The sequence below is a fragment of the Protopterus annectens genome, chromosome 10.part0 (assembly GCF_019279795.1).
Source record: "Protopterus annectens isolate FY-2018-M chromosome 10.part0, PAN1.0, whole genome shotgun sequence".
Classification (NCBI taxonomy): Eukaryota; Metazoa; Chordata; order Ceratodontiformes; family Protopteridae; genus Protopterus; species Protopterus annectens.
Window position 1 is genome coordinate 991194223 of NC_056744.1, and position 72089 is coordinate 991266311.

Sequence of the window (72089 nt, forward strand, 5' to 3'; positions counted from 1 at the left end):
TGTTTGGCATCTACTTCTCAGAGATCCAGGCAAAGACAAAAGGAATGTGGCTGACCAAGTTTGTGGACAACTGTAAGTTGGGTGCTGTCATTGACTCCCCAAATGATGTTAACATACTGCAAGAGGGTGACACAGCAACTAATGACTGGTGCCAAAGTCATGGCCTCAAGCTAAATGCAAAAAAATGTAACATCATACCATTCAGTAAAAACTCAATCCCTACTGACTACCACATCAACGGCAACCCCGTAAGTGCACAACCTGTGGTGAGAGACCTGGGCACTCAAGTTGATAACAACCTCACATTTGACCATCATGTACCGGAAGTGGTCAGAAGAGCCTTTTACTTGGTTCATCTCATAAGTAAAGGGATTGCATCCAGAAAAAAGAAGGTTATTACCTCTCTATACTCCTCCTGCATTAGACCAATAATTGTGTATAACACCCTGTTTGGGATGTACCTCTCCAAGCACCTGCACCAACTGGAAAGGCCACTAAAATACCTCACAAAGAAAATCCATGGCCTCCAATACCTTCCTATACAGATGGACTCAAATCACTATTGCTCTACTCGGTATCGTACTGATTGCTCAGGGGTGATCTGTGTCTCTCCTACAAGGCAATCTCGGACCCTGCCCAACTAGAGATGCTCCATATCTGTAAGTATAACTCCTTATGCACTACCTGCTCAAAAGGCCTGAATCTAATATGCGACATCAACAAAACCTGCTGGAGAGACAGGTTTGTCTCACTGAGGCTGCCCCACTACTGGAATAGACTTTCCAAACACATCAAACAGAGCATCTCACTGACCCTCTTCAAGAGCAACCTTGATGAGTGGATGGGAAACCACAAATTTGTCCCAGGGGTTCCACCTGTGTCCCTCACTGACAGGGGTGACAGGTGCTGACTGAAGTTTCTTTTTGGGGATAAACTCTTGGATAAGCTTGGAAGGGCCCCAGGGCTATTAGTCTAGTAACCTTTTATGATCCTATGTTCCTATGAAAAGTAGTAAAAGAAGAAAAAAGTGCATCCATCATTACATGTGAAAAGTGGCAAATCTCCACAGACAGTTATGAATATTATCATAATTTGTAAACAGACATATAGAAATACACTCAACATACACCCATCACAATTTGCAGAATCTGACACAATCCATACAATTTCTAATAAAAAATATTTTAAGGGGAAGGGCAATCATTCCTACTTCACCATGGCTAACAAAAGCTAACAATGGCTGTGGTACATGTGTGGGGAACACAAGTAAAGGACACACCAAAGGAAATAGGGTGACAGAAAAATTTGAGTTGAGGGTGAAGAAGGGGGACAGACAAGTGGTATGATGGAATAGAAAGGTCAGAGGGAGAGTGAGAGGGTATGGACATTTTAGGTTTTTTTTTTTTTTTTTTTTTTTTTTTTTTGGGAATAGGCCTCATTTTTTTGGAAAGATGTGTAAAGTGAAGAGCAGTTATATGACAGAAAAAGGTTGGAAATGCACATAAAGGAGAGGTAAGGTACACAGACAGCACACATACAGACTATACAACACTGGTGAAAGAAAATTGACAAACAGTGTAGGGATGCATACCAACAATGTTGCAACACAAAAATACATATGTACTGATGCATACATTATTTTTGGGATGTTGGAAACTGTGTGATAGTCATCTCATAATGAGTATGACTGATGGTGTGCCTCTGTGTGTGTGTGTGTGTGTGTGTGTGTGTGTGTGTGTGTGTGTGTGTGTGTGTGTGTGTGTGTGTGTGTGTGTGTGTGTGTCTGTTTGTGTGTGTGTGTGTGTGTGTATATGTCTCAGAGAACAATAAATGGGGAATGCCATAATTGCACTACTACAGTAGATCTCAAATACAGTCATCCTTTAGGCTGTCAGCAGTGAATGCGTAGGCCAAGCAACACAAAGGATGAGCCAATGCAGACAAGTGGAGGACAGACCAGAACCTTCAACCTTGCATGCAAAAGACAAGTGACTAAGCATAGTGCCAAACAGCAGTACCACAGCAAAACATTATGTAATGTGTAATAAACAAATAAGCATGAACACCACAAACATAAGAAAAATGGGATCCATATGTCAAAGACATATGCAATGCCAGAGGCAACACAGATGGGTTGTCAGGTAATATTGTGCCAGTATACCTACATGACAATGATGATAACATACAGGAAAGTAAACATACACGTAACATACCTACATGTCAATGATGGTAACATACAGGAAAGTAAACATGCAGTTTACTATTAAATATTCGAAGCAAACTCGGTCGACCCACATATGGTTGACTGAAAGAATTCAAAACTCACATTATCGAACACTGAGATTGCCGAATCACAAACCAAATTTGATCTACGTACAGGTTTTAACATGGGTCAAGATAGGGGTGAGGATTGTAGTTCAGTAATATCGGCATTCGACATTGCCAAGTTCGACTTCCAATTCTCGACGGAAGTGGAGTCGACCGTGTTTGCTTCAAATTTTGATAGTAAACCAAACATACACATAACATACAACATGTACATGTGAAACATGTAGTCCAAACCTATAAGGGGGAAGGGAGATAGACAATACAGGTCAACACCAGTGAGGAAATGCCATCAAAAGAAAGTAGACACAAAATAAAGCAAGACAATCCAAGCTAAGGATACACAGCGCACATGTCCACAACACAAGATGTACTACAAGTCCTTGCAAGGTACATAGAAGCAAATGACCAATGTCTGACACATGTGCATAGTGGTGTGGGGAATGGCTATAAACATGCCTGTGTACAAATGGCCCAAAAAACACAGTAATGTGCAACACTTAAACAGCAACTAGCATAGGTACACGATAAAAGTTGTTTTGAGTATAACATATACATGTATATTAAAATGTAAAAACAAAACAACAGGTGCCCCAATAACTGCACTTGATATAAATATAACTTTTCATGTGTAGGGCTGATCAAAGGACAGTCCTGGGTATACAAGCAAAGAAAAATGGAATAGGTGGATGTAATCAGTCACATATTGCAAGGGTGGTTGTGTATCAGTCATACAGCCATACACATGTACATCCATGTAAATTAGAGCATATGCACAACAAATGCATACACATGCATTTGTACGCAAATATGTGTATGCATGCCATGATATAAGAAGTTATCAAAAAGAATGTCTACTGACATATGCAAGATATGGGCAAACAAGAGAGTCGTGAATGATGCTAAAGAATGCATCACCTTCGAATACTTACTAAATGACCAGTGACTCTCAATGCAGTATGTGAAGAATACCAGTTACAGTACTGTAATACTACATGGCACAATATTTGCCAGTATCTGCCACACACAATGCCATTGTGTCAATGTGACAGTATGACACAACAATATTTCATAAAAATCACAACAGCAAGGACATGTCTTGTTGATCAGACATAAGACATCAACAGCCAATACTGAAATGGGTGCAATGCATACACATGGATAACAGACCCACCTCACTTCATTATGTGAGAACAATGGAAATAATGCAGCATGTGAGTTGCTGTCATACCACAGAGTATATACTGGAACAACACAAGCAGAACAAGTGTGTCCCCTTCCACATTATTCTAACTGAAACAGTCATATCTGCACATATAGGATGAAAGTCTATTGGACAAAACAATATTATGCTGCACCATATGCATAGGATTTTACACACACAAGCGCGAGTGTGCACGTGCACACACAAACACACACACACACACACACACACACACACACACACACACACACACACACACACACACACACACATGCATATGTGCGCATGTGGGCGTGCATGCACACACATATTTAAGGAGGACTTGCACCCCTGCTCATATGGAGCAATGCATGCAGTAATGAGAGCAAGATCATGTAAATAGTAGTGGTTACCACATGCTTATGGTCTTCTGTCTTTTTAATTTCTCCAAGTCTTTTTGGTTTCTAATACCATGATGGGAATGGACCCCATTCATAAGTCAATGTATGATTAAAGTTCACGAAATTAGTATTGTTTCAAACTTTGATCTCAGTCAGTAGTGCTCTTCACAGCACCTGCTATGTGCCCAGTAATGACTCCTTCTGCAGTTTGTAAAGCGATACATGTATTGGTACAATATCCAAATATGATTGTAAATTCTTTTTTATAACACCTGTTGCTCCTATTACTATTGGAACTGTCTGGGTATCTTTCTTCCCCATTGCGCTCATTTCTGCCTGCAGATCCTGATATTTTATGACTTTGTGCCTCTCTGCATGCAAGACACTGTAGTCACTCAGTGTGGCAATTTCAACGATCAATGCTACTTTTGTCTTCTTTTCCTGTACGACTATATCCAGTTTTCTAGCAGCTATCTTTTGGACTGTTGGTAATGGGTGATCCCATGTGACATAAACTTCATCATTTTCTATGATGCTTTGTGGTTCATGTTTCCAGTGTTTTTCAGCCACTTCAATACCATGTTTGCACAATCCCCAGTGCAACAGTCTCATCACATTATTATGCCTTTCAGTATACCATCCCTCTGCCATTAGTGTGTGACAACCAGCAACAAGGTGAGTGACTGTTTTCAATTCAGTTTTACAAAACCTACATTTGTCTGTTTCTCCCACATGTTCAATGGACTTTGTAAACCAGCGTGTACGTAGCCCACTATCTTGGGCTGCCAATATTAACCTTTCATTTCTTGGTTTAAATTCGCCTCTCCTTAACCATTCCTGCATTCGTTCCTGATCAACATAAGGTTCTTCCAGAAGTTTTCTATACTTGCATCTATATTGATGTTTTTTCCACATTTCTTGCCTTCTCATCTGGTCCTTCACCTTATATTTTTTCTTTCTTTCTTTTACTTTTTGGCACATTCAGTTGCTGCCTGGTTTTTATCTACTTATGGTTTGATTTCCATTCCTGCTTGATGTCGATATGCTTCTGCTAAATTAAGCAGAGAAGTCATCTTAGATTTATTCTCTTCATGTTTCAAAACTTTCACTACATTTGGATCATGTGAGGTCAATAGATATGTGCGGAGTCCCACTATTGCAGATCTATACATGTAATCAATTTCAAGGAGGCCCATCCCTCCTTCGGAACAGGGAATATATAATCTTGGTATACACTGATTTTTATAAATCATTTGGTGAGCATGAAGTATCCTTCTTGTTTTAATATCTAATCTATCCAACACTTTTTGGGGCCAGTCATTCACTCCAAAACTGTAAGTTAGGACAGGAAGAGCAAATTGATTTATAGCTTGGATCTTGTTCCTAGATGTCAATGTTGTTCTCAGTATTAATTTAAATCTTCTAAAGTATTCCTTACTGAGTTTTATTCAAATTTGTTCATGTTTTATTGCTGATCCTTCATCAATTTCCAAGTATTTATACACTCCCTCTTGCTCAAGTTCTTTTATATCACATTCTTGTCCCAAACTGGTGTTTTCCTGGTGCTGCAGTTTTCTTGCCTTAAAGGCTGCTTTTTCACTTAACTCAGCATGTAAAAATCAACTACCAATCATTAGCGGACCGGAGTTCCGCTGTGGCGACCCCTAACCGGGAAAAGGGAAAGACACAACAATTAAGACCAAATGACATTCTAATATCATCTGAAAAAGTTTTGACAACCTGCAGCTGTTCTTTCAGTTCCTCATCTGATGAGCTATACAGTTTTAAATCATCAACAAAGAGAAAATGAGAAGTCATTAGACTTTGTTGTTTTCTAGGAGCCAAATTATAGCCATGGCCTAAGCTGTTAAATAAACAGCTTAATGGATTAATGACAAAGCAGAATATAAACGGTGACAGAGAATCAACCTGGAATATCCACCTTTGAATTTTTATCCCTGGGATAATAATCTGTCCTTTATCATGGCTTAATTTCAAAGTGGTCTGCCACTGTTTCATGGTTACTGTAATGTAGTCAATCAGTGTAGGGTGTATCTTACACATTTTTAAGCACTCTTTTATCCATGAATGTGGGATACTATCAAATGCTTTTTTATAGTCAATCCATGCCATACTTAGATTATTCCCCTTTTTACAGTTCTCCACTATAACTTTATTTAACAATAATTGATCTTTTGTTCATATGACTTTCTTTTATTTCCCTTTTGTTCTACCGCCATAATTGAGTTTTCTTCTAAATGACTATAAACTCTGTTAGAGTCAATTCCCATGTATAGTTAATACATTGTTGGAAGGCAAGTTATTGGTCTATAATTTTTAGGGTAGCTTGCAGGTTCACACTTAAGTCAGAGCATTGTTTTGCCTGTTGTTAGCCAGTGTGGTGTCTGTGGTGCACATATAAATAGTTCTTACTTATGGCTAAATTCTTGTGCATAGATGTTAATACTTTTAACCAAATGTTAGGTACTGCATCTGGGCCTGGAGGTTTCCAGTTAGAGGCTTTTCTTAACTTTGTCTCAATCTCTCTGGCTTCTACTTCATCCCATTTCATATCATGCACCTCTAAACTTCTTATTCTTTCTTTTACTTCTTCTATCCAGTTAGCATCTATGTTATGTTCCACAGGATCTTCATAAATACTTCTCCAAAATGTAGCTACTTCCTCTTTTTTGGTGGCCTTTCAATTCCTTTTACCTTATTTACTTCTCTGTAAAACATTTTTGGGTCATCAATAAATTGCTTATTTTGTACTTTTCTCCTATATGTATCTGTGTATCTTCTAACTTTTTCCACCTGTGCTGAAATTTTTAGTTTGTTATTTGCAATAGTGCATGATAGATCCTAGTCTTTTCTAATACTGTGCATTGCTTTAATCACATCTATCTTTTTATAGTATTTTTGTTAATTTATTTCCTCTTCTATAATCTTCTAACAGTGACACTTCTTGTCTTAGTTGCTTTATAGTTTTGTCTATTCGATACTTCCATGATGGTGTTCGATTTCTCCCCTTCCTTTCCCTCACTACCCTGTGATCTTGTGGTAGAATTTCATTGGTTATTAATTTAGCAGCACAGTAATATATCCTGTTTACTTCAGTTATATCACATGAATCTCTATGGACAGTCCTAATTACTGCATTCATTTTTTTTAGCAGACTTCTTACTTTGGGGGTTTTATTGACCTTCCGCTGTCTATTTCTCTCATTGATCTTAATATATCTATCCATGTCCATTAAATCAAGCAACTCTTCTCTTACCTCATTTTCTTCCAAACTGAAAGCACATTCCTTATTTTCCATTTCCTGTAGGCATTCTATAGAAAGTTCTATAGCTTCTTCCTGTGGCACATTCTTTTCAATTTCATCCTGTGTCATCTGTTGCTGTGTTATATGGAAACTCACTGGCCTATCACTCCTCAACATTAACTGCATCAGTTTCCACAGTTTCCTGTTCCTTTCCTTGCTGTCTAGCTTCAAGTTAATGTTTATATTGGTTCCTTGTGGAAGGCTCCAAAATATCTTGATATAGCATCTGGCTAATTACTTCCCATTCCACTGGTTTCCCCTTAATTTGGATATCCATTGCTCTATCCTGTTGTGGTACTTTCTGAATTAGATTTTCTACACTGAATCCTTCTCTTTGCAGCTGCTCCATAACCTCAGTTTCTATTTCTTTGACTTCTCCATTACTAATCTCTTTTTCTACTGTTCCTCTTAGTCTTCTTATTTTTTTATATTGTAAACTTTTCTATATATGGATTCCTTTGCCTGTATTTCTCTTCAAATATCTTTGGTGCTGCTCTTTTTCTATTGGTTAGTTTTGCTTTCTCCTTTGCATAAATATTACACCATATTAAATCTCTTTTCCTTTTCCAAGTTCATATTTCTTCTTCACAAGTCTCCTGATCTTCTTGCTTTTTCTTATTCTGGGGACTCACTCCATCATGCTGTGAAGTAGTCTGTTTTAGACCTTCTACATTAAATCCTTCACTTCGTAGGCACTCCATAACTTCAACTTCTATTTCTTTAACTTCTGCTTTACTAATCTTCTTTTCCACATTACATCTTTGTGATATTAATTTTTTTCTTGTGAAATTTTCCATATCTGGATGCTTTTGTCTGTATTTCCATTCAAATATCTTTGAGACTGCCTTCTCTATATTAATTAACTTGGCTTTCTCCTTTACATAACTATTGCACTATATCAAATATTTTATTTTTCAAATATCTCTAGGTTTTGTTGTTTATATTTTTGCACTTCCTCAGATGCTTCTTTTTCCAAACAGATCAATGTTTCTTGATCTGTATACTGGTTTTCAAAAATCTGTTGTATTAATGAACAAAAATTTTTATTTGATGCTTTTGACAGTTTTTCTTGTGGAAGTATTTTTCTTTCCTCTAATTTCTCTCTTAATCATTTTGTATATCTTGTGCCTGGAAATTCCTGGCTTTTTACATAATGGTAGCAATATATACTTTCTTTCTTATCCTCAATAGTTCACTCTTATCATCTTTATGGCTCTTCTTTGGCCAATCAATTATTGTGATTTTTGTGAACTGCTACTTCTTTCTACAATGAGGGGGGGGCATCTTCCCCCTGGGCCTGGCCCCATTGTAGGAATGTTTCCATATTTTGAGGATTCTACACTGACATGTTTTCCAGTCCTGGCACCAGTACACCTACCAAGATTGGGCACTTTTTTATCCTGGATCTTGTGCACCCAACTATCTTTCTTTTTGTTTTTGACTTACTTCTGTCCATGATATATGCTATATAAGCACAGTCCATACATCAGTTTTGCCTTGGTGAGATTTTGTGAAAAACAGAGTCCACCCCACAAAGTTACTCACCAAGACTTGGGGATGAATTCAGTTTCAGCACTACTACTCTCCTTTGCTTGCTTCCTTTTCATCTCTCCATTAGGACACTTCCATCTCTCCATTAGGACCCTAAGGGTCCTGAGGGGCCACTCTGATGAAGCTGGATATCACAAAAAAAACACTCTCTAGTGATCTCCTGGAAGATGTAATGCATGGCCCATGTCATCTCCTGAAAGAAGTTGCCCTTCAGGTCCCTCATCTGCCTCTGGAAGATGTCTGTTCCCTACATCCCAAATCTGGTACATATGTCTATAGTCTATAAGTCTATAGTTATAAACCTATGTAAACATATGTATTTATAGAATATAAATCTATGTACACATATGCATTTATTAAATTGTATTAATGCATACATACAGAAAGGAAGATTGCAACATTGAGGTTTCATACATCATATACATGTACGCACAATTTTATTGATTATGATGTAGCATCACAATAAGTTCAGCATGCATTAACAGTGTACATTTGTAAGTCTTTGTCCACATGTTTAGGTATATCTGCATACTTACATAATGTCATCATAGACTGCCACACCTGTTAGTGTGTGTAATGCTTCCCTGCAAATCAGTAGATGTACGTTGTTTGACTTCTATCAATTCATTACCATCACAACTAAGATCAATTAGCTTGGCAGGTAGAGTTCTGTTTTGTTTTGTGAACATAGGTAGCAGTTTTAAGATTGAATCTAGATTCTCCTGTTTGTATTAATCATGTCTGCACAGTAATGAGTAACATATCAATGACTGAATGTTCAAAGTATGATACTGTACTGTATGTACATACTAGCTAGTAAGTAATAATTACTGTTTTTCCATTGTTCTGTTGTTGTACATAGTAGTCATTAGGTGCTTAAGCAATCCTTATATTAATGTAATACATCATCTTACATGCTTGCAGCTGATGAAGACCACACCAGAAATTATGCATTGTGCATAAACTGCATGCACAGGATTGAGGAGCAGTGAAGGGATAAAGGTATGTGTTATCACTTTCCAACTTTACTTCTCCAAAAGTATCATTAACATAATTACATCTTCAGGTTTAGCTGTGTAGCCTTATGACATTTGGGTATGTTAATATTTGTCAGACTTCCCGTAATGCATCTGCAAGGTAAATCTGCAAGGTAATACTTAGTGATTGATTGTGAATAACATTAATGACATAATCTTTAGTATAGCATTTTCTTAGTGTTATAAATACGAGTATTTTTATTAATTTGAGAATATGTGATGTTTGTTGACACAACCAAAATGAAAGTCATCTGGATGCTACTTGTTTTTGTTGGCTGTATAGCATGTAGTGACAGTGTGTTTTAGTGAACTGTGTGTTGTGCATAGGTTATCTGTTCTTTTTTTTTTGCTTCACCCTTTTTAGTGATGTTGATAGAGCTTTATTGGCTTTTATTGTTCTTGAAATGCTGTATAACTGCATTCTGATGGCTTTTAGTCATGGTCATCATTACATTTTTAACAATTCAGATACATATGTAAGCATAAAACAAACATAGGTATCCACAGGGATACATTTGTTAAGGGACACGTATATGTGTCACGTACATAATTTCTAGCTATTATATGCTACCACTGTGTTTGAGATTGTGCAATTGTTTGAAAGCTTTCAAATTCCATTCTGATTGTATGATATTGTGATGTCACCCATTAACCATATTGCATTGCTCATCTCATTTGCATTTATATTTTTAAGTTTACAATTGCTTAAGCTTAAAAATATTTTATACTCACATATTTTAATCATGGGATGTAAACATGAAGCATTAGTTACACATAATAATAATAAGTTATATTCGAAATTTAAATGTCATATTGACACCACACCATAAATGTGTGGGGCACACGTTGAGTAACGGATACTGAGGGGATATTTTTTTAAGAGCTGTTTTAGCAGACTGTGCTAGTTAGTATTGTAAATGTAGTATAAACTAAATCTCCAAAGTTTTTTTTTTTTTCCTTTCTCTCTGTTAGCTGCAGTCGTACTGGATCAAGTCTTTTGGAATGGAGTCTTTATGTTAGGGTTACATGGCAGAAAAACTAGCATACTTGTTCTGAAGCTTGCTAATAGCCTGTCTGTGCTGTTCATATTTGTGTATATAGAAGGTTGATGTGTTTGTGAATGTAAAAGAAATAACAGAAACATGTCTTATAAATAAAGGGCTGGATTCACGATGCTTGCATGGAGTCTACAAGTAGAGTAAGACTCCATGCAGCCATCATGTCCGACGAGCAGTCCAGGAACAGCCTGTAGGGGCGTGTAAGAGAGCTTCTAAAATGTCTCCTACACGGACAGGTTTGGGATATGCAAATTACCTCACTTGCAGCAGAAAGGCATGCAAATGAGGTAAATTTGCAATCCAGGAAGCACAAACCTGTCCCGAGTAGGAGATGTGTTAGCTGCAGAAATGTACTCAGTTGACAACTGAGTACCGTTCTGCAAATAGCACAATGGAGCCTTGTCAGCTCCAAATGAAGGTTGCATATGGTTGAGGAAGCATGCCAATGGCAAAATATATGGCCATTGGAAAGTTTCCCAGATGCGAATTTAAAATAAAAAGAATTTTTTTTGGCGATTTCCGATGTTTAAGCATAGTGCAGCGCTGCGCAAATGGGGTGTGCTATAAAAATAATAAAATAAGACAATAAAAGCCACAAACGTGGAATTTATGAAAATTGTTAAATGACAATGTAAGGGAATAGCAGGCTGAAGACAACATGGCCACCGAGTAGGGGTTGCTAAGGGGAGAAACCCAGTCTAAGACATGTAACCAAACATTAGTAGGCAATCCTATGTAAATGAGTGTTAGGATAGTGAATCGCACTTTTACATAGCAAATGAGCACAGTCAGTGGAGTGTAGGAGATAGGTGACATCACAAGGGGGGTATGTATGAAAGTAGTGAAGCTCATTGGAGCACAGTGGCATGTGTAAGCTGTCAGTTAGACATCATGGAAAGAGGTGTGTCAACAGGTAGGCCAGGGAAAGCCAAGAAATGGAAGGTGTATACTGTGGATAACACCAAAATTTCTTGCTGAGTGGGTATGCGCATGTGTGCGCGCCTGTAAACTCGAGTAAGACTGAGTGCGCCCGTGGAAGCATGAGTGCGTGCGTTTAAGCTGGAGTAAGCATGTATAAGGCTGTTGGAAGACCTGTAAGCGTGTTTGCATTGGTGTGCGCGCGTTTTAACCTGAATAAGCAAGTTTTAGTCTGTCTAAGCATGTGTGCACGCGTGTGAGCTGCTGTGAGTGTGTTTCCATTTGTATGCGCGTCGCTCCCCTAAGGAAACAGAAAGGAAAAAGGAAGCACAACAAATAGTAGGAAGCTACCAGAGAATACTAGTAGAGCTAGCAGGTGGAAACAATCAGAATCAGGCAATTACACAGGCAGAACACTAGCCCAGCCTAGCACTTAAAACTCTGCAAACAACAGTGCAGTTTGTTTCTCTCAAGAGACACTGCAACACTGGAGTAAGCTACTAGAAGTGAAAACTGAAAAAGCTACACTCAGACAAAAAATGCTAGGGGCTGCCATTGCTGTTATAAGGTGACATATGCAACATGCTGAGGGTGGTGACAATGCAAATGCTGCTGGACAACCCACAGTAAGGAGACGGAGAAGAGTGTACAGGCCCAGGGTCACCTACCAGGGGTTACATGAGCTGGAGATAGTGGAGTGCTATAGAGTGGACAGAGACCTCCTGCAGCAAATTGTTGAGCTGTGCAGGGCACGCCTCACACACAGAACTAACAGAGGGGAACCCATCTCAGTGGAAACCAAGGTATGTGTTGGCCTAAGAATACTAACAAAAGGTACCTTTCAGAGACCAACTGGTGATATGATGGGGATATCACAGGCATCAGCATCCAGGGTACTGCACCAGTTCCTGGATGCCACGTCAGCACATGTTGGTGATCATGTATATTTCCCCAATTCCCGTGAGGTATTGGCCAGCAATATGCGTCACTTCCAGCAAATAGCAGAATATCCTGAGGTAGTGGGTGCAATAGACTGCATGCATATACACATCAAAGCACCAGCTGGTGAGCAGGGTAGGGCCTACATTAACCACAAGAGCTTCCCCTCCATCAACTGCCAGGTCGTGTGTGATGCCCAGGGCATAATAATGAATGTGTGTGCTGGCTGCCCTGGAAGCTACCATGATTCCCATATCTGGCATCTGATGCAGCTGTACCAGACATTTGCCAATGGGGACATCCCACATGGTCACTTAGTGGGGGATGCTGGCTATGCACTGGAGCTGTGGCTGATGACACCCATCAGAAACGCACACACACCTGAACAGGAACCCCCTAATGAGGCACATGCACAAACACGAAATGTAATTGAGCGTGTGTTTGGGTTGCTCAAGTCACGGTTCCGATGCCTGGACACATCTGGTGGAGCCTTGCAATACTCACCAACTACATATACCCAACTTGTCATGGTATGTGCTATGCTACATAATATGATTCTGTGAAAACAGCTGCAGCAGGACCAGCATAGGCCTGGGCCAAACAGCCCCCCACCAGTGCCAAGGACATCACGGGCAGAGCGTGACTCAGAGGAGGAACAACCTGAGCCTGCCCCAGTAGGCAGAAGGAGGTGTGCCCAGTATGCCTTGGCCTTGGCAAAGAGGCAATGCATAGCACATACACTGGCTCAGTAGGAACCCTGGAAATTATACCTCTCTCTGACTTGCACATATAGTAAAAGGGATGCCTAACTTGACACTACCTGTTTCCAAACATGTGTAGGGAGTGCAGTATGTGCATCTGACATAGGCAGCCCTGCAGCACCACCTGAGTCATGATTGCCATGTGTTAAGCAATGTAAGGTAGTGCTAAACAGCATTTACCACCATGTAGTATATGCAAACTTGATGACCTTGAGTATCATCCTACTCTCACCAAACATGAGGCCACAATATGAAGGCAAGATGATCAATTACAAGAATTGGCTTAAGTATTGGTGTCAGTGAAAGGGGATACAATGCCTGTCAGCCTGGGATGACATGCCCGACAAGACATGATGCTTCGCTAGGGATGGATTTCACCTATCATCTGTGGCCTTTTGGATATTGCCAAAGGCTCTTGTCACCCCCATAGTGCCTTTTTTAGGTAAGGCTCAAAACACAAACCCACCTCTATAGGTATCACAAGGGATAAGAAACTATAGGTAATGCTACTCAATGCCAGCAGTCTAAACTGCAAGATGCATGCACTCCAAACTCTCCTCAGCATGGAGAATGTTGATATCTGTGCAGTAACAGAAACCTGGTTCAAGGCTCCCAAGAGCATCCTAGCATTAACAGGTTACACCTCATACCATGCTTTACAGCTGCAAAACATGGAACAAACTACAAAAGGAGGGTGAGTATCAATATTTTTCAAAGATACCCACACCCCCAGGTTGGTGGCACAGCATGAAGCATCGGAGACTATCCATGTGCAACTAACAGTGGCTAAAACCGCCTTCCAGTTCATAGCCTGCTACAGACCACTCTCCTAAACCCAGGAACCATACTTGGCCAACTGGAGAGCACATGAAAATATGAAGGTCTCCCCAAACACCATTATATTGGGTGACTTCAACTACCCAAACATAGACTGGGAGCATTACCCTAGCCCCAACACCCTAGCCCAAAGGTTCCCAGAATTTATAAACCAAAATGCTATGGAACAACTTACTACCACTCCCACAACAGGGGAAAACATACTGGACCTGATCATCACCAACATGGGGACTCTATGCCCAAGACCAGAAGAGTATCCCTCACTGGTAAGATCAGACCAGAGAGTAATCTCACTGGATTTTCACATCCTGATCCCAGCCCATGGCCAGAAAAACACAGTGAAAATTATTCACTAAAGCAAATGTCACACTCCTCAAAACTGAGGTGGAATCCTTCACAGCCCCTGTGCCTGTGGAAAATATGGCCCAGACCTCATAACCCCTTATAAACGCATTCTATGAACACCTTCAGGAATGCATGGATCATGCAGTCCCAAATAAAACCAAGACCCAATCCTCCAAAGCCAGGCATCCTGTCCAGTGGACCCCAGCCATAAAGAAACCATACAATACAAGGAGGAAGCTACTATATGATAGATCAAAATCCCAAAAAGGGAAGGCATCTCTGATCAGTATTACTGAAAAACTATGGCCACACATAAGATTGTCTAAGGCCATTGTTGAGATAAACATTGTACAGGACACCAAGGATAATCACAAGGCATTCTTTACTTATGGTAGGAACCTATGTGGGAATCCCCAGATATGCTCAGAAGTAGTCCAAAATGACAAACAATACACCAAACCCACAGACATTGCCAACATCTGAGCTGAGATTGCCAACATCTGAGCTGAGAGGTTCAGTGTAAACTTCGCCCCCCATCCCCACCAAAAGGGCAAATATCTATCCCAGCAGAGTGCTGGCCCCCTGACATCGCAGATGCTCAGGTAACAGCCAGCCTCTCCAAAGCAAAACACACAGTATCAATGGGACCAGACGGTGTCCTGGGCTGAGTCCAACATGAACCCCAAGAAGAATTGAATGCAAACATAAAACCACTGTTCAGTCTCAAGCCTTACCACAGGATATGTACCCAAAGAGCAGTGTACAGCAACAGTGGTCCCTCTCCATAAAGGTGGTGCCTCAATGGATACTGCAAACTATCGCCCCAGAAGCCTGACTAGCTTGGTCTGCAAAGCTATGGAAAGGATCATCATGGACCTCAGAAATAAACATATTGGGGACCTACAGACACTGGATCCTACCTAGTTTGGCTTTGTTAAGGGCAGATCCTGCCTCTTAAACCTGGTTGAGTTATTTGAAACCGTCACCAAGGCCATTGACAAGGGGAAGGTGGTCCACACAGCCTACCTGGACCTCGCAAAAGCCTTCCATACAGTACCCCACTTGGTCATCATAGATAAGATCACCAGCTTCAATATAAACCCCTATGTCACTAGATGGGTTGCAAACTGGCTGAAGGACAGAACCCACATGGTCAGAAATGCTGGAGCCATGTCAGACCCCAAACCAGCTACAAGTGGCATCCCACAAGGCTCAGTCCTGGGACCTCCCTTGTTTGGTATATATTTCTCAGAGGTATAGGCCAACACAGAAGGACTGTTGGTGAACAAGTTTGCAGATGACTGCAAACTGGGCACCATAATCAACCCTCCAGCTGACACAAACATCCTACAAAAGGGCCTCATTGAAACAGACAACTGGTGCCAGAGCCATGTCCTCAAGCTAAACACAAAACAGTGTATAGTCCTCCCCTTTGTCAAAAACTAAGTGCCCACAAATTACCACATAGGTGGTAACCCATTAAGTATGGAAGAAGTGATAAGGGACCTGGGGACCCAAGCTGATAGCAATCTCTCATTCAATAACCACGTGGCCAAAGTGTTTAGAAAAACATTTCATATAGCCCACCTAATCATGAAGGTATTCACATCTACATCAGGGGAGGTCATCGTGCCTCTTAACTCATCCCTCATCAGGCCCATAATTGAGTACTATGCCCCCTGTGGGATGTACCTTATCAGACACCTGCAGTAGCTGGAAAGACCACAAAAGTACCTCACCAGGAGGATCAAAGGGCTCAAACACATACCATTCGTTGCCCAGTTAAAGAAACTGCAGCTCCACTCAGTGGCATACCGCCTGCCCAGAGGCAATCTGTGTCTGATGTATAAAGCCATGTCCAACCTGGAATCAATGGACATGCTGCACCTCGGGAAATCTGAATCCCATCAAGCTACGCGCCCAAGAGACCTGAACCTCAGGACTGAAATAAATAGGACATGCTGGAGTGACAGATTCATAACCCAGAGGCTCCCCCCACTCTTGAGTAAACCCCCACTCCAGGTTAGCCAGAGTCCCTCATTGACTCTCTTCAAGAGGAATCTTGATGAGTGGATGGGAGATTGTAGGTTTACCCTGGGTATCACTTCTATGTCACTGTTAGACAGAGGCACAGTATACTAACCTTGAAAAATGTCATGGCAAACTCCACTTAAAATGTGTGTTGAAAGCCAAACACACTCTGGTTAGGATTATATATGCCCTAGGGCAGATAGCCTAGTATGAACATATGAACAGAATCACACACACCAACTAGTACAACTGTGGTCAATGTGGAGTGATGTTTGGCAATGTCCACCCGAGTTGGTGAATACACAGCAATGTCGGACAAGCCTGGTTTAAGTAGGCCATAGCTGAACAAAATGCAACATGCTCATAGTTGCCCAACTGGCCCGTAACCGGTCTGGTCTGCTCAGTATGAACATTTAAAGTAGTGATGGGACTCAAACCCATTATACTGTGCATCATAGTGAAAGCACTGAACCACTACACCATGACAGTATTGCAGTGTTCAGCCAGTATGAGAGAATGTTGCCAAGTCTTTGCAAACTATCACATGGAAACCCTGCAGGCACAGCATAATCCCTGTTGAGTTATGACACAAAGGAGTCTGGCAGTAAGAACACAACATGACTTCCAACACACACAGTATAAATGTCAATATTGGTCATGTTCACACACAACCAGAAATGTGTGGACTCCAGATCACAACATATGGAAAGGTCACACTGGGCATGCTCACACACTTGGATAAATGAGACATATGTCAGGCAACAAACCATGGAAAGCCTGAACTGGACTTTCTTACACACTTAGGCCATGTCTGAGTATAGCAGTCAGTCACACATATCTAGCAGTTGTATTTGTTAAGCCAGGAACCTCTCACGATCCAGAAATCTGCCCTGTGCACACAGTTAAATGACAACAGACACATATATTAATATACTGGAACCCTGTCATGATCAATGATGTTACGCAGATACACAAGTTGTTCATAGAAACTGGGAAAGCTGCGGCAATAAAGACCTGCAAACAGTAGCAGCAACAAATATTGTGCATCCCGAACATAAACATAAGTGCAGAGGTCAATACTAGGCTGTCTGCCCTAGGGAATTCATAAGCCTAGGCAGAGTGTATTTGGTGTCCACCTCCCCAGTAGAGTAGTGTACTGTGCCTCTGTAAAGTAGGTCACAGAAGGCACCCTTTAAGGTTAGTTTGCTGTGCCTCTGTCAAGCAGGGACACAGTTAAGATCCCAGGGATGAATTTGCAATTTCCCATCCATGCGGCTGTATTTCACTGGAAGAGGGTTGGAGAGGGGCTATGTCTAACTTTAATTAGGATTCAATTCCAGAGTGAGGGGAGCCTCTGGGTAATGAATCTGTCCCTGCAGCATGTCCTATTTATTTTTGTGCTGAGGTTTAAGTCCCTGGAGTGTGTAGCTCTAAGGGTCTTGTATGTTATGAGGTCGAGCATGTCCATTACTTCTGGGTTTGAAATGGCTGCGTACATCAGGCATAGATCACCTCTGAGTAGGCGTTAAGCAACTGAGTAGAGCTGGACATCCTTTAGTTGAGCTGCATAGGACATCTGTGTGTAGCCCATGATCCTCTTGGGGAGGTACTGTTGTGTTCACTGTATTTGCCGCAGGTGTTGGGTAAGTTACACCCCAAAAGGGGCATTGTAGTCAAACATGGGCCTGATGAGTGACTAGTAGAGGGCCACAATGACCTCCCATGATCTACATGCAAACACCCATGTGATAAGGAGGGCTATATAAAGATCTTTGTAATGACTCTGTCAATGTGATTAGCAAAGGAGAGGTTATGATCTATGTGGGTCTGCAGGATATTGCTCTGTTATGTAGTAGCTTCCTCCTTCTGTTGTACAGCTTATATATGGCTGGGGTCAACCAGACTGGTCTACTGTTTTGGAGGAGTCATGATTTTATTTGGGATAGCATGATCAATGCATACCTGCAGGTGCTCATACAATGCGTTTGTAAAGGATTCTGCAGATTGGGCTATATTATCCTCCAGCATGGGGCCTTTGAAGTATTCCACCCCAGTCTTCACAAGTGCAAAGTCTGCTTTTGAGAAATTCTTTACAGTGATTTCCTTGGCTGGGGGTAGGGACGGGATATGGATGTCCAGGGAAAGTTGTTTATGGTCTGATCTTAACAATGAGGGTTCTACCTAGTCCCCATGTTGGTGATGATCAGGTCCAATATGTATTCCCCCTTGTGGGTTTGGTGACTGGTTGTGCCATAGCACATGGATTCACAAATTGTAGTGGCTGTATGGTGATGTTGTTGAGGGCCTGAGAAGTATCCCCAGTCAATATTTGTGTACCTGAAGTCAACCACTATAATGGTGTGTGTGAAGACCTGCATATCCTACACTGTTCCCAGGAAAGCCAAGTGTGGTTACTGGGTATGGGGGGGGGGGGTGGTCTGAACTACACACCAAACCAAAAGGCAGTTTTGCACAATGGTAGTTGTATATGTATGGACTGTCATGCTTAGTGCAGTGGTACCAACCCAAAGTTGTGTGTATCTGTGATGTATATGGATACACCCTCTACTTGTGTTGTGTGTTACAAGTCCTGTGGCCATGAAGCATGCTATAGAACATAACCTGGCAGTGTCAGTGTGTATATGTGACCCTGAACTAGGCGCCTGTTAATACACAGATATTGTTATCACCCTTACTGAGGGATAGTTAAAGATGTACATTCTTTTTTGGAAAGACTGATGATGTCAGCACCCTATAAATACAGCAGGAGAAGGAATATCATCTAGGAATGCAAATAGCATGCTGTGCTAATGCGTCTCTCTCAATAACATAGTTAGGTAGGGGTTTGAATCCTGCAAACACTGTGTGTGTGGGGGACAGGGGGGTGTGTATGTATGCAATTCTCTGTGAAAGGAATGGCCTTTTTGAAGACTGAGATAACACACTAAAAGATGTACATTCCTCTTTGGAAAGACTGATGATGTCAGCACCCTATAAATACAGCAGGAGAAAAGAAATCATCCAAAAATGCGAATAGCGTGCTGTGCTAATGCGTCTCTCTCTCAAGTATCATAACATAGTTAGGTAGGGGTTTGAATCCTACAAATGCCATGTGTGCGTTTGTCAATGTGTTGTGTGCTTTGCTTTTATTATTGTATGACATATTATTATAACAGTAATTTCAGTGCACACATCAGGTATGTGTGTGCCACATACAGATATGTACCTGTGACCTTTAATAGTTCCTATGTGTGAAGCCTGCCCCATATGAATACAGTTGTTCCCTTTGCCAGCATGTGCCGCAGCTTACCAGACCTTAGGCCATACATGTATGTTGGTGACAATGCAGGCTACTGCAGTGATCTGTGTCCTAGGCCAACTATATGACACACACCCATGAAAGCTTTGATAGATTAATGTGGGCGAGGGTTCATGTCTGGAGTATATGTCAGACATGTTAAAACACAGCAAAGTCTGTGAGTGATGGACACCCAGTGTAGGTGTATGGCAACTGTTGCCGATATGCATACAGACACCTTCTTGCTTAGGTAATACACTGAGGGACTGCAGAATACCTTTGGAAATGTGAATATCACAGGAAAGACAAGATAACACTTGTCCACATTTACACACCATTACCCGTTCTACATGATGGGTGCTACCACCTACATGGTACTGTTGGAATACTATGTTAACTACATGCCGATGCCAATGCCACAGTTGCATTACAGCAACATTTACACACCATTACCCGTTCTACATGATGGGTGCTACCACCTACATGGTACTGTTGGAATACTATGTTAACTACATGCCGATGCCAATGCCACAGTTGCATTACAGCAATACAGCATGGCGTGGACAACAGGTATCTGTCCGTATGATACCCTTGTGGTGGTTAGGTGTGTCATGTGTAGAATGCATTGTAGGCCACTGTATGTATTTGCAGTCATGGATGGACATATCCGTAGTGTGTTGGCATGTACGTGAGACTGCTATATGCCAAAGAGTATTGTTCCCAGGGATGTGTGGGGCTCAGTAAGAATGGCTACTGGTATAGTGTAGTACTGCAGGGATATCACTGACACCTGGTTCCTACATTTGTGTATCAATTGAGGAGATACCATGTAATGACCACTGAATGTCAGGCTATGTAAGCTGTGTGTACTACCAGAATGCAGACCATTGACATTTGGAAACCGTATCACCCACACACCCACAGCATACTGTCAAACCATGTCATGTTCCATGCTAACCATGTTCACAAATGTACACCTGCAACTCAGTGCTGCAAACATCACATATGTACTGTCCACACCCCAACACATGCGGGCACAGGTACACACAACAGCCATGTGGCACATCTGCAGACAGTACACCTTGGGAATTAACACTGGTGTATACAAAACTGCAATGACAAACATTGGTAATGCATCATGCATGCTCGAATATACCCACAACAATATCATTACACTGTACTGTTAACAACATGATAATATTACTACAGTGCTATGTAGTCACCCTGTGCATCAGCACCATGCTACCCTGTTCCTGCATCAATGTTACAGATGGTAGGAGGTGGCACAGTTTCATCATATGCACAGGGTGTGTACTTGGTTTGCCAAAGTCTGCCATTGACACATCCAACTGACATGTATGTGTGTGTGTATGTTAGTGAGGGACAACAGTACAACATGGGGCAATGTTGCTGCAATGTGTGTGTGTATGTGTTAGCCCTAGGTGTTAGCATTATGTGTGTGTGTATGCATGCACACAGTTCCACCACATGGCTGCCATATACGGGTGTTTGTGGACAGCCACAGACTGTACCTGCCATGTCATACAGATCACTGTCTCTGGCCATGGACATGGTACCTGTGCCTGGAAGGGGTGCTACTGACAGTATGAGGTACTAAGCCAGACTGGGTACTGTCATCAAAAGCAGTGGGTTGTTGACTGGACACATGTCCCTGCTGGGACTGCCCAGAGCCATGTGCATGCGGTCTTCTCGGACAGTCTAATGACAGCACAGACCCAGCATTGCTGGGGCTGGTACTGGCACTATGGGAGCGGCTGCAGGTTTGTTATCATCTGCGATGACTACCAGCTGATAATGTTGCTGGCATATGTCCACATTGATGCCTCAACCATCCTGCACTGTCCTGGCTCTTGGACATGTAGTTGTGGAAGAGATCTAATGTGTCCCCCCAACGTCTATCAATGACCTCGCTGATGTTACGGATGGCAGATGCAATGTCACGCATAGTGTCATTCATAGCAGTGCAATGTGCTCTAAGCTCCCTCAGACCCTGTCTGGTGTACCAATCTATACGTGCCTGTGCCTGCATTACAGCCCGGAATATAGCTGAGGTTGAAAGACCTCTGTGGGCACGTCTGACAGGGGCAGTACGACCACGGATGCTCCCACGAGAACCCCTGGACATCTGCCTGTGTGGTACCATGTCAGGAATCTGGCCATTGCTGCTGTGAGGGGATGCATGTGCCAATGATACCACACTACCCTGGTCAATGCCCACTGTATGCTGTCCCTCAGCTAAGGACATTGGTGACAATGGATGTATCGGCAGGATGACTCTGCGCATTGATGGGGTAGACTGCTGTGTAGTGTCAATTGGCTGACCAATGACAGACCCTGTCACACCTCCCTGTGCCATTACACATGTATCATCATAATCACTATCCCTAGCAGTCCAAAATCAGCTGAGAGCAAGCAACACTGGAACAGTAGAGATAAGCTGAGATAGGATGAATAACTGCTCGTCCAACAAGGATATACAAAGATGAAACCACAATTTATTGTAGAACAATAACATATCCAGGTTTAGCGCTTTCGACTGAGCACCAGTCTTCCTCAGAACAAAAAACTACTAAAATCCTTACATATTTATACACATCAGTTAATTGCTTAATAGTATGATTGATGAAAAAAGTCCGCCAAAAAAATTAAAGAGACAAGACTTCTTATACTTACATCTATATAACAACCTATGAACTATTTCACCTATAAAATACATACACATTAAATAAACATAAATAAAAATACTAACTATATAAATGTAAAAATCAATAATTCAGAATAACAACCATTTGTACATTTAAAATATATACATATACATAATAATATACTTGTGGGTGCAATGTAACTAACTCACCCTAACCACTCAAATCTTATATATCTAAATAATAGATGGAAATGAGTATGGTCATGAATATAATGTAAAGCCACATATCTATTAATTGAATATGTACGTGGGCTGACAGGGGAGTATATAAAAACAATTATGAGGCTAAAGCTAAAAAAGGTTTAATACTTATAAACTCATTTAAGCCAGGCGGTCTCGTAGAATCAGTTAAGATTTGCCATTTACTCTCCAATTGGGCCAATTTCATTTTCCAATTACCTCCGAAGGGTGTATCAATTACTTGATCAATAATAGAAAAAACAAAGTTGTGTTCTTCTCCCTTCTCTGCTATGTGCCTATATAACGCGTTTTTGGTGTCACATTTGCCTATCTTATTTATGTGTTCATAAATGCGTTTTTTCAGCTGCCTTTCCGTCTTCCCTATATAGTGTGCATTGCATTTTGTACATACGGCAATATAAACCACCTGCTTGGTGTAACAATTACCTGTCCTACATTTGATGGTAGTATGACATATATCATCCAATTTTATAATCTTGGTTGAATTAATATATTTACATTGCCGGCATCTTCCACATTTGGATGTACCTTTGTATGTATTAAGAACTTGTTTGTTGTGACTGGCTTTCACTAATAACAACTTCATATTAGGGGCTGTCTTAAAAACACATCTGGGTTTGGTTCCTAGTATACCCTCCAATTCCATGATGGTTAATGTATTCCAGTATCTCTCTAGAATTTCCTTAATCATGGAAGTATTAGGTGTATAGGTGAGTATACACACCCTTCCAGATGTGTCATTGTCACGACATGTCTGTTGCTCCATTCTATAACAACCCAGCAAGGGTTTGTACTTGATTCCCCATTCATTATATACATAATTGATTACATCCATAACCCTTTTGTCTGGGTATGCTCTACTAGTAAACATGTCCTTGATAACATTTAATTCAAGTTCCAAGATATGCTTATTGGATGACATTCTCGCTGCGTATGCATTGCCCTTTGATGACATTTTGAAAATATAAGGGGGATGATTACTACTGAAATGGACATAATCATTCGAAAATGTAGGTTTCCTGTAAATCCTGGATGTAAATCCACATGAATCCTGACTCAATAATACATCTAAATATGAAATTTCATTTTTACTATAATTATGAGTAAATTTTAAGAAATCTACTGTATTATTGATGTACTGCATAAATTTGTGTAATCTTTCCACTGATGCTTTCCACAAAATGAAGATATCATCCAAATATCTAACATATAAAACTATGTCTTGAAAGAATTCACTTTTGAATACATATTCGGATTCCCAATCCGCCATCACTAAATTAGCAAAAATGGGAGCACACGCTGCTCCCATAGCTACTCCCTTAGTCTGTCTGAAAAACTCCCCTTGGCATGAAATATAATTATAATCTAGTACTAGTGACATCATGTCACAGATTAGGCATACTTTTTCCCATGCAAAATCGCTATATTTCTTCAAACTTCTCTCAAAACATTCCAGGCCCTCATCCTTAGGTATGCAGGAAAAAAGATCAATGACGTCTGCAGTCAAAATTATTAAGTTTGGATTCCATTTATCATTGGTTATTTCCCCCAGAAATCTCCACGAATCTTTCATAATATGAGGAATATTATCATACACTTTCTTGAGCCATCTATCAATTTCCCAATATTAAAGGTTTTAGACCTAGATCCCGAGACAATCGGGTGAAAAGGTGGATGTTCAATAGATTTATGCACCTTAGGTATTCCAACCAGTTTAGCCAGCACTGGATAATCCGTTTTCAAAAAGGAATAAGTGTCGTTGGATATTCTGTTGTCAATAAGATATTCTTCTATAATGAGATCAATACGCTTGTGTCCTATATTAATTTGGTTCAATGAGATGTTTTCATAATTCCCTGTATTGTATAATATCTCATGTAATTCCTGATAGTATTCGTTCATATAATATATCACGGCTCCACCTCCTTTATCGGGTTTCATCACCCTGATTTCTTTATTATTCAAAATATCTTGTAGGCTTTTTCTTTCTTGTAAAGTCAAATTATCAACAGTACCATGTCCATGAATTTTCATTTTATTGTGTATCCAATAAATGTCATTGCATACCAATTGTTCAAAATTGTGAATGTGTGGATTAGTGATGGGTATATAGGTACTCTTCACATAAAGGTCTGTACCAGCTGTCTTATTACCCCCTTTAATGGTACCCTTGTTTATATTTTTATCATCTTCGTTGACTTTATCAAATTGCACGGCTAAATTCAGCTTCCTACAGTACATTTTGACCTCCTTGATATTATCCACCAGGTCCCATCCTGTCATGGGTATAAACTTCATCCCTTTACTTAACAGTTTGGCCCAAGCAATATCTATCTCAATGTCTGTATAATTAAAAACTTTAAATCCTTCAAATAATATAATTTCTGGTCTTTGTACCTTATTAATCTCTGTATCCACACTCAGGTTTATACCATCTATGACATCATTATTGTTATCATTGTCTCCTATGTTAAAATCAGGTGTATAGTTGCGAGGGGTAGCTGGTATATTACTAACTGACGGATTCACTTTCTGTACCATTGTTTTTGTGTTCCATGCTGGATGGAATCTTCCACCCTGAAAATTTTCCTCCCTAAAAGAGTTCTTCGCCTGTTTCCTCTTGAGTGGATTTTTATATACTTCTGTAACCTTATAGCTTGGCCAAATATAGGCTCTATCATTTTTGTATGCTTCTATGTCACGTGTCATTTTCCTATTTTTCCTCTCCACTATACTATGTACATTATTTTCAGCATACGTATACTGTTTCATATACAGCTCTTTCCAACACTCATAATCCTGATGTTGGGTGATGGTATGATTCATATGTTCCAATTCATCTGATAACTTAATTAATTTACCATCTTGGTACTTAATTAATAATTTCATGTAATCATAACCAAACCCGTCAAATAATTCATTAAAATCCTTAATAACTTCAGTTGTGTATTTAATACCCAAAGGTAATTTAAAAAATCTGAGACCTTTCGGTACTATTTTATGTTTTAAACAATTAGATAAAAAATTACAATCAATTTTGGTATTTTTATAAGCCACTAGTTTTTTACCAAAATCAAAAATAAGTTCCTTCAATGAAGTATATAAAACCTCTGTATTAGAACATCTGCCTTTAACATTTTCAATGTCAGTATTAAAAAAATCATGGCTATCAGTTAACAATTGTTCAAAAAGATTGTCATTCATACACTTCCTGCCATTACATTTCTTACTGTTTTCATGGTATACATAATCAACAGATTTAACATGAAAGTGGCTTTTAAGTGGGCTAGAAATAGCCTGTACAAAATTGTCTGTAACAGTACCTTTTTTCTTCGGTGTATTGTTTATTCTATTACTGGTGTATTTTTTCACAAAAATATTCTCCTTAGGGCGAGCACCCTTGTGCTGTTTATCCGCTCGCAGTTTACATAGACTAAAATCAAAAGTACAATCCTGTTCAGTAATGTTTCAATATGTAAGGATTTTAGTAGTTTTTTGTTCTGAGGAAGACTGGTGCTCAGTCGAAAGCGCTAAACCTGGATGTGTTATTGTTCTACAATAAATTGTGGTTTCATCTTTGTATATCCTTGTTGGACGAGCAGTTATTCATCCTATCTCAGCTTATCTCTACTGTTCCAGTGTTGCTTGCTCTCAGCTGATTTTGGGTCGTTTGTCGGATGGCTGAGAAGATGGATTCTCCCACTGCTTTATTGTCGCAGAAGGATATTCGTGAATTAAGAGCGGATCTGACTGCACTTCAGGGTGAAGTGCACAATCTTTTGGCATTGGTTTCTGAATTAGTTATGAACATCAAACATAAAGAGAACAACTCTTGTGCTTCCTCGGAGATTGTCACAGCACACCTTGTACCGGTCCGGTCCGAGGAAGAAGCAGACGTCAATGGCGTAGGCGAGTTACCTAATGCGCATGCGCGCAGTCCGAGATCTAAACCGCATGGATGCGGTGATGTTTGTACTCCTGATGTGGGCTTTCCAAGAGCCCTAAGAGATACAGATGGTGTCTTCGATCACAATCCTGCATCTTTTGTTAGTATCAACATCGCCGAGTGTGGTAGGACCGATAGCATAACGGCATTGGACTTAGTGCATAATGGAGACGACCATTTACTGCGGGAACAGCATGACACCATTACTGAACAGGATTGTACTTTTGATTTTAGTCTATGTAAACTGCGAGCGGATAAACAGCACAAGGGTGCTCGCCCTAAGGAGAATATTTTTGTGAAAAAATACACCAGTAATAGAATAAACAATACAATCAAGAAAAAGGTACTGTTACAGACAATTTTGTACAGGCTATTTCTAGCCCACTTAAAAGCCACTTTCATGTTAAATCTGTTGACTATGTATACCATGCAAACAGTAAGAAATGTAATGGCAGGAAGTGTATGAATGACAATCTTTTTGAACAATTTTAACTGATAGCCATGATTTTTTAATACTGACAGGAAAATGTTAAAGGCAGATGTTCTAATACAGAGGTTTTATATACTTCATTGAAGGAACTTATTTTTGATTTTGGTAAAAAACTAGTGGCTTATAAAAATACCAAAATTGATTGTAATTTTTATCTAATTGTTTAAAACATAAAATAGTACCGAAGGTCTCAGATTTTTAAATTACCTTTGGGTATTAAATACACAACTGAAGTTATTAAGGATTTTAATGAATTATTTGACGGTTTGGTTATGATTACATGAAATTATTAATTAAGTACCAAGATGGTAAATTAATTAAGTTATCAGATGAATTGGAACATATGAATCATACCATCACCCAACATCAGGATTATGAGTGTTGGAAAGAGCTGTATATGAAACAGTATACGATGCTGAAAATAATGTACATAGTATAGTGGAGAGAAAAATAGGAAAATGACACGTGACATAGAAGCATACAAAAATGATAGAGCCTATATTTGGCCAAGCTATAAGGTTACAGAAGTATATAAAAATCCACTCAAGAGGAAACAGGCGAAGAACTCTTTTAGGGAGGAAAATTTTCAGGGTGGAAGATTCCATCCAGCATGGAACACACAAAAACAATGGTACAGAAAGTGAATCCGTCAGTTAGTAATATACCAGCTACCCCTCGCAACTATACACCTGATTTTAACATAGGAGACAATGATAACAATAATGATGTCATAGATGGTATAAACCTGAGTGTGGATACAGAGATTAATAAGGTACAAAGACCAGAAATTATATTATTTGAAGGATTTAAAGTTTTTAATTATACAGACATTGAGATAGATATTGCTTGGGCCAAACTGTTAAGTAAAGGGATGAAGTTTATACCCATGACAGGATGGGACCTGGTGGATAATATCAAGGAGGTCAAAATGTACTGTAGGAAGCTGAATTTAGCCGTGCAATTTGATAAAGTCAACGAAGATGATAAAAATATAAACAAGGGTACCATTAAAGGGGGTAATAAGATAGCTGGTACAGACCTTTATGTGAAGAGTACCTATATACCCATCACTAATCCACACATTCACAATTTTGAACAATTGGTATGCAATGACATTTATTGGATACACAATAAAATGAAAATTCATGGACATGGTACTGTTGATAATTTGACTTTACAAGAAAGAAAAAGCCTACAAGATATTTTGAATAATAAAGAAATCAGGGTGATGAAACCCGATAAAGGAGGTGGAGCCATGATATATTATACGAACGAATACTATCAGGAATTACATGAGATATTATACAATACAGGGAATTATGAAAACATCTCATTGAACCAAATTAATATAGGACACAAGCGTATTGATCTCATTATAGAAGAATATCTTATTGACAACAGAATATCCAACGACACTTATTCCTTTTTGAAAACGGATTATCCAGTGCTGGCTAAACTGGTTGGAATACCTAAGGTGCATAAATCTATTGAACATCCACCTTTTCACCCGATTGTCTCGGGATCTAGGTCTAAAACCTTTAATATTGGGAAATTGATAGATAGATGGCTCAAGAAAGTGTATGATAATATTCCTCATATTATGAAAGATTCGTGGAGATTTCTGGGGGAAATAACCAATGATAAATGGAATCCGAACTTAATAATTTTGACTGTAGACGTCATTGATCTTTTTTCCTGCATACCTAAGGATGAGGGCCTGGAATGTTTTGAGAGAAGTTTGAAGAAATATAGCGATTTTTCATGGGAAAAAGTATGCCTAATCTGTGACATGATGTCACTAGTACTAGATTATAATTATATTTCATGCCAAGGGGAGTTTTTCAGACAGACTAAGGGAGTAGCTATGGGAGCAGCGTGTGCTCCCATTTTTGCTAATTTAGTGATGGTGGATTGGGAATCCGAATATGTATTCAAAAGTGAATTCTTTCAAGACATAGTTTTATATGTTAGATATTTGGATGATATCTTCATTTTGTGGAAAGCATCAGTGGAAAGATTACACAAATTTATGCAGTACATCAATAATACAGTAGATTTCTTAAAATTTACTCATAATTATAGTAAAAATGAAATTTCATATTTAGATGTATTATTGAGTCAGGATTCATGTGGATTTACATCCAGGATTTACAGGAAACCTACATTTTCGAATGATTATGTCCATTTCAGTAGTAATCATCCCCCTTATATTTTCAAAAATGTCATCAAAGGGCAATGCATACGTGCAGCGAGAATGTCATCCAATAAGCATATCTTGGAACTTGAATTAAATGTTATCAAGGACATGTTTACTAGTAGAGCATACCCAGACAAAATGGTTATGGATGTAATCAATTATGTATATAATGAATGGGGAATCAAGTACAAACCCTTGCTGGGTTGTTATAGAATGGAGCAACAGACATGTCGTGACAATGACACATCTGGAAGGGTGTGTATACTCACCTATACACCTAATACTTCCATGATTAAGGAAATTCTAGAGAGATACTGGAATACATTAACCATCATGGAATTGGAGGGTATACTAGGAACCAAACCCAGATGTGTTTTTAAGACAGCCCCTAACATGAAGTTGTTATTAGTGAAAGCCAGTCACAACAAACAAGTTCTTAATACATACAAAGGTACATCCAAATGTGGAAGATGCCGGCAATGTAAATATATTAATTCAACCAAGATTATAAAATTGGATGATATATGTCATACTACCATCAAATGTAGGACAGGTAATTGTTACACCAAGCAGGTGGTTTATATTGCCGTATGTACAAAATGCAATGCACACTATATAGGGAAGACGGAAAGGCAGCTGAAAAAACGCATTTATGAACACATATATAAGATAGGCAAATGTGACACCAAAAACGCGTTATATAGGCACATAGCAGAGAAGGGAGAAGAACACAACTTTGTTTTTTCTATTATTGATCAAGTAATTGATACACCCTTCGGAGGTAATTGGAAAATGAAATTGGCCCAATTGGAGAATAAATGGCAAATCTTAACTGATTCTACGAGACCGCCTGGCTTAAATGAGTTTATAAGTATTAAACCTTTTTTAGCTTTAGCCTCATAATTGTTTTTATATACTCCCCTGTCAGCCCACGTACATATTCAATTAATAGATATGTGGCTTTACATTATATTCATGACCATACTCATTTCCATCTATTATTTAGATATATAAGATTTGAGTGGTTAGGGTGAGTTAGTTACACATTGCACCCACAAGTATATTATTATGTATATGTATATATTTTAAATGTACAAATGGTTGTTATTCTGAATTATTGATTTTTACATTTATATAGTTAGTATTTTTATTTATGTTTATTTAATGTGTATGTATTTTATAGGTGAAATAGTTCATAGGTTGTTATATAGATGTAAGTATAAGAAGTCTTGTCTCTTTAATTTTTTTTGGCGGACTTTTTTCATCAATCATACTATTAAGCAATTAACTGATGTGTATAAATATGTAAGGATTTTAGTAGTTTTTTGTTCTGAGGAAGACTGGTGCTCAGTCGAAAGCGCTAAACCTGGATGTGTTATTGTTCTACAATAAATTGTGGTTTCATCTTTGTATATCCTTGTTGGACGAGCAGTTATTCATCCTATCTCAGCTTATCTCTACTATCCCTAGCAGTGGCTTCAGGTTCCCTGCTGCACTCCACCAGAGCAACATCAGAACTTGTGAGAGGAAGATAGGAAACACAGTTTACAAATGTGTACATGATATTAGAACACATGCACACATGCACACAGATGCACAGGCGCACAGGCGCACATGCACACAGGTGCACATGCACACATGCACACATGCACACATGCACACAGGCGCACAGGTGCACAGGCGCACATGCACACAGGCGCACATGCACACATGCACACATGCACACAGGCGCATATGCACACATGCACACAGGCGCACATGCACACATGCACACAGGCGCACATGCACACAGGTGCACAGGCGCACAAGCACACAGGCACACAAGCACACAGGCACACAAGCACACTCCTCAGTACAGCAGATACAAACACAGACACACCTGCAATCCAGCACATACACAATACTGTTTTAGGGTGGATGACAGTATCACAAGGAAAAACATCACTGCACACGTGTCAGCATGCAGATTATGTGTTGCACAGGAACATGCAGTGCAAATGTAGACAGCCCTTGTTAATAACAGTATACGTGTACTTGATGCTTGTGCGTAGTTGTTCAGTGATTGTCTCCACCCTGGGACACAATGTGTACAAGGGCATAACAATGTTGTGCAAGTGTTACAAGCTGTGGGTGCATATATTTGCACACACATACATACACACACACACACAAAACGCATGACGGTGCTACGCAATGACTGCTATGTGTACTTTTGTGGTCAACAGAACTGGATGTGGTGTAGTAACGTGAGCCATGATCAACATGCTTCTTGTGGTCAGTCAACAATAATAATGTGTGCCAGACAGGCAGCTAGCATGCTGTACCTGATGTGCAGTAACATGACTACATCTACTATTACATAGCGACTTGTTACATGGGTTTGTAAGGTGGCCAATAGTGAGCATTGCCTAACATGAATGTATTATTTGTTCAAGACTGTTGCACAAAGACATGATAGGCCTCTACCCCTCAGGTATATTATGTGTACTGCATAGATGATAAGTGGGATACTGAAGGGTGGCCATACAGCAGGTGTCATAACTGGAAATGTGTAGCAGGCTAAGGTGTAGTGTATATGCCAAACATGTGTGTGTTGTGTACATGTGTATCAGGTATGCCTATACAATGTCCAGTACTGTGTTGCCACACATGTGTGGCATGCTCTGTGTATTGCATGTGAGTGAGGCAGCTATTCAGAATAATTGGATATGCATAGTCTCACAGCAAACATGCACAGCATGCATTATGCATAGGTGTATTACATGTGCACAGACTACACCTCCATATGACATGCACATGTCATTATCAATACTATTGTTATTACACACTCACCAGCATGGATTGGCTGCCTTGCTGTCACTCCAGAGGGACCTGCAAAAATATGACAGTGATTGCCAGTGGCCACAACTGTGCCATTGATACTGTGGGTATGATAAAGTAGAGTAGTACAACAGGTGGCTTTCACAGGTGTACAGATTATGCTCAGAATATCAATCTTGCAGAAGAATAGGCAGGTTAACAGCTACACAAACAATACACATCTCACACACGCATAAACTACCAGTACAGAGAACAGTCAACTACAGATATGGCATGTTATCTGCACACTCCATTTCAACATGCTGGGTGGCTCTGGCCTCTATGATGACACATGTTTGTGGATGTTGCTGTTGTTGGCCTGGAGCTGCAACACTTAGGAGGTGCTCCTTCAGACTGGTGAGGGGGGGTGGATAGGTAACCCGCCGCCTATGGCAAGCTGTTGTCTGTGGATATCAGATGCACGCTGCCGGACATGTCTAATTAAATCACTGCAGTGATGGCGTACCTGCTCATATGTCCGGTTATGCATGCCTATATCATTTACCCGACGGACAAGATCTTGCCACAGTGCAGCCCTCTCATGCTGGTTCTGGCTGGTCCTGGAAAACAGCACACAGTAATTCTGCACCAGGCTCTGGTGGATCTCCTGATCCTCTGCTGCTGTATAAGGTGGGTTTTGCTGATGCACCATCACCCTGGAAGGAAAAGAAAAATATGTGAGCAAGTCATGTGGCACACTTAATATTCTAATGTACTGATATCACTTAACTGCCATATATAGCATCTGTCTATCAGGGGATACACGTGTTCAATATCACATATCAGTGCTCAGCCCACAACTGTCTGACAGTGCCTGCCACACTCCATACAACAAACTAGTATACACAAGCACTCGGCACACTGTGTGGGATACAATGAATAACCTCACACTGGGGGTATGTATCAAGCTAATGGATGAAGAATATTGTCATCCCATGCAATGAATGCAATGCACACTTACAGTTTCAACGGTAATCCACCCTAGTCTTTGATGCCATACCCCTACCTGACATATGTGCACAGTTGTTACTATAGCTAGCATACTGCTGTCACAGAGTATACATGCTGCCATGTACACACACATACCCTGTAACACACATGTGATTGCGGCCATGGTACAGGCATCATTACAGACACATTACACATACATACAACACACAAATGTATGACAACACAGATGAGCATTAACTGTGTACCTTATAGTACTTTGTGCCCCTACTTACAGATACCTATGCATGAGGTATGTAATCTGTGCAGACTACAGGAAACACACCAGACAGTGTTATCAGGGAATGTGAACATGCACCATACTGTAGTGTTTAGGCCTACAGCATCAGGTAGTAGAATAGTTCATATGTGAGCTGGATTCAACAGCAGTACCACTTACTGAGCATACATGTATTGCTTCTGCCTACAATGGGACACTGCAGTCATACACAGGGAAGTACGGCACAACATATGCCAATCTACTATGTTTGCATCCCGATAACTGACACATCTTTCTCTGGCCTCACACCAAGGACACCAACTACCATGACAGACACAAGCTCACACTAAGCTATCACACCTTTACAGATCTTGCACACAATCAGTGCCACACTCATTCAACATCACATAGCTGGCATTGCACTGAGTACATGTGTGTGTGCATTGTGTCATAGGTAGGTACTATGCTATTGGCCCTGGGACTAGGGCAGCCTAGCCATATGCTACCCTGCCCTTTGGGACACATGTAATGTGATTTTACTTGCTCCTGCGAAACGGTTACACAGAGGTGACTCACAGGGCATATTATCTATCTCCATAACATTCATCAGGGGTATGCATGACATCTACTAACCTCTGTGTAGGAAGTATGCAAGGCACTCTAGCTGTGGTTTTGAGACTCGGTCTGCATAGGGAATGTGTTTGAAGGCATTATCAGTCTTTGTTAGGTATGTCTGTGGCCTTTCCACTTGCTGTAGTTCTCATGGGAGGTACATACTGCATAGGACATTGTGAGGTGTAGAGGGGTACACTGACTTACATTTCCCTAACTGACACACCTTTTGTGATGACACGTACCATGTACAGGGATTACAAGACTAGTGTGCCACTGCAGATATCAAAGGGGAGGCTATTGTACACCTGCATCCCATGTTCCCTTCTGACACCTCCAGTGGTAGGCAGGCAAGCACCTATGTGGTAGTTAGTGGGAAACATGTTATGGAATGGGGTATGGTACTGCAGTATCAACACTGGTGTTCAGTCCATGCCTTGGTCACCAGGCACCTGTTGCAGTACATCTGCCCCCATGTCCCCCTCTCTCACTCTTTCTTTATATATATATCTGTATATATATATATATATATATATATATATATATATATATATATATATATATAGATATATATATATAGATATAGATATATGCATACATATCCATTTACATATAAATATACATATAGCAATATATACATATCCATATATATATATATATATATATATATATATATATATATATATATATATATCATGCAACACAGACACACTGAGGACACTGTGAGCAAAACCGGCCACCGGTCTGTGTTTTGTGTTGGGAGGGTTGCCTAATAAACTTCTGTACATCTTGGCTTGGCTTGTATTTATCTTTTGGAGTGCTGGATTGATTGTGGGTTACGTATAGCTATATATATATATATATATATATATATATATATATATATATATATATATATCTATATATATATATACACCACTATATATAACCATATGTGTATATATATATATATATATATATATATATATATATATATATATATATATATATATATATATATATATATGCATAACTATAGACATTCATATCTATCTGTATATATGTATGTATCTACATATATATCTATATATGTATGTATCTATTATATCTATATGTACATACATATTCTATCTATCTATCTATCTATCTGTATATCTCTATGTGTGCATACCTCTCTATCTATGTGTATATATATATATATATATATATATATATATATATATATATATATATATATATCGATATATAGATATATGTATATATATATATATATATATATATATATATATATATATATATATATATATATATATACAGACACACACACACACACACACACACACTTCTAAACATCCATTGCTGTACATATACATGCACATGTAGGCACATAGACTGCCCACCTTTCATGGTGGGAATATCACTTCTGAAACAGTTGTGAGACATACCATTCTGTAATGATATTGCACAGTGTTGTGCATAATGGATTATGCTGTCCTCAGGTTGTATAGCTGTAGCAGGCCTCATTGGCTCAGTCCCACAGAAGTTCACTACCACATGACATATACCTGCACTGCATGCTGTTTTCAATGCCACACACTACAACCTACATTGATATGTGCACATAGCAACCTTCAACTACATATGTATGTCCAGCCTTCACTAACAGTTGCAGTATGTCCCTTGCCCTATACACATCTGCATATACATATAGAGACAGACTGCTAACACATATGGAGGGTTCACAGTATGTAGATTATTAGATTATGTAGTTTACATTACCTTTGTCTCTGACAGCTTTTTTCTGCTCTCTCTCTCTCTCTCTCTCTCTCTCTCTATCTCTCCCCCCCCCTCTCCAGTTGCTGCAATGATATTATTGTGTAGTACAGGCTGCTTTTGTAGGTCTCTGCACCAATTGGTGGCCAGCATTTAGTAATTGCATGCAGCCTGCTGTGTGGTAATTGCAGTTCTCACTGTGATTTCAGGACACTGCTATAAAATGATAGATTAGGTAGGTGTAGGCCTTTCAGTTTTGCAAGGTGGGGACCATGCTGGTTTGCTGTGGACACTGTTGTGTGAGTCAGAAGGTTGGTATATCGCTCATATCTAACGCTGTTTTGTAGCCACTGAAATTCATGTTGTACTGAAACCTGACCGTTGCTTCTTCCAGTTCACTCTTCTCAGTGTGTATGTTAACTCACACCTGCTAATGCTAACACTGTTTACATGGGAGTATGTACTTACCTGTGGGATTTGAGGATTAACTGGCATACAACAGTAGTTCTTGCCATGTGTTGCTATGGCTTTTGTATTTTCCCTTTAAATTCACTCCTTCAATGCCTGATATTTGTCTTTACTGGAATGTGTTGCTATGGCTTTCCTATTTTCCATTTACATTCACTCCTTGTAATGCATGATATATTTATTTCAGCACTAAGTTCTTATATGTTTGCTGTGGCTTGGTGGCACTTCATGCAGTCTGGTGAGCCCAAGGTCTGGGGTTTGACACTTACAGAGGTATTTTATTTTGCTGCTGAGCAGTACTAGGGCATTGTCATACAGAGTGAATAAGGCACTTTTAAACAGTTGTAAGCAGGAAGCAGGAAGTCAGTGGGGACACCAGCTATGGATGTGCAGGCTGGGTGTAGGGAAGGTCCATAGCTGCACATTTCGTTAAATGCAATAGCTGTACATATGTTTGACATTTGCTGTGACATTTGAAACCTTCCACCCCTGAGAGAGGGGTGAGGACAACTAAGTATATTGTACTAACAATTATGAGTATCAGGCACATGCAGTGCTTGTGAACTGATATACTGTCATTAGTATTAGATGACTACATCCTTTGATATGTCTGTGTTGTACTCTTACATAAGGGCATGCTTGTGGAAGTAATTCTACAGCTATTCGCAGAGTATGTAACAGCAGACAGGCTGATATGCCTGTGTGTTTCTGACACTTGCAGGCCTCAGATACTCTCAGGTATATATTTGACCAGCCTCAGAGAAAGGTACATATCAGTGAGATACACCCATGATATATTTCAGATATTCTGCAGTTGTGATTGTGGGGTATTTTGAGCATATGTATTACTACACCATTTCTGACATGCAAGTAGTGTCTGCTTTAACTTATTGACAATTACCATTACGTGGGATTCCCCACCTTTCTGCCTACTGTTAGTACATTTCACAGGGAGTCAGTGGGGCACAGGTAATAGTTGTTTGCAAATCAGGGACATCCCTGTAAATCAGTCACAGTTGGAAGGCTGGCCTCTTACCTATTCAAATATGGCAGTGTTTATCCTGCTCTGATACTGTGTGGGGTTTGTAAGGTGCTAATGTAACATTATTACCTACTAGCATGGCTGTTTCTCTTCTGACACTAATGTAATGCAATTCCACAAGAATTGCCAGTAAAGATACACAGGACAAGCTTTGTGTAATGGCCTTCCTATTTTCCCTTTACATTCACTCCTTGTATTTCATGATATATTACTTTCAGCACCAGGTTCTTGTATATCTGCTGTGGCTCAGTGGTAATTCATGCAGACTAGTGTTTCCAAGGTCCGGTGTTCGAGACTGACAGGGGTATTTTATTTTGCTGATGAGCAGACTACAGGCCTTGTGACTAAGGCACTTTTAAGCAGTTGTAAGCGGGTTTGCGCGAGTTTGCGCGATGCTTATCTATGCTTATCTAAGCTTAGCTAAGCACACAAGCGCACACCCGCTGACTACTGCTTAAAAGTGCTTACTCCCGCTAACACCCGTGCTAATTTCTTTTAAAGAAAAGAAAATGGGGAAATAGGAAAGTGTTGAAAAAAGGGGCACAAAGAGGGAAAGACAGTAGGAAAACCAGCTCGGGATGTGCAGGATGGGTGTAGGGAAGGTCCATAGCTGCCCATTTCTTTATCAGCAACAGCTGTGCATATGTTTGAAATTTGGTGTGAAATTTAAAACCTTCCACCACTGAGAGAGGGGTGAGGACAACAAAATATGTTGTACTGCCAATTAGAATTATCAGTTTACATGTCCAGTGGACATGTGTGCGGACTGAGCAGCTATGTATGGGGTGTAATTTTTTTGTGGGAACAGAGTGCCCTTTTTTATTTTTTTTTTCAGGTGAGAGTGGAATGTGAGGTACAGGAAGTAGGTATATTTGGGGAGGTAGGTTGGGGAGGTTAACAGACAAGACAAACAAGATGTATACATGGGCGGAGTATGACACATGTGGGAGCTAAACACAATTGACGGGGATGGATGTTTGGATATCGTGAGTCCATGAGCCCACAGATGGCAACAGTGGAACTGAGATCCCCACCCATGGGCAGTTACCACTGCGCCTTCAGAGCCCAGGCCAGGGCTGTGCTGGGGGCTGGATAGGACGGGCAGGCACACCCGTGAGGTGTGCCACTCTCGCCTCTAGCTGGCATAGGGGATCAGTCACAGAACGCCTGATCTCACTACGCACCACAGACCGGACCCTATGGAGGGTGAGTGGAGGCTCTCCTCCGGCCACGCTTGCAGAGGGGGGGATGAGCCCCATCCCCTGCAGTGCTTCCACCTGAAGGTGGCACAGGGCCACCAGAGGAGGAGGTCCCGGCCTGGGCACTGGTGCCAGGTGCACTCGCCAGCTGAGGTGGGAGAGGTGGATCCGCTGGAACCCGTCTTCCCTGTTGCCCTATGTTTAGCAGTATTTTATGGCATTTTGGGTTAGTAACAAACAACACCATTCAAAATTAGTTGTAACAGCATGCATCAGTATTCCCATTAACCAAACACCCATGAATTCTGAACATTGAGCAGCAAGCATAACACATGCATGTTTAGAACAACAGTGCACATTCCAACAGCATGCAGGGTTGATTGGTGGCAACAGGCCATCAGGTTTGGATATGTGAACAGGGCACATGCATCAATGTACATGCAGATATGTATAAACCAACAGGACATATGTCCATGGGAATTAATTGTGAATACACATACCCAGTTTGGTGTGGAATGGCATAATTTGTGAAAACAGAGTAGGGTGGAGAAATATTACATTAACAACTTACACTACCCATACATATACTGTACATTCCTAGTAGATGCAGATATATATCCCCTACATGTATTAGTACAGTTTCCTGTATGTAACTGGTATGACCCTGACCTTGAGTAGCATCTTACCCTCACCAAGAATGATGCCACAGTATGAAGACAAGATGATCAATTTCAACAATTGGCTTAAGTATTGGTGTCATTCAAGGGGGATCCAGTGCCTATCAGCTTGGGATGATATGCACGACAAGCCACAATGCTTTGCTAGGGGCGGCTTGCACCTGTCACCCCTGGGCTTTCGGATATTGGCAAAGGCTCTTGTTACCCCCATAGTGCCTTTTTTAGGCAAGGCTCAAAAGACAAACCCACCTCCGTAGGTATCACAAGGGATAAGAAACTAAGAGTAATGCTACTCAACACTAGAAGTCTAAACCTCAAGATGCACGCACTCGAAACTCTCCTTAGCATGGAGAACATCGATATCTGTGCAGTAACAGAAACCTGGTTCAGGGGTCCCGAGAGCACCCCAGCACTACCAGGTTATACCTCATACCATGCTTTTTGGCCCCAAAACTTGGACCGAACCACAAAAGGAGGGGGAGTATCGATATTCATCAAAGATACCCACACCTCCAGGTTGGTGGCAAAGCACGAAGCATCAGAGACTATCCATGTGCAACTAACAGTGGGTAAAACTGCCTTCCAGTTTATAGCCTGCTACAGACCACCCTCCCAAACCCAGGAACCCCACTCAGCCTTCCTGAGAACACTGGAAAATATGAAGGTCTCTCCGAACACCATTATATTGGGCGACTTCAACTACCCAAACATAGATTGGGAGCATTACTCTAGCTCCAACACCCTTGCCCAAAGGTTCCTAGAATTCATAAACTCAAATGCTATGGAACAACTTGTTACAACTCCCACAAAAGGGTAAAACATACTGGACCTGATCATCACCAACATGTGGACTCTATGCTCCAGACCAGAAGTGTATCCCTCACTGGTAAGATCAGACCATAAACTGATCTCACTGGATATTCACATCCTGAACCCACCCCCTGCCCAGAAAACCACAGTGAAAAACTTCTCTAAAGCAAATTTCACACTCCTCAAAACTGAGGTGGAATCCTTCAAAGCCCCCGGGCCTGTGGAAAATACGGCCCAGACCGCAGAATCCTTTATAAATGCATTCTATGAACACCTTCAGGACTGCATGGATCATGCAATCCCAAATAAAACCAAGACCCAATCCTCCAAAGGCAGACGACCTGTCTGGTGGACCCCAGCCATAAACAAACTATACAATAGAAGGAGGAAGCTACTACATGATAGAGCAAAATCCCAAAAAGGGAAGGCATCTCTGATCAGTATTAGCAAAAAACTAAGGGCACTCATAAAATCGTCAAAGGCCAGCTTTGAGAGAAAAATTGCACAGGACACTAAGGATAATCACAAGGCTTTCTTTCGTTATGTTAGGAACCTGGGTGGGAATTCCCAGACATGCTCAGAATTAGTCCAAAATGACAAAAAATACACTGATCCCACAGACATTGCCAACATCCTAGCTGACAGGTTCAGCACAAACTTCTCCCCCCCTCCCCACCAAAAGGGCGAATATCTATCCCAGCAGAGTGCTGCCCCCCTGACATCTCAGATGCTCAGGTGGGAGCCGCCCTCTCCAAAGCAAAAAACACAGCATCAATGGGACCAGACGGTGTCCCAGGCTGCGTCCTACATGAATTCCAAGAAGAGCTAAACCCAAACATAAAACTACTGTTCAATCTCAGCCTTACTACAGGATATGTACCCAAAGAGTGGCGTACAGCAACAGTGGTCCCTCTCCACAAAGGTGGTGCCTCAACGGACCCTGGAAACTATCGCCCATAAGCCTGACTAGCTTGGTCTGCAAAGCTATGGAAAGGATCATCATGGACCTCATAAATAAAGATATTGGGGACTTACAGACACTGGATCCTACCCAGTTTGGCTTTGTTAAGGGCAGATCCTGCCTCTTAAACCTGGTTGACTTCTTTGAAACAGTCACCAAGGCCATTGACGAAGGGAAGGTGGTCCACACAGCCTATCTGGACCTCAAAAGCCTTCGATACAATACCCCACTCGGGCATTATAGATAAGCTCACCAGCTTAAATATAAACCCCTATGTCACTAGATGGGTTGCAAACTGGCTCAAGGACAGAACCCACATGGTTAGAATTGCTGGAGCCATGTCAGACTCCAAACCAGTTACAAGTGGCGTCCCACAAGGCTCAGTCCTGGGACCTCTCTTGTTTGGTATATATTTCTTGGAGTTACAGGCCAACACGGAAGGACTGTGGCTGACCAAGTTCGCAGATGACTGCAAACTGGGCGCCATAATCGACTCTCCAGCCGACACAAGCATCCTCCAAAAGGGCCTCGTAGAAACAGACAACTGGTGCCAGAGCCATGGCTTCAAACTAAATGCCAAAAAGTGTATAGTCATCCCCTTTGGCAAAAACAAAGTGCCCACAAATTACCACATAGGTGGTAATCCATTAAGTACAGAAGAAGTAATTAGGGACCTGGGGACCCAAGTTGATAGCAATCTCTCATTTGACAACCACGTGGCCAAAGTGGTTAGAAAAACATTTTATATAGCCCACCTAATCATGAAGGGATTCACATCTAGATTAGGGGAGGTCATCGTGCCTCTTTACTCATCCCTCATCAGGCCCATAATTGAGTACAATGCCCCTTTTGGGATGTACCTTACCAAACACCTGCAGCAACTGGAAAGACCCCAAAAGTACCTCACCAAGAGGATCAAAGGGCTCAAACAGATGCCATATACTGCCCGGTTAAAGAAACTCCAGCTCTACTCAGTGGCATACCGCCTGCTCAGAGGTGACCTGTGCCTGACGTATAAGGCCATGTCCATCCCGGAATTAAGGGAAATGCTGCACCTCAAAAAATCCAAATCCCATCGAGCTACATGCTCGAGAGACTTGAACCTCAGCACTGAAATAAATAGGACATGCTGGAGGGACAGATTCATAACCCAGAGGCTCCCTTCACTCTGGAATAAAATCCCAGTCCAGGTTAGGCAGAGTCCCTCATTGACTCTTTTCATGAGTAATCTTGATGAGTGGATGGGAGATTGTAGGTTTACCCCGGGTATCACTTCTGTGTCACTGTTAGACAGAGGCACAGTATACTAACCTCGAAAAAGGGCATAGCAAAATTAATTTAAAATGGGTGGCGAAAGCCAAACATACTCTGGCTAGGCTTATAAATGCCCTAGGGCAGATAGCCTAGTATGAACCTATGAACCTATGAACCTATGAACCTTAGGAATGTTGGTGATGGGGATGTTACTGCTACATTAATATACATTCCATTTTTATTCATATATGTTCATATCTGGTTGTGTTCAGGTACAGCATCCTGCTACATTTGATTTATATCAGTCTAAACAACTGTGGATGTTCAGCATTTCATACAACCATACTTTCTCCATAATGCAAGGGTACAACAACATATCCAAATTGTGGGACGGACACAGTCCAGGTTCTGTACTTTATTTAAGACATTACATTCTTTGGTTGTGGCTGTCTCATTCATTTCATTATGTAGTGACTGCAGTATACCTTTATTCCAGACTTATTACAGCTTTCTTGGTAGCTTCAAACAGTCTTTCTCACACTCTCTCACTTATTTTATATTTACATTTCAGAATGGTACTTAATTCTAGGCTTTATTAACATGTATTACTGGGTTACAACAATCCTTTCCAGCTGACTCACTTATTTCATATGGCAGAATTTACAAGGATGTATTTGACACTTGTCTATCCTTTCTTGACTTGATTACTACTCATTTTCTGGCTGAAGCAGTTATCTGATATTACAATACAGGTGGAAACTCTATTTGAGACTTGTTTAATCTTTATTACTGGATTGCAATACACTCTTTTCCAGGCTGCATCACCTATCTAATCTTACAATACTAGCAGAATCTTTATTCTAGGCTTATTTCACCTTTATTACTGGGTTACAACACTGAACTCTTTTACAATCTGTCTCACTTATATTCTATAACAATACCAGCTAAATAATTACTAACCTGCCTGGTGGCGCAACCTCAGCAGCCTATCAGCATAGGATCGCCGATTTGCAGAACGAATACCTGCAGCTGTAATATAAATGAAGGAATATTGGAACATACTTCTCCATACTATAGGCTAGGATAGCATTTCTTACATACATAATTACATGGATACTTAGTAGTGGGGCACTGGGCATTTGGCAGGCCTCCTGGATCCAACGGTTCAGTTGGTCCTCCTTAGGTCGCTTCAGGTCCGCATGGTGGTGACGGACCTGTTCACCAGTCCTCGGAATGCCTGTGGCACTGGTGAGATCATGTGCCAACCGGTTCCACGCCTCTGCCTTATACGCTCCCCATTGAACCTGGCCCTGCATGAGTTGTGCTTCATGATCATGGACTAGGAGCCAAACCATATATTTTGACTCCTCAACACCCCACCTTTGTGCTCTAAAGCGATTTCACTCTCCTGCACCTGCCATCCTGACTGCAAATGGGTACCACAATCAGTTATGGTGTGTATTCCCGCCTATGGGGCTTATATATGCTGATTTTCCTGCACTTATCTGTGATTGGCCATTTTGGATATTTATCAGCTTAAAGCAAACCTGCTTTATCATGGTTCTATTTTCATTCATTCCTATATACATGCTAATACTGTATTTCTCAGTACAACTGTCATGGCTTAGTGGTTCAGTACTTTGACTATGGGGCACAGTATCCCGGGTAAGACCCTTGGCATTGCTTTTTTTAATTTTACTACTGTCTAGACAGTCTAGGAGGTGTGTCTGTGTAAAGGCGGCTTTGATACAGCTTTCCCAATGTTGCCCACTGGTAAGCTGGTTGGCGCGCTGCTCAGCTCTGCGCAAAAGGCTTATGCCGGGTAACACGTTATTTAGCTATGAGCACTCATATTACGTTGGGTGCAGTGCTGCTGAGATACAGGCACTCATATTAAGCTTGTTAAAGTGCTGCTCACCTCCGGGCACTCATATTATGCTTGTTAAAGCACTGCTCACCTACGGGCACTCATATTCAGCTTGCAAAAGCATTGCTCAGCTATGGGCAATTATAATCCTTTTTTTATAAATTATTCTGTCGGATTTCTTCACAAATACATAGCCCATTTCATTACATTTTACTTAAATTATATATGTATATATATATATATATATATATATATATATATATATATGTCAGGGGATTGTTTCATACTTATTTAAATAAAAATGGTGAATGATGTAATGATGTTGTGGGGGCTCGAACCATGACTACCTCCTCTTTGGCCAACGTCTCTACCGCTACGCTATTGCTACTTGGCTTAATTTGCATATGTAGATCTTATATGCTTTTCAATGTCTGCTAACTGTGGCTGAGCAAAGGGCATACCCACGCAAATGAGTGCAAATGGGGGCAAACATTTTTGAAATTATAAAAAAAAAAATTAAATTGCTATTTTTATGTTTTACACATTTTCAGTAGGGTTTAGTCTGTGGGGATGTGTGTTGTGTTCCTTGACATTTGTGGACTCGCTCGTGGGTGTTTGCTTTCAGGCCTCTGACTCTTCTGGGGGCATGTCCCTTTGCAGTACTCAGCATTCGGACATGCCCCCTACTTTGCTACATGGACCGTGTTAGCCTAGGGTAGGATTCAGCATGCCCTCATGAATATGCATGGCATGCTGACATCATACCTTTCAACTGCAGCCTCCGAGTAAGACACATTAAGTCTTACATGGAGGTTTCGTGAATCCGGCCCAAAGTATTCCATGCATTGTAATGGTATAACATAATGGCAATGTACGATGGGCACACCGGCCCATACATGGCCTTCTTTGTATATCAGCAATATGTGAATTTTATGACACTTTGAATGTTAGCTTATCATGACACTGCATTATACCTTTGTGTCTTTTGTTATACACTATGTAAATAATCCTTAGGGTCAGATTTCTTGACCATTAGTGTGTTATGATAAATGTGCTGTACTGTGATATAACTTGAGCAAACAGTTCATGTGTCCTGCCTCACATATTTTGACAATGTTAACTGCATATTATATACTCTCTTTGAAATTATGTTGGTGCACATTTGGTTGTGTTTTATTACAGACATGTTTGGCATATTACTGTGATGTACATTAGACAACATTTTGTAAATTAGCATGGATTGGATTTAACCTTGGCATCACATATGGTGTTAGAGGTAGATAAGGTCAGACAGTAGTGTAACATCACATACATGATAGTTACAACATGTAGAGTGTGTAAGTTTGTATGAAGTTTTATTTATTCATTGATTTTGGGTTAATACCTATTGTGTATGTAATATGTATAATATTTTTCCCGTGTTGTACTGTGACAGAGTGAGGGACATGTGCTGGCTTACCAATTTGACAATGACGATATGTCAGATCACTGTCAGCCAAGTCAGACTTTGAAGATCAGAATGATGTCCATGACAAATATGATGATGACAATGACAGATTGGGACCTGCACATGCCATTGTTCCTGAGGCTCAGCATAGAAGACATCCACAACCATTCCAGGCAGATGATTTTCAGAACCAATCTGGTACATAGTGACAGATGTCTTCCAGTCATAAATGAGAGACCCGAAGTGTAACTTTTATTTTTGGACATGGCACAGGCCATGACCAACTCTTTTTGGGAAACCACTAGAGAGATCTTTCATGATGTCTGACCCCCATCATGGTGGTCCTTCAAGACTGTAAGCATTGTCTGTGATCAGCTTTTGTAGTGCTGCCACCATGTTGTTTTCCATAGTCGAATATTTATGGCCTAGGCACAATTTAGCAGGCATCCCATACTGCTGTCATGGTTTTCTGACATACATCATAATGTGCACTGTATATGTATCAGATAATGAGGCTTTATCTTGCTGCTGCAGTATGACACACATTACCAAAGGATACATGTATTAACCATTATTATTTAATGATCATATTGTCATTATTGTATATATTTCTCCATATGGACACAGGTGTACTATTATGCAAGCAATACTGCATAATATGTCCAATAGACTGCAGTCCTGTATGTGATAGATATGTCTGTTGCAGTTAACATAATATGAGTGGGACATACTATTTCTGCTTGTGTTGTTCATGTATATGCTTAAGAGGGGTAACAGCAACTCACATACTGCATTATTCCCATTCTTCTCACATAACACAGTGAGATCAGTCAGTTGTAATTATTTGCACACGTTATCCATGTGTATGCATTGCACCCATTTGTGTACCAGTTATTACTGTCTTACCTCTGTTCAACATGACATGTCCATGATTTTGTAACTTGTATAACATTTTGGGTCATGCTGTTCCACTGGCACAATTACCTTGTGTGAGACATGTACTGGCAAATGTTGTGCCATGATGTTGTAGAGTACTGAAATCGGTACATATGAAGATGTATCTCTGACATACTGCATTGACATTTTCTGGTCTCTTAGTGAATGTACGAAGGTGATGCTTTGCTTAGCATCATTCATGACTTCCTTGTTTGTCCACATCTTGCTTAAGTGTATGTGCATTTGTAGTACATATGCCCTGGTTTCCATAGATGTTCATGTGTATGGCCCTAATATGATCAACACACAACCACCTTTGTAATATCTGACTGGTTATAGACATTTATTCCATTTTTCTAAGCTCTACTTATGTACACAGGATTGTCCTTTGATCAGTCCTATACATGTACAGTGATATTTATATTAATAACTGTGATTGTGCATTATGTATTATGTTTGCATGGCAGTATATAAGGGCATATAATACTCAAAACTGCTTTCATTGTGTACATATGCTATTTGACTGTTGCACATTACTATGTTTATGACATTAGTACAGAGACATGTTTATAGCTGTCTCCAATCCACTATGACCATGTATCAGATGTTAGCTATTTTCTTCAATGTATTTTGCAAGGATTTGCAGTCCATCTTGTGTTGTGGATACATGCGTGTGTACTGTGTTTCCATAGCTGGGACTGTCCTTATTTATTCTGTGCTTACTTTTTCTTTGTGTTATTTCCTCACTGATTTGGGCCTGTGTTGTCCATCTCCCTTCCATCTTGCCTGTTTCACATATACTTGGTGTATGTTATGTGTATGCTTATCATCCTGTATGGTATCATTGTTGTATTGTATGTGTACTGGTACAGTATGACCTTGTGCCACCATGTCAGATATCATACACATTCAAGGCGTATTGCATACAAGGTTGTGGCAATTGAGTAGATTCCATTAGTGTTTATGTTGTACTGTATGTTGTGCATAACCCAGCCATTTATATGCTTCATTCCTATGCACAGGCTTGTTTTCCTTAACTTTCATTAGTCATGTATGCATCATCATTTGCTTCATATTCCATGTCATTGATGTGGGTATGTGTGATGAATCCTGTTTCTGTTTGGATTATATTATACCATTGCATGTCACACATATACAGGGTCTATATTATATCATCGAACGCTTAAAAAAGTGAACGCTGATTGATAGACCTAATTTAAGCAAAAGCTTACAATCTCAAACTGTCAGATCAGCGATTTTTTGATCCAAAACACATACACACAACACAAGCACACCAAACAAACAGAAATCCACACACATACACCTAAAATCTGATACCTAACCCTAGACTAAACTATGCACACACCACTAACTACCCACTTACCTTAACCCAAACCCTAACCCTAAGGTCCGTCACTATCACACACTCACCTCACCCGCTCCCTAACCCTAACTCACTTAAATAAATCCGCCCTAACCCTCATGTCCACTCAATCGCACACACACCTAACCCAAGCCCTAACCCTAACTCACCTAAATCACCCTAACACTCACATCCACACAATCGCACACTTACCTGAATCTGACCGGTAACTTTCCACCATAACACTGAAAATACCGAAGCAACAGAAACGGACAACTGAATTCTTTCCCTAGGAAAAAATTTGAGTTTCTGCTGCTTTGATATTTTGCAGTTTCGCGACAATAAGTTCGATCAATCAGCGTTCGCTTTTTTAAGTGTTCAAGGATATAATATAGACCCCATATACATTGTATAGCTGACAACCTACCTGTGTGCCACTGGCATTGCATGTGTCTTTGACATATGGATCCCATTTCTCCTGTGTTTTTGGTGTGTATACTTATTTGTTTATTACATATCTACATTAATGCTTTGCTGTCATACTACTGTTTGACACTGTGCTTGGTTGCTTGCCTTTTGTATGCAGGGTTGAAGGTTCTAATTTGCCCTCCACTTGTCTGCTCATGCATTTCCTCATCCTTGGTGCTGCATGACCTACACGAGCACTGCAGGCAGCTTATGCCTCATGTACACAGACAACCCTCTCCTCCTCCCACAAAACACAAATACATGCAAGAGATGCAACTATACGGCCAAACTGGAGGCTGAGCTCTCTCAACATAGGACTGGCATGACCAGACAGGAGGAGAAGGTAACCACACACACTATAGGCCCAGTCTCACATAATACCATCACAACCTCAAATCATACACATAAACACACAAAGACATACTCGGAGGCTCTGATCAAAAATCTACCAAAACAGCAGAGGCCACCAAAGCAGACACCCAAACAACTACCACCTCAGAACACAACACCTGCAACACATAGACCACACAGTCAGAGTGTCAAGCAGTCACAGCCCTTAATGCCAAACACAATGCCAGACACACTAGTCATTGGTGACTCCATAGTCAGACACACTGACGTCCCGCTCACCAGACTGAGTAAGGAGAAGGTCACAGTAAGCTGCCTGTCGGGTGCTAGAATCCGCCACATAACGCATGCACTCAGGTCTCTCAACAGCAGGTACAAGTACGACTCAATCATTGTCCACGCTGGTGTTAACGACCTGAGACGTACCTCCTTGGACTACATGAAAAGAGACATAGAGGAGCTCTCTGATTATGTAGCCCAAGCAGGTATGACCCTGACCTTGAGCAGTATCCTACCTTCACCAAGAATGATGCCACAATACAGAGATAAGATGATCAGCTTTAACAATTGGCTTAAACTCTGGTGTCATTCAAAGGGGATCCAATGTCTGTCTGCCTGGGATGACATGCTGGACAAGCCACGCTGCTTCGCAAGGGACGGCTTGCACTTGTAACCCTGGGATTCTGGATTTTGGCAAAGGCTCTTGCCACTCCCATAGTGCCTTTTTTAGGCAAGGCTCAAATTCTAAACCTACCACCCTAGAACAAAACAAAGAAAAAAAACTAAGGGTAATGCTGCTCAATGCCAGAAGTCTCAACCTCAAGATGCACTCACTCGAGGCCCTTCTCAGTATGGAGAACATCGATGTCTGTGCTGTGACAGAAACCTGGTTCAAGGCTCCTGAGAGCACCCCAGCACTATCAGGTTTTACCTCATATCATGCGTTCCGGCCCCAAAACCCGGACAATACCAAGAAAGGAGGAGGGGTATCCGTATTCATCAAGGACACCCACACCTCAAGATTGGTGGCATCGCACGATGCATCGGAAACCATCCAGGTGCAATTAACCATAGGCAAGACTGCTCTGCAATTTGTAGCATGTTACAGGCCACCCTCGCAAACTCAGGAACCTCATATGGCCTTCCTGAAAACACTGGAGGGATAAATGTATCTCCGAACACCATCATACTAGGTGACTTCAACTACCCTAATATAGACTGGGAACACTACTCAAGCCCAAACACTCTAGCCCAAAAGTTCCTGGAATTCATAAACTCAAATGCCATGGAACAACTAGTCACCATCCCCACAAGAGGAGAAAACATACTTGATCTCATCATCACGAACATGGGAGCACAATGTTCAACGCCGGAAGTATACCCCTCACTGGTGAGATCTGATCACAAACTAATCTCGCTGGAGATCCTCATCCTGCCCCCACCCGAAATGAAAAAGACCACAGTAAAGAACTTCTCGAAAGCCGACTTCACACTTCTAAAGACTAGTGTGGTCTCCTTTAAGGCCCCTGAGCCGGCGGTTAACATTACTCAAACCGCTGAATCACTTACAAATGCCTTCTACCAGCACCTGCAGGGCTGCATGGATCAGGCAATCCCAAGCAAAACAAAGACTCTTTGTACCAAAGGCAAGCGTCCAGTCTGGTGGACCCCAGCCATAAACAAACTCTACAACAAAAGGAGAAAGCTACTACAAGCTAGAGCAAAATCCTTAAAAGGTAAGACACCGCTGATCACTATAAGTAAAAAGCTAAGAGCTCTCATAAAATCATCCAAAGCTAATTTTGAGAAAAACATAGCTAAGGACTCTAAAGACAACCATAAGGCATTCTTTAGCTATGTCAGAAACCTAGGAGGAAACTCCCAGATATGCTCAGAATTAGTTCAAAATGATGTGAAGATTACTGATCCTACAGACATTGCCAACATACTGGCTGACAGGTTCAGTGCAAACTCCCCCCCCCTCCCCCCCTAAAGGAGAGATATCTATACCAAATGATTGTAGCCCCCCAAACATCTCTAACGCCCAGGTGAGAACTGCTCTCTCCAAGGCAAAGAACACAGCATCCATGGGACCTGATGGTGTCCCCGGCTGTGTGCTCCATGAACTCAATGAGGAATTAAACCCACAGTTAGGACAGCTGTTTAATCTTAGTCTCACCTCCGGATATGTACCCAGGGAGTGGCGCACAGCGACTGTGGTCCCACTCCACAAAGGCGGTGCCTCCACCGACCCTGGAAATTACCGTCCCATTAGCTTGACAAGCCTTATCTGCAAAGCCATGGAGAGGATCATGATGGATCTCATAAATAAAGTCATAGGGAACTTGCAGACTTTGGATCCAACCCAGTTTGGCTTTGTCAAAGGCAGATCATGCCTTTTAAACTTGGTTGACTTTTTCAAAACAGTCACCAAGGCCATTGATGAGGGAAAGGCAGTCCATACAGCCTACCTAGACCTGGCGAAGGCTTTTGATACAATACCTCACTCGGGTATCATTGAAAAACTCATCAACTTAAATGTAAACCCATACATTACAAGATGGGTTGCAAACTGGCTGAGTGACAGAACCCACAGTGTCAGAGTTGCTGGCGCCATGTCAGACTCAAAGCCTGTCACAAGTGGTGTCCCACAGGGCTCAGTCCTGGGCCCACTCTTGTTTGGCATCTACTTTTCTGAAGTACAAGCAAACACAGGAGGGTTATGGCTGACAAAGTTTGCAGATGACTGCAAACTGGGCCGTAGTTGAAAACACATCCGACACAGATATCCTTCAGAAGGGTCTCACAGAAACGGATAACTGGTGCCAGAGCCATGGCCTAAAGTTAAATGCCAAGAAATGCATAGTCATACCCTTCGGGAAAAATAAGGTTACCCCTAGCTACCATATAGGTGGCAATCCCTGAACACAGAAGAAGTTATTAGGGACCTGGGAACCCAGGTTGACAGTAGCCTTTCATTCGACACTCATATTGCTAAAGTAGTTAGGAAGACCTTCTACATTGCCCACCTTATCATGAAGGGATTCACATCTAGATCAAGGGAAGTCATAGTCTCCTATACTCATCACTCATCAGACCAATGATTGAGTACAATGCCCCATTCGGAATGTATCTGACCCGACACTTGCAGCAGCTGGAGAGGCCACAAAAGTTCCTCACCAAAAGGATAAAGGGTCTCAAAAATCTGTCTTATGCTGCCCGACTGAAAGAACTCCAGTTATATTCAGTTGCTTACCGCTTGCTCAGAGGTGACCTATGCCTGACATACAAGGCCATGTCAAACCCAGATTTGATGAACATGCTTCATCTCAAAAAATCTAGATCCCTCAGAGCCACAAGGGCGGGAGACTTAAACCTCGACACTGTTATTAATAGGACGTGCTGAAGGGATAGATTCATCACCCAAAGACTCCCTATGCTGTGGAACAAAATCCCGGTTTATGTGAGGCAGAGCACCTCGCTGGCCTTGTTCAAGAGGAATCTTGGCCAATGGATGGGAGATCGCAGATACACCCCAGGGGTTACCTCAGTGTCACTGCTCGACAGAGGCACAGCAAAATAATGGGCATAGTTTCTCCAAACTAAAGGGGTGGCGTAAGCCACAAAACTATGGGCAAGGCTTATAAATGCCCTCGGGCAGATAGCCTAGTATGAACCTATGAACCTATGAACCTATGAACCTTAGTGGGTGATTTTATTTAACATCCATTGTGCACTGCAATGATGGCACTTCCCATTGAGTGTTCTCCAATGCAAACCTTCTGTTGGTCATACTCATTCTGCTATGACTGTAACACAGTTTGCAATGTCTCAGCAATGATCTGTGCATTGGTACATATGAATTTTTGCATTGCACCATGGCTGGTATGCATCCCTACCTAGTCAATTTTCCTTCACCCATGTTGTATAGTCCGCATGTGTGCTGTCTGTGTTCTTTAACTTTCCTTTATATGTATTTCCAGCCTTTGTCATGTCTTGTGATATTTGGTATATGTTTATAGCTGTTCTTTTGCCCTCCTTCTTTTTCTGTGTCTCTTCCATTCCTTTTGTTCTTCATAAAACAAAAAATGGGGCCTAGTCCCACCAAAAAAAATGCCCACACCCCTCTGCCTCTCCCTTTCTCTCTGACCTTTCCATTCAATCATGCTCACCCCATATCTGCTTTTCTCTCACCCTATTTACTTTGGTGTGCATGTTACTTGAGTTCTTCACACATGTCCTACACTAATCTTAGCTATGGTGATGTGGCTGTGATTGCCCTTCACCTTACATAGTTCATTTTGTATTAGGAATTTTGCAGATTACATATGATTCCTCAAATTGTGACAGGCATATTGATATATGTCCATCTACTATTATGACAATATCCTTAATTGTTTGTGAATATTTGTCACTTTTTGGAAATAATGGTTGATGCACATTTGTCTTCATTTAGTACTTTCCATCTATTGCTGAAAGTTCAGTTGGGCTTATATACCTTCCGTAGATGTATATTGGTAAAGCACATACACATCTTACTTTATGATCGTGTTTTCCTGGAATACAACCTTGACATGACTGATTGTGGTTGCACATTGCTGGTTATGTCTGCTTTGCTTTGAGGCTTTCTCTGTAGACTGGGGCACATTTACATATTACTTATTTAGCAACAGTTCTTGTGCATTAATCAGTGCAATCCATTGGATTCCACAAACTTTATGGAATCCAACCCAAAGGATGTGGAAGCTTACTTTAATTATATTAAGTATTACTGAAATAATTTTTTTAAAAGACCTTTATTAAATTATCACTTAAGACCTAGGTGCACATACATTTACCATAAAGAAAACAAAACAATGTTAACATTTTTTCATTTACACACAGTCTACATTACCTATTTTCTTTCTATTTCAACAAATTAAAGTCCAACATTACATAAAATTACTCAATTCCTGCTTTTCCTTAAAACTCAGACCTTTTCCTCCTCCTGGACATTATTCTGCATGTATTGCTACCACATATTCCATTTATTTCTATATAATATACTCCTTGTCTTTTTTAAAGGGTTCTATTATGATCCACCAACTTCCTGAAAGTCAGCACTCCAAAACAATGAAACATACCCCAAATTTAAGAGGGTGAAAAAATAATTTTCTTTAGAGAAAAAGCCAGCATGCACCCCCCCCCATGTCGGGGACAAGCCCCCCATATAAAGTCCACATATATATACCAATTCCACGGTCACGCCAACTCAAAGAAGGAAGACATGTTCCTGAAGAAGTGATACATTGCCTGCTAACAATTAGAAACTGCACCAGCAATAATATTTATGGGAAATAACAGTCTGTGTTATGCTGTTCATCTTTTTTTCTTTTTTTTTTTTTTTTGCAAGCTACTCACGTTCAAGCAATTTCAACTGAAGCATATGCAGAGAAGACTTTTTAAAGATACCTCCACCAGGTCTTTTATCTCTTTTACAATATTTAGTACTTCAAATGTAGGTTGTTTAAATTTTGATTTCCATTTTCTAGTAATTGTTTTTTTTTGACAGCTAACAGAATAACGTTTAATAAGGCCTTACTATGTTTAGGCAATTCAGATCTTGTGTCCCAGATGAAACGAATTTTACAATGTTGTTGTTTAATTGTCTTTCATAGAGTTTGCCTCCTTTGACTGACGATACTAATTGAAATGGTGTAAAGTAATCTGTAAGACATTATCTCATTTCGTTCAGTTTGTGCTTTTTACCAAAGATAGTTGGGTACTTACCAGATGTAGAAAAAACAGTGGCTTCCTTGCCACAACTGAAACCAGTTAGGAATCATATTCAGCCATGTATGTCACAGATGATGCCGTTTATTAACTTGCCCGCATTGCATTTCTGTGTATTTTTGATAAATGCAGCAAAAAGGTGTTTTTCTCACAGTGTTTGCTCATGACAGCAAAATGGAAATTCTGCAGGGGCTATAATCATCACGGCAACAGAAAGGCATCTCTGAACGCTGTTATTCACGTTACATGATACTGTACATATATTCTTGTACACCATTGTTTGACACTCCTTCTTGAACATTTTTATGTAGTTTGCATACAGGCAAGTGATTGAAATATACAATGTAGCTGAAGACAAGGCACCAGCTGGCAGTATCATGATGCACTGCTTGTGGTTTATGTATGATATTAATATAGCATTGACACCACAGAGCTGCATATCTGAAAGCCACAGGGAAACTTCCACAATACTACCTGAATGACACTTAACCAACTCTCTGGCTAATACGATGGGAAAAGCTGACATAAATATAAAAACTGATTATTTCTACATGTGGGAAATATTTACTGCATCATTTAGTGCCAAAAAATGCTGTGAAAGTGCTAAGAAAATATCCACTGCAAGAATTACCTGTGATATGAAGCTTATAAGCAAGCAGTAATGCCTGACAGGGTATGTGGTAATGTATAATTAATTCCCGCCCATCTTGGAAAGGCATTAATTACACATTAACACACCCTGGATGGCATTATTGCACTCAGAGAATGGGATCTCCGTAAAATTGTTGTGTTTTGCTTACTTATTTATATTTTTTGTTACTATATCATTTTTTTATATATTTTTGATGTAAAATAGTTCTTCAGCCTAATGTTTCAAAGTTTCAAACCCTCACTCATATAAACTTATCTGGGTTTGAACAGACCATAACCTCTCCCACTAGGATAAACAATCCAACCAACAAGGAAAGTATTCTACACAGCTGGTACTCTCCCTGATGACCTCAGCGACCATTGTCTAACCTATATCTTAAAACATAAGGCAGAAAACCCTGACCAGCCCAAATATAAAACATTTAGAAACAGGAAAAACTTTGATGCTGCTATATTCCAAAAAGAATTAAAAGCAGTTGACTGGTCAAAACTAAAAAATCTAACATTAGAGGAGGCCATAGATCACTTTAACAGTAAATTCCTAAGTATCCTTGATTCCCATGCTCCAGCACGTACAATAAACACTAGATCAAATACAGCACCATGGCTCACAAAAGATACCAAAGCAAAAATCAAAACTAGAAACAGAGCCTGGGCCAGCTGGAGAACAACCAAAGCCCCACTTGACCATCTAAAATATCGTCAACTCAGGAATGATACAAAAAAATCTATTTTACTGGATAAAAAAAGCTTCTACCAAAATCTCCTATAAAAGTACCACAACAACCCTCAAAAGTTCTGGTCAGGCTTAAATCAACTACTTTGTCCAGGTCACTCCACCACCCCAACTCTGGCTAACTACACCCATAGTTCCCCAGAGACAATAGCTAGCGCCTTTAATAACTTTTTCACTGAAACAATCCAATCCCTAGCAAATCAGCTAACCCCTCTAACTTAAACCACATGCCTAATCTACCTAATAATCACCCGTAATTTGGCTTCCAACCAATATCCACTAGTTTTATCAAAACACTTCTAAAAAATTTAAAACCTACCACCCTCACTGCTGACCTCCTCCCTGCAGCGTACCTGATAATAGCTGCAGATGCCATTGCATATCCCATATCTATCCTCATCAACAGAACCTTATCCGGAAATGCTATCCACTCCCTCTGTAAAATATCTCATGTCATCCCACTCCATAAAGGTGGTAGCTCCTCAGACATATCCAACTACAGACCCATTGCCATTCTTTCCCCACTAGCCAAAATAATGGAGAAATGTGTACACAAGCAACTAATGCAATACCTTTCACAGCATAACTTACTAACTGACTCCGAGCATGGTTTTAGGCCATACTACAGCACCACCTCATCCCTCCTTTCCTTTACTACTGCCATAAACCAAAACAGGAATGACAATAGGCTAACCTCTGCCCTCTTTCTTGACCTATCAAAAGCCTTTGACATGGTCAACCATGAACTTCTCATTCTTTCACTAAAATCTATTTCCCTCAACAAGCCTGCTATCCAGTGGTTCCAGTCCTACCTGAATGGTAGACAGCAGGCAGTACTATGGCAGGGCAAACTCTCCAGCCAGTTACCTCACACACTTGGTGTCCCTCAAGGCTCCATACTAGGTCCACTACTCTTCTCTATTTTTATCAACAACCACCACACTGCTATCCCTAAAGACACCTGCATCCAATACGCAGATGATTCCACTCTCATCTGCTCAGCCACCTCCCCATCCGACTTGCAAATCTTAACCCAAAATGCATTTAACACTATAGAGAACTGTCTCACCAATCAATGCTTACTTCTGAACCCCAATAAAACTAAACTTCTACTCTTCTCTCCCACTATTAGATCCACCACACTTTCATTCTCTGTCACATCTAACAATGGTACCACTATTTCCCCAGATAATCACACCAAACTGCTAGGGGTTATCATTGACAATAATCTGAAATTTGACCTACAGGTCAACAAAACCATACAGACCATCAATAAGAAGCTTGGATCACTGTATAAAAACAAGACATTTTTAACCCCACTGGCTAGGACTGCAATCGCCCGATCACACCTACTCTCTACTCTCTTATATGCCTCGCCTGTACTCTCAAATATCAACAAATCCGAACTAGGTAAGCTGTCAAATAGCTACGATCATATTGACAGATTCACCACTGGCTCCACCTATAGTACCCACCACTGCCAGAACCTTAAACAACTAGAGTGGCTAGAACTGCCCAGCTTAATTCAGTTCAATCAACTCCTAATAGCGCATAACATTTTGTACCACCCTGAGGATACCCCCTCACTTAAAAATATTATTAAGCCATACAGCAATCTAAGATCCCTATGGTCAGCCGATAAACTACTGGTCCAAACCCACAAAGCTAATAACTCTACTGGTGAATCCGTTTGCCAACTTCACGGGCAAAACCTGGAATTTGTTGTCAAACTAAATAACCCTACAATCCTTCAAAAGTCTCTTCAAAAAAAACCTCAAACAGTATCTCAAAGTGAATTGGCTATGCACATGTACCAACCCTGATTAAGTTAGAAACTAAAAGCATATTCTGCAATTATCATAACTTGTAACTACATCACCAAGCTCTGCTTCCAATCTGATGTCTCTTACTTTTAATTGTCTGTCCATGACAATTGTGAGTCCCTACTAGGGAACACTACTAACCCATTGTATATAATCACTTTTTTTTTCATAATTGTTTGCTAACTTCTGTGTACTCTATGTAAGTTTGTCTTTGTGGAGCTTTTCTCCCCGAGCCTCTGCTGAAAATGGACATGTATCCAGTCGGACTATCCTGGTAAACAAATGTAAAATAAAATAAAATAAATAAATAATGTTTCAAAGTTGCTGTAGTATATATAAATGGTGTTAGAGGAAGCATTTTACATGCAAAATATATCATTTTTAAAAACTATCTAAATGTTTTTTATTTTATTTATTTTTTGTCCTTTACTGCTAAAATGGTTTCTTGCCAGTCATTGGGGATTGAAGTCACTAAATAATAACATACATTTGACTTTCAGACTTTATTTCCTTCAGAAAGTTCATGTTAACACAAATCCTGTTATTTAACTTACTTTTTATTTTTTTTAAGTATGACATTTAAAATCTGTTCCTATTTTTGAGACTTTGTTTCCCCTTTATTTCAGGCTTTATCCAGATTTCTTAAGCTAAAAGGCCAAGAGTAATGCAAACCTGTTATCTGCTGCTGCCAGTGGTCCATCAATTTCATTGTCTCTCCCTCTCTCCCAGGGACACCCACTCACATACATACTTGCACTGCAGAAAATGCATGGTAGCACAAGTCGTATGATGTACAATTCACCCATTTTCTAAGAAAAGAAAATAATGATGACAGTAACTAGAGAGAGATGATAGGAAAGAGGGAAGTAAGGAAGTGGGAGGAGAAGAGAGGGGAGAGGGGGACTAGTCAGTTACAGATTTCTATAGGTAGGGTTAAGTGATGTCAGCATGAGTAATACAACAGTTACATAACTACTTGGAGAGAAGATGATTGTGTAGTGCAGTGTATTACTGGTGGCCTAATGGTTAAGGTGCTTGCCTAACAAATACAAGGTACAGTGCTTGAATCTCATAAGGGATAATTGTCCAGGCTTAAAATGGCCTGCAAGGGCAGTTAGCCTAGTATGAACCTGTGAGCTTTTAAAGTTGGAAAGGCATTGCTGCAAGCAGATAGAAGAAAGTAGGCTATTCCATATCTTGGCAACACTGTAGAAGTACAAAAACTGGCCTGCAGGTAGTTTCAGTTTGTGAATTTGGATATTGATGTTCAGATCATAGAGTTCTTACTGGGTTGTATAGTGTGAGAAGGGAGCTGAGTGCAGGAAAGTCATGAGGCTTGTAAATCTGTGTGTTAGTGATCTGGAGGAGGAGTAGATCTTGTGGGAGTTCCAACCATTGTAATTACTTTAGGGTAATAAAGTGGTGTACAGAGTGGCAACTGTTCGTAGTGAATTTAGCAATCTTGTTATTGCATGTTTCTAGTTTTATCTGTTTTGTTACAGATACATCTTCTAGCCAATTGCTTGTGAAACACATGCAATACACAAGTGTACTCCAGTTCTGAGAGAATAACTTTTTAAACCGAGACTCAGTTTGAGTTATAACAAAAGTGATGTATTTAATGCAGCATGACTTAACAGAAGTACCTCTACTGCCATTCAAAAGGAAGAAGACTGCAAGTGTGACTTTAACCTGTCCCAAACACAGCATCAGCATCTGCCGCACCATATTTTAATTTTTTACATTTTACATTCACTAAACAGCAAAAGCGTTGCTTAGCGAGTGTAAAATAATGGCGGACATTATTTTTTTTCCTGTCTGAGCTCCACGGCAGCTTGATATGCTGCTTTGAAGTGGCAGACTCATTTTTCAGTGGGCATTACATTAATAACCTGCTGGAGAACGTCTGTTCTCCAATCAAAGTGCTGATGTAAAGTTTGCGTTTTCTCTAATATACAGCATAATCACTGCACATAATGATTGAAGGAGAGTAAAAAAGCAACGTTAGTTTTCAGATACAAATGGACAAGATGTACATTTGAGTCTACTTTTACACTGGTATTTAGTAATCAGCATTCATCATAGTCAAATATTGAGTAAAAAGAAATAAAAAAACATTCCAGTGATGATCAAAGGCATATATCTATTTTTTAAAAAATATGAAAATACATTGAAAACAAGAAAAGAGAAACATGTTTACAGGATTTCCAAAATTTACAGTTGATATGTTGTAATGTAAAGAAGAATTACATATTCTTTTGGATTGGAAAAGAATGGATGGAAAAGACAGAAAAAAAAACACAGTTCAAATATAGTTCATGTTCAAGGTAGATGAGAGTCAAGAAAATGGTGTATGTAGGGATAAAACATAATTTAAATATAATGTATATTTGAGGTAGATACGAGTAAAAAATTGTGTAGGTAGAGGTAATGAAGGAGAAAGTAAGTGTCAGACTACTCGTATACTGAAAACAATGGGAAATTTAAGAAAATAATTTGGATGGAGTCATGAGGGAGGGACCAAAAGGAGTTGAGGACAGAGTTGATATGACAGGGGAAAGAGGGAAGAGGAGAAGGAGTAATGTAAAGCACAAAGTCACTGAAGTTGAAAAAAAGATTAGAAGACAGCAAGAAAACATGAGAGACAGTATAAATACATATTTCATAAGTACAAATAAATATTTTATAATATTATAACAAGAGAAAGAAGCTACTGCAAGACAGAGCAAAATCCCATAAAGGGAAGGCATCCCTGATCAGCACTAGCAAAAAACTATGTTCGCTAATAAAATCATCAAAGGCCAACTTCGAGAGAAAAATCACTAAGGACACTAAAGATAATCACAAGGCCTTCTTCAGTTATGTTAGAAACCTGGGCGGAAACCCTCAGATATGCGCAGAGTTAGTTCATAACGGCAAAAAATACATTGAACCCACAGATATTGCCAACATACTGGCAGACAGGTTCAGTGCAAATTTCTCCCCTCCCTCTCTTCCAAAAGACAAAATAAATATCTCAGCTGAATGCAACCTCCCTGAAATCTCAGATGTCCAGGTGAGACCTGCCCTCAGCAAAGCTAAAAATACAGCATCTATGGGACCTGACAGTGTCCCGGGTTGCGTGCTACGTGAACTCCTAGAGTAGCTAAACCCGCACATAAGAATGCTGTTTAATCTTAGCCTTGCTACAGGATACATCCCTGAACACTGGCGTACAGCTACAGTGGTCCCACTCCACAAAGGTGGCACCTCTACAGTCCCTGGAAACTACCGCCCCATAAGCTTGACCAGCCTGGTCTGCAAAGCTATGGAAAGGATCATTATGGAACTCATAAACAAAGACCTACAGACAATTGACCCTATCCAGTTCGGTTTTACAAAAGGCAGATCCTGTCTTTTAAACCTGGTGGACTTTTTTGAAACAGTCACTAGAGCCATCGATGAAGGAAAAGCAGTTCATACAGCCTACCTGGATCTGGCAAAAGCCTTCGACAGAATACCCCACTCAGGCATCATAGACAAGCTCAGCAGCTTAAATGTAAACCCATTTGTCACAAGATGGGTTGCAAACTGGCTAAAGGACAGAATCCACAAAGTCAGAATAGCTGGAGGTATGTCAGACTCTAAGCCAGTCACAAGTGGAGTCCCACAGGGCTCAGTCTTGGGTCCCCTCTTGTTCGGCATTTATTTCTAGATGTGCAGGCAAACATATGGGGGTTGTGGCTGAAAAAGTTCACAGACGACTGCAAACTAGGCGCCATATCGACACACCAGCTGACACATGCATCCTCCAGAAGGGCCTCACAGAAACAGACGACTGGTGCCAGAGTCATGGCCTTAAACTAAATGCCAAAAAATGTATAGTCATCCCCTTTGGAAAAAACAAAGTACCCACAAATTACCACATAGGAGGTAATCCATTAAGTATGGAAAAAGTAATCAGAGACCTGGGGACCCAAGTTGACAGTGACCTCTCATTTGACACCCACATCGCCAAAGTGGTTAAAAAGACCTTCTACCTTGCCCACCTTATCATGAAGGGATTCACATCCAGATCAAAGGATGTCATTCTACCCTTATATTCCTCCCTTATCAGGCCTATGATTGAGTACAATGCCCCATTTGGTATGTACCTCACCCGGCACCTACAGCAGCTGGAGAGACCCCAAAAGTACCTTACCAAGTGGATCAAGGGTCTCCAGCATATGTCATATGCTGCCAGACTGAAAAAGCTCCAGCTCTATTCAGTAGCATACCACCTGCTCAGAGGTGATCTGTGCCTTACGTACAAAGCCATGTCCAATTCAGAATTAATGGACATGCTCCACCTCAAAAAATCCAAATCCATCAGAGCCACGAGAGCAAAAGACTTAAACCTCAGCACAAATATGAATAGGACATGCTGGAGGGACAGATTCATAACCCAGAGGCTTCCTGCACTCTGGAACAGGATACCTGTCCATGTTAGGCAGAGCCCCTCACTGACTCTCTTCCAGAGAAATCTGGACAAATGGATGGGTGATCGTAGGTTTACCCCTGGGGTCATCTCTGTGTCATTGCTAGACAGAGGCACAGTAAACTAAATTTAATTTAAATTGTACACTTTTGTATCATTACACAGGGTGGTGAAAGCCGCATACACTTTGGCTAGGCTTATAAATGCCCTAGGGCAGATAGCCTAGTACTATACTATGAAACTACTGTGAAACTATTATATTTGCGGAACTATTTTGATGATAGGAACAACTTTATTTTACTTTTGAACACAAGCAGAGTTTAAGTGAGTCATGTTTTCAATGGGGATGTTATTCTTTGATTCAGTGACAACGTTGTCATGCAGAGAATTACTGTATTGATTTTGTGACTTATAAATTTGGAGCAATGAATCATCAAATGACCATAGTAGACTGTACCAGTATAGTGTCTTGGATACCAAAATATGATAATTGATGCGCAATACCTTATAGACTTGAGTTGGGGAGTGATACCTGCCGAGTACAGGCCATCTTACATTTCAAGTGCCAACACTTCCTTGGCAGTCAGTGAATATACTGCAAGTTGGCGCCACATATTGTAGTCTCCACTGCAAGTTACTCATCTGCAAGGAGTCAGAGAGTTGGTTGCTACACCAGTAATGGTCTGACCTAGATGGCAGTTGGAAAGGCACTGCAGAGTGAAAGACCATGTGAATACTATAACAAAAACAGAAACTTTTCTAAGTGTATATATTATATAAGTAATGACACAGTAGTGCAGTGGTAATGTTGTCTCCTCACATCAAGAGGTTCTCCAGTTCGATTCTTGGCTGGAGAGCCTTCTGTGTGGAGTCTGCATGTCCTTCGTGCATTTGTGTGGGTTTTCTCCGGGTATTCTGGTTTCCCCCCACATTACAAAGACATGTATCTGGAGTGTTTCTCACTGGGCCTCCATTGAAAATTGGCTTTGTTCCAAGTCAGACTTTCCCAGGAAACAAATGTTAAATAAAATAATAGATGTTGGCTTCAAAATTGCTTCATGAGCAAGATGATAAAGCAGCTCAGTAAACTTAATTCTGATGGAAACAAATGATAATATTCCAGAGTGCGGAACAATACTGGTCACTGACAAATTCAGTAAGCTTTTGACATCCATTGGTACAGTGGATATGATGTTAGAACACCTGCTTTATACTCCTTTAAAATGTTGAGTATATTTGGTCCAAATATAAAATTAGACAATTCAGTTAATTGGTGATCAAAATAAACAAAACGATGACTCAGTAATAAGCAATTGTACAATACACATCAAAATAAAGGAGCACAAACATATTGCAGAATTCAACTTGCATATCAAATGAAAAAAGGTCACACAGACAAATCATTCACTAAAAGCCTACAAGAAAGACCAGCAAAGTTACAGTTTTCACTGTGCAATATCTTAAACCTCCCATAGTAGAGAACCAGGGGATTTTCAAATGAACCCTTAAGGATATAGGTTCATAGGTTCATAGGTGTGTACTAGGCTTAATGGCCCTAGGGCCTTTACAAACCTAGCCCAAAGGTTTACCTTGGCGTTGTGCCACCCGACCTTAGTTCCCAGTGCCTCTGTTGAGCAGAGCCACTGGAGTGATCCCTGGGGTGAATTTTCTATTTCCCATCCACTCATCGAGATTTCTATTGAAGAGGGTCAATGAGGTGCTCTGCTTGACATGTATGGGAAGTCTATTCCATAGCATGGGCAGTCTCTGGGTGAGGAACCTGTCCCTCCAGTATATTATGCTGATTGTGGTAATGAGGTTGAGGTCTCTGGAGCGTGTGGTGTGGAGGGATTGGGATTTCTTTAGATGAAGCATTTCTAACAGAGCTGGGTCAGACATGGCTTTGTAACTCAAGCAGAGATTGCCTCTAAGTAGGAGATATGAGACAGAGAATATTTGTAGTTTTTTTTTTTAGTCTACCCATGTAGGACAAGTGTTTAAAGCCCTCTCTGTGAGGTACTTTTGCACCCTCTCCAGTTGTTGTAAGTGTCGAGTGAGGTACAAGCCAAATGGGACATTGTACTCGACTGGCCTAATGAGGGAAGTGTAAAGGGAGGCAATGACCTCTTTCTTCCTGGATGCAAAACCCTTAGTAATGAGATGTGCCACATAGAAGGACTTTCTGACCACAGTGGCAATGTGGTGATCAAAAGAGAGGTTGCTGTCAACCTGTGTTTCTAGATCTCTTATAATGCCTTCTGTGTTCAGTGGAATGCCATCGATGAGGTAATTCATGGGAATCAGGGTATTGCCATGGAGATTCTTTACATAACTATAGAAGGCCTTGTAGTTGTCTTTACTATCTGCTGCAATTCTGTTTTCATAGCTAGCTTTAGAGGATTTGATGAGGGATCTCAACTTTTTGTGGAGGCTGATAATGGAGTTTTTCCAGTCTTGGGACATCACCTTATTCCACATCAGTTTCCTCCTTCTGTTGTAAAGTTTGTTTATGGCAGGGGACCAATAGATTGGCTTCCTTTTTTTGGAGGAGAGCATCTTGGTTCTATTGGGTATGGCGAGATCCATACATTTGTGTACGTGTTCATACAGTGCATTGGTGTATGATTCAGTGGTTATGCAACTATTCTCCATTTGCATGGGTGACGTGAAGTTAGCCACCTCTGTTTTTAGGAGCCCAAAGTTAGCTTTGGAGAAGTTTTTCATGGTGGTTACCTTTGTTGGGGGGCGGGTGGGGGTTGGAGGGATGTGGATTTCCAAGATGATTAGTTTGTTGTTGGATCTAACCACGGAGGAATTGACTACTGGTGTAGAGCAATGGTCACCCATGTTAGTAATGACCAGGTCAAGGATGTTGCTAACTCTTGTGGGGAGTAAGAACGAGCTGTTAAGGGTATTGGAATTAATGAATTCCAGGAAACATTGGGCAAGTGTGTTGGTACAGGAGTAGTTTTCCCAGTTAATGGAGGGGTAATTTAAGTCACCCAGTATAAGAGTGTTAGGCTGGACCCTAATATTCTCCAGGGTGCTTAGGAATGTGGAGTATAAGTCTTGGGACATGGTTGGGGATCTATAGCAGGCTATGACCTGAATCACTGTTTGTGTGTTACCCAATGTTAGCTGCACCTGAAGTATCTTTGATGAGTTATGTTGGGTTACCAGTCTGGAGGTGTGCGCATCCTTCGTGAATATAGAAACACCACCGTCTTTGTCGCTTCAGTCTAAGTTCTGGGGCTGAAAGGTGTGGAATGAGTTATAGCCTGGTAGTGCTGGGGTGCTTTCTACTGCCTTGAACCAGGTCTCTGTTACAGGACAAATGTCAATGTTCTCTATTTTAAGGAGTCCTTCGAGTGAGTGCATTTTGAGATTTAGACTTCTAGCATTGAGCAGCATGACCCTCAGATTGCATTTGTTTGTAGCTGTTACAGTGGTAATTTAGTCTTTGGAACACTACCTAAACAAGGCACTACAGGGGTGGCAAGAGCCTTGGCCAGTATTCGGCAGCCCAGGGGTGACAGATGTAGGCCATCTCTGGCAAAGCACTGAGGTCCATCAATCATGTCATCCCAGGCAGACAGATACTGGATCCCCTTAGAATGATACCAGAAACTTGTTGAAATCAATCATTTTATGCTTGTACTATGGTATCATTCTGGGTGATGGTAGGATGCTGCTCAGGGCTAGGGTCATATCCCCCTGGACTACATAATCTGAGAGCTCCTCCATGTCTCTTTTCATGTAGTCCAGGGAGGTATGTCTTAGGTCATTCACACTCACATGTACAATGACAGAGTCATATTTGTACCTGTTGTTGAGGGACCTGAGTGTGTGCGTTATGTGGCGGATCCTGGCACCTGACAGTCAGCTGACTGTTACTTTCTCCTTATTCAACCTAGTGAGTGGGACATCAATGTGCCTCACTATCGAGTCACCTATGACTAGTGTGTAGTGCATGCTGTTTTGCCTTAGGGGCTTTGGTTGAATGGCACACTGTTTAGGAGAGTTATGTGTCTCGTGATTAGTGTTATGTTGTGGTGGTTGGGTGCGTTTCTGCCTTGGAGGTCTCTTCTGTTTGGGTAGATTTTCATTATGCGCCTCCATGAAGGTGGGTGTATGGTTTATGTTTTTATGTGAAGGCAGTGCTGGTGTGTGTTCTGGATGACTATGTGTTCCATATGGTGTGATGCAAGTGTTGACCTTCTCTTCTTGACCAGCTATTCCGGTCTTGGCTGGAGAGTGTGTGGCTTCAAATTTATATATATATAAGTACATCTCTTGCAAGTCTGAGTGTTGGGAGGTAAGAGGAGACGGTTGTCAGTGTACATGAGGCAGTTGTTACATTGCCTCAGGATGCCCACAGGTTAATAGGAGAAAGCACGGGAAGCTGACCTTTAGACATCCCTGGAGGGGTGGGCATTAATAATAAGTACTGGAGCTGTTTCCTTGTAGAACATTTAGTGTTGGTAGCACTTTTGTGTGCCACAATAATTGCTACAAGAAGTTTGGTATGGTAAAGTGCTAAACTAATAAGCTAGTAAAGATGCAGGAGAGGAGAGAACTAGCAGCTCTAAGGGAAAAACTGAAGAGCAGACTTTGGCACTGCTCAGAAGGTTACAAATAATCTTGGATACAGCAAGTCTGTATCTAGACTAGACTAGTTACAGAAAAGGTGGGAAACAAGTGCAAACATGAGCTTTTAAACCAAAATGTTGAAAGAAATGAAAAACTGCCCAAATGGCAAATAAACTAAAATTTCTGGGTCAGAGACCACTCCTCTTGTGGTAGATAGGCTACCTAGTGCTTACCTCTCCAACTGACAAGCTAGAAGGCTTCCCTCCAACACAGAAAGGCTTGGGGGGCTCAAAAGCTTACATGCAGTCCTGGATACAGCAAATCTGTATCCGGACTGGACTATTTACAGGAAAGGCGGGAAAAGTGCAAATGTGGGCTTTTAAGCCACAAAGTTGAAAGAGATGGAAAAACTACCCAAACAGCCAATAAACTACAATTTCTAGGCCAGAGACCACTCCTCTTGTGGTAGATAGGCTACCTAGTGCTTACCACTCCCATTGACAAACTAGAAGTCTTCCCTCCAACACAGACAGGCGTGGGGGCTCAGAAGCTTACATACAGTCCTGGATACAGCAACTCTGTATTTGGACTACACTAGTTACAGGAAAGATGGGAAAAGTGCAAATGTGGGCTTTTAAACCAGAAAGTTGAAAGAGATGGAAAAACTGACCAAATGGCCAATAAACTGCAATTTCTGGGCCGGAAACCACTCCCCCTTGTGGTAGATAGGCTACCTAGTGTTTACCAATCCCACTGACAAGCTAGAAGGCTTCCCTCCAACACAGAAAGGCTGGCGTGGGGGGGGGGGGGCTCAGAAGCTTACTAGTGTTTCAACTACATGGATTCAGAATGCTCATATTTTCCTTTTTAATTCTTTATGGGTACATTCACACTAATACAGCAACACCCACCAGCTGTTGACATGCAAGTTTTGACAATTATCTGAACTCATCAGTTGAGCATAACTTGTCTCTTCATCCTAAGCTGGTAACAGTCTATTTAGTTTTTTCCTTTATTCATAAGCCTTTGCACAGCTGCACCTTTTGCTAAAGTCACTTTTTCTAGCACAGAGTTCTCTGGGAAAGCATGTCTATAATGAAATGTCTGTCTCAAAAAGGATACTCTGCCTTTTGCCATATGTATAACTCTAGTATCACAACATCAGTCAGTTTACAAATATCTGACATTAAAGTGCTGGGCAAACAAAATTGAACAATGGCATTACTTCCATTCCTCCATTTCACAAAAAAATTATTAAACAAGAAAGCAGACACTGATACCAAGAAAAGGTGGCATGAGCTAGAATACTACTACACAGGGAAAATGGGAATTGTGGGAAAAATATATACAGGGGAGGAATTAGGTTTAAAGGAAGACAGCACTTAAAATTGTGAGTTGTGTAATGTTTGTCTGAAAATGATTGGCTAGATTATAAGTAATGTTTGCAACTGTGAGTGTGTCAGTATGGTTTGTGATGTAAAATGCTTGCAGCTAGGATTGTGTGGTTTGTTTTAATTTATAGAAATGAATGTTTTTTTATGTCATAAGTGATGGTTTAATAGACATGTTTCTTGTTTAAAAAAAGGGCAGGAATTGAATAATTTATGTAATGTTGCTTAGGTTATATGATATGTATGTATATATATATATATATATATATATATATATATATATATATATATATATATATATATATGTATATATATATATAGAGAGAGAGAGAGAGAGGGAGAGCAAGCAATGATGTTTGTTAATGTTAAATGTAAATTTGCTTATGTCACCTTTCAAAATATCATACATGTACACTTTGTTCAAATCCCTAGCCAAATAATGTAACAAAGGCCAAGAGACTGCATAAATCAAATTCCTTTCAACATACTTGATCAAAATTTGAGAAAGGGTAGACAATTCTTCTTTTTCTTTTCTTTCCTCAGCTGACCATCAACTGCTCATCCCCTTATTCACTGAGTTTATTGGACCTGCCTCAGCCTCCCTTGGGCTCAATCTGACTCACGTCTGGGCCAGTGAAAAGATTAAGGATGCTGGTTCAGCATGATACTGCTGACAGGGAGTGTGCCTTATCCCTATCCCCCATCACTCTGCAGCAGCCTTGTGACCTCCATAATTGCAGCCTTCAGGAAGTGCTTATAAGCTTCAACACAAGTGCAAGCTGCTGAGCAGGAAATATGCCATTTGTAGAACAGATTCCCAGGCTTCTAATGCTGCAAGACTTGGCTACCTTCCTTCCTCCCACCGACGATGAGTGAGCGAGCTGATGTTGGCCACTCACTCCCATCCTTTGTCATGCGGACCCTCCAGCACCCATATAAGTTGTTGAAAATGAGTCATCTGTGGCATAGTTAAGGACATTACCTCCCTGTACCATGGAGCCCCTCAAGGCAGAAGATTCTTGATTTACCTTTTTAAAAATATCCCTATTTAATGGGGACAGCAAAGTATTCCAGGGAACCCTGCCAGAGCCCACACAACAAAGAAAGGTCTTTCAAAATGCTGTAAGTTTGTATACCAGCCATAGTCAGGTGGAAGCAACAAGTATATAATAAGGAAAACCCAATACAGATCAACTTAAATATTGAGAAAATGTATTTTCCCAGCAAAGGACAGCTTTACACCTTTATATGTGCTTATAATGTTTTCTATTTGTTGGTATGCTAAAAAGCATGGTTCTGAACTAAATCCTGCAGAAAAGAAAATTGTAGTGCTACCCTAAAAAGGTTAATTATAACACAGTCTGCACCTGAATATTATCTTTATTAACTCCTGCGAAAATGGTCTTTTAAATTAAACAGCTTTGTTATATAAAAAGTAAGCTTATCCAAACCATCTGCCATCCTAAGAAAGCTTCCAGTGGGCGTTTAAAATATGCATTTGAACAAATCAAGCTACACTCGTCTGCCTGCACTTATTTTAAATTTCACTTTACAAATAAAGAATTTTAATCATGATGAGCTCCCGGTCTTCCTACTTCTTTGCCTGAACAAAACAGTGGGCAGGATTCACGAAGCCTCCGTGTAAGAGTTATAACTCATACACGGAGGCTGCAGTTAAACGGAGTGATGTCAGCATGCTCTGCATATTCATGAGAGCATGCTGAATCACACCTAAGGCTAACACGGTCTATGTAAGACAGTAGGAGGCGTGTCCGTAGGCCGTGCCCTGTAAGCGGACACGCCCCCAGAAGAGTAAAAGTGCCCAAAGTAAACACCCACGCCAGAGTCCATGGAAATGTGAATAAACACAACACAACACATGTCCCCACAGACTACGAACATAAAATGTACAAATGAACATCACAATTTTTTTTTAAATTGTAAAGATGTTTAACCGTGAGTGCGCTCGTTTGCGCGGGTGTGCACGTAGCGCAGCTACAGTTAGCAGTCAGTGGGAAAGCATATAAGAACTAAATATGCAAAGTAAGCCAAGAAGCAATAGCGTAGCGGTAGAGATGTTGGCTGAAGAGCAGGCATTCATGGTTCGAGCCCCCACAACACCAATTTTTATTTTTAGAAAAATAAGCATGAAACAATTCCCTGACAAATATGTACACATAAAATCACATTTTATGTAAAATGTAATGAAATAGCCCATTTATATTGAAGAAATGTGAGGTAACAAAACAATAAAAAATGCCAGATGTGCCCATAGCTGAGCTACAGTTTAACAGGGTGAGTGCATCTGCCCGTAGGTGAGCACAGGTTTAACTGGTGCAAAATGAGTGCCCATAGCTGAGTAGTGGTTTAACACGCAAAATCTATGTGCCCCTAACTGAGCTGAGCGTAATATGCATGCTGATAGCCAAATGAGGCTTAAACCAGCGTACCCCATTTGCGCGGAGCTGCACACCGCGCAAACAAGCTAACCAACGGGCAACGTTGAGCAAGCCATATCAAAACTGCCTTTACACAGACACACCCCTCAGCTTGTCTAGACAGTCATAAAAAATAAAAAGTAGTGGCCAGGTTCGAACCCAGCATACTATACACCATAGTTAAGGTACTGAACCACTAAGCCATGACAGCAGTACCTATAAATGCAATAATAGCTAATATACAGGAATGAATACAAACTGGAGCATGACAATGCAGGTTTACTGAAGTTGATACAATTCCAAAATGGCCAATCCCAGATATGTGTGGGAAAAACAGACTATATAAGCCCCATAGGCGGGAATACTCAGCATAAACGATTGTAGAACTGAACTGCAGCCAGAATGACAGGAGTAGGACAGGGTAGTTTCTTTCGAGCACAGAGGTGGAGCATTGAGGAGTCCAGGTACATGGTCTGGCTCCTAGTCCACAATCATGAGGCCCAACTCATGCAGGGCCAGGTCCTGTGGGGAGCATACAGGGCAGAGGCGTGGGACCGGTTGGCTCATGATCTCACCAGTGCCATAGGGATTCCAAGGACTGGTGATCAGGTCCGTCACCACCATGCGGACCTGAAGAGACGCAAGCAGGACCAAATTGAACCTTTGGATCCAGGAGGCCCGGCAAATGCCCAACACCCCACTACTGAGTAAGTTACATTTAATTATGTATGTAAGAAATTAAACTAGCTGATATTATGGAGATGTGTATTCCAATATTACTTCATTTATATTACAGCTGCAGGTGTCCGTTCTGCGAACCGCAGAGCCTATGGCGATAGGCTGGTGCGGTTGCGCCACCAGGCAGGTCAGTAATCCACTACCAGTAACTGTAAATAAATATAAAAGTATGACAGTCAGCAAAAGAGTGCAGTGTAGTCACTAAGGAATAAAATGTGCAAGTAACAGTGTGAAAGTGTTTGCAAGTATTGCTTGATTACAAAAGTGTGTTGCAGCCTATAAGCCAAACAGAAAAATGAAAATGTCTGACATAAATTCTGAAATAAAAATGCCCCACCTGTAAGAAAATAGTACACAACCTGCAGCAGGCTGAAAAGTATAGCTGCAGAAGTTGATGAAATCACATGTGTGAAATATATACCTGTTGAAATACTGAAACATGACAGAAGTGAAACTGCTGGAAAGGATTGTAATAACTACATGTAAAACATGTCACTAAAGCCTAGAAGTAAGTACCATCCTGAATAGTAAAATGAAAACAAGTGAGAGAGTGTGAGAAAGTGTCATGAATCCAGCAATACAGTAGTAATAACCCCTGAATAAAGTATACTGCAGTCAGTACAGAATGAAATGCATGTGAGAATCCAAACCAAACA